This window comes from Camelus dromedarius, chromosome 24 (assembly GCF_036321535.1).
Source record: "Camelus dromedarius isolate mCamDro1 chromosome 24, mCamDro1.pat, whole genome shotgun sequence".
In the NCBI taxonomy this organism is placed as follows: domain Eukaryota; kingdom Metazoa; phylum Chordata; class Mammalia; order Artiodactyla; family Camelidae; genus Camelus; species Camelus dromedarius.
Window position 1 is genome coordinate 14,056,617 of NC_087459.1, and position 72,089 is coordinate 14,128,705.

Consider the following 72,089-nt stretch of genomic DNA (forward strand, 5'->3'; position numbering starts at 1 on the left):
TCATAATGTTTGGGGACAGTTTGGGTTGTCATAGCTGGGGGTGATGGGAAGAGGCCAGGGACATTGCTAAACATCCTACCATGCAAACAGCGGCCCCCTACAACAAAGAACTATCTGGCCGGAGATAATAGTGTGCAATTTGAGAAGCCCTGGATAGAAGGAGTCGGCGCTATGTACATCCACGGACAATCTTACTCATGCATGCATGCTTTAAGCAAATGTTTGTGGAAGCCGCACTGCATGTCAAGCACTCTGCTAGGAACTGGAAAGAGAATGGTGACCAAGGGATGGTCCTTGCTCTCCTGGAGATTGTATTCAGCTGAGGAGATAAACTTGAACTGCACAAATCATTACCTAGCAGTCGTGCTGCAGGTCACCAAACAGTACATAGTCAAGTGAGAAACGGGACGGCAGAAACTATCCCATGTGGGGGCCAGGAAGGCTGCTCTGTGGACGTGGCATCTGGGCTGGCGCTTGAAGGATCTGGCAGGATTTAATGTATGACCTTGGTCAACCCATGACCTTCCAATCATTGTGTGTTGGGCCACTGGACTCAGCAGTCCCCTGGCTTTACCATTCGTGAAATCAGAGAGAGATCCAACAGCTTGGCAGATAAGAACACGGGGAGTGGAAATTCTTCTCAGAAAAGTGAGCAGCCAGCATGAGAGCTGCAGGGGCACAATGTTAAGCAGAGACCAAGATGCAAAACCCAGTTGTTCTCCGATGGCAGTACTTTCAGACTCAGCTTCATAGTCTTGATTCTTTAAACCCCTGGTAAACTCATCCAGATCCTCCCTCCTGTGAAGCTTCCACTCTGTCAAAAGGGAGTGAAAATATTATTTCTACAGCTGACATGAAAATACTCTTTAGGGGATCCTGTCTTTTTTTTTTTAGAAAAACATCTTGATAATAAGCTTTACATGCAGAAGGACAGTTAAAAAAGAGAGCGAGCGAGCGCTAGCCAGATGACCAGCCTTGTATCCCACACATTCTGGGGTGGGAAGTGTGAGAGAGAGAGGGAAAGGGAAAAGTCACAGAAGAAATCCAGCAGAGAGGCCAGGAATGGCCAATTAAAAAAAAAATCCAGAATAGGAATAGCTGAAGGATTTTTTTTTTTAGATCACGTGTGCCTGAAAATCAGTTTTCAAGTTGTGTGCGGGGTAGAAGTCATCCATCACCTTAAACTTTCTTTTAAGACTGTTACACACGAAGAAAATGTCTTCCATGAATTTAGGGTGCAGAAAATTACAGAAAAGTTTCTTTTTTTTCCTTCTTTTTTTAATTTTATTTTTTAAAACATTTTTTATTGAATTATAGTCATTTTACAATGTTGTGTCAAATTCCAGTGTAGAGCACAATTTTTCAGGTATACACGAACATACATATATTCATTGTCACATTTTTTTTTGCTGTGAGCTACCACAAGATCTTGTATATATTTCCCTGTGCTATACAGTATAATCTTGTTTATCTATTCTACATTTGCCTGTCAGTATCTACAAATTTTGAACTCCCAGTCTGTCCCTTCCCACCTCCCCGCCCTTGGCAACCACAAGTTTGTATTCAATGTCTGTGAGTCTGTTGAAAATTACAGAAAAGTTTCTGATGTCTGTATCTGCATAGTCATCCTTGGAGTGAGATTGTGGTAAGAGAGAACAGAAAATTAGAACTAGAGGTAACCTTAAGAATGTAAGACCTGCAGAATCTGCAGGTTACCTGCAGTAATCTGCAGAAATCTTGAAGCAGAGATTAAGTTTCCAGCTGAGTGTAGGATATAAGGGGCTGGTGTCAATTGTAAGAAAACAGGGCAGGGTGTCATCAGATGACTTGTGTGTCACATGACCCTCTCCTTTCTAATGTTTCACACAACAATGCATGCATTACTGGAGGAACTAGGTTTAAGAACCATTTTTTAAAAAAAATTATTATTAAAAAATTTTTTTTACTGGAGGTGCTGGGGATTGAACCCAAGACCTCATGCATGCTAATTAAGCATGTGCTCTACTACTGAGCTATACCCACCCCTCTAAGTGCTAGTCTTATGACTGGGGCAGATTAGACATAAAAGACAGTAAAAGAAGTCATTAGGTGTTCAAAACACAACAAATGAAAACATAAAAACCTCAACCTATAAACTTATAAAAACATCCTGATTAACCTTAAAAAAAAAAAGGCTTGCTAACTGAAATGAAGAAATCAGTTCAAAGGCAATAATCTAGTGGTTGTATTGATTTAAGATTCACTTTCTCTTCTAGAATAAAAAGGTATATTTAAACTTTTACTTGCTTCTCCTGAGGCGCTAGGAACTTGGTCTTGTCTTGATTTGCCTGAGCTCATCACCCTATAATTTACCTCTTTCTGAGTGAAAAAAGATGGAAACAAGGAAAAGCTGCAGGCATCCCTCATTTCATTGTGCTTCACTGTATCACCTCTCCAAGATATTGGGGTGTTTTTTTACAAATAGAAGGTTTGGAGCAACCGTGTGTCAAGCAAGTCTGTTGGCACCATTTTTCCAGTAGCATTTGCTCACACCATGTCTCTGTGGCACATTTTGGTAATTCTCACCATATTTCAAACTTTTTCATCATTATTACATTATATATAAATGTTCCTATATTTGTTATGGTGACCGTGATCTTTGATGTTATCACGACTCACTGAAGACTCAGATGATGGTTTGCATTTTTTTAGCAATAAAATATTTTTAATTTAGGCATGTACCTTTTTTAGACCCAATGCTATTGCACACTTAATAAGCTACAGCATAGTGTAAACATAACTTTTATATACACTGGGAAACAAACAAACAAAAAACACATGACTCAATTTATTACAATAATCACTTTAATTGCATTGGTCTGGAACTGAACCCCCAATACTTCCAAGGTATGCTGTACTTAAATTTAAAATGAGGTGCTTCTGAATGTTCAACATGATTCCATTCAATGAGATAATTCTAGAACTGGCAAAATTTTGTAGAAAGAGTGTGGATGATTCATTTCTGGCAGAACTGGGTGGGACTTCCGGTTTTGTGTGACTGTAGGTGAGCTGCTAAGCTCTCGAGAGCCTCAGTATCCTCAATTTTCAAGTGGGTGGAAAGCTACCTACCTTACAGGTTGCTGGCAACATGAAATGAGACCAAAAATGGTGCGTGTGCATGTCTACAGTTGATCCTCATCATCCTGAGAGTTCAGCACTAGAAAGTTACAAGAACACCAACTTAGCGAGCACTGAACCATCGCTCTTAGGGGAGATACAGGTTTCGGTTCCTGCGAGCCTCTGTTCACGGCATTTTCATCACACAGTGAATATATAGCTTTGTTTTACATGTGTTTCGGCTTAAAAATGGTGTATTTAATATTAATGTTGATTCATTAATGTTGATCTCAGGGCCGGCAGCACGATGACCCTGCTCGTTATCTAGATTTTCTTACCCACCTGTTTACTCCGTGAGGCCAATCCCAGCCTTCTCACCCTTAGGAGCACCAGCGAGCACTTCAGCTCTACACTTGGGGACCAATTTAAACAGCGAAATCACCCACAAAAAGTACAAAAATGCAAATAACAGCAGTGCTAAACAGCCTGCGTAAAGGGCACTTGTTTGCAGTATAGGAACTGAAGCAGCAAAGCCCTGTTTCACATCAGCTGAGAGTGTGCACGGGGAGGGGCTGGAATTTTTTTTTGCAACTCTGTGCATGGCTACAAACGACCACCAATGTACCGTGAGTTCTGATTTGCAGATTACAAATAAACTGTAGTCAGTAGGCAAATTTGCAAATATCAAATTGGGAGCTAATGAGCATCTATGGGAATATATGTATGCCTGGAACCAAGCACATGCTTAGTGTCCCTGTTTTTCTCTTTTCCCAATAATGTGCCAGACATTGTAGGCAAACCAAGGAAGTTTGAGACAAGCGACGTAGAATCTCAGTTTGTCAACAGGGGAAAAATAAAAGACCCAAAGAGCAGCTGAAGATTGATTAAGTTGAGAGGAATAAACAGCCCATTACAGCCTGAGGGGTGCCACAGGTCATGGGGATCAGCAGCCACCTGCCTGATTCAAGCAGGGAGGACCACAGCTGGAACACAAGCAGGACTTTGCATAAGCCTAGCCTCACTCCTCGCTACCCAAAGAATGTGGCGGATGATTTGAAGCTCCAGCACAAACAACATCTCAGTTCCTGAGACATCTGGAGTGGAATTTGCTTCTGCGGTCACAAGCAGAGCTCTCTCATTTACCTGCTGTGTGACCTTAGGCACATGGCTTAACTTCTCTGAACGCTGGCAGCTATAACTTTGATACGAATTCTGATCTCCACTCCAGAGGAATGCCCCATGATCTTGTGGAGAAGCCCAGATGCATCAGAAGGGGATCTTGTCTCCTGAGCACTGAAATCCTTTGAGAAAGCACTTTGACAAGACCCCACGAGCAACTACATAAACCGCGGATATATGAATGCTCTCCGTGGCCAGCCCCTCACATACAGGTACTGTTATGGACTGAATGTTTGTGTGTCCTTAGCATTCATAAGTTGAAATCTAACCCCCAGATGATAGCATTAGGAGGTGGGAGCCTTTGGGAGAGGCTTAGGTCATGAAGGTGGTGCCCTCACAAATAGAATTAGTGCCCTTATAATAGGGACCCCAAGGAGCTTCCTCCCTGTTACTGCAGGCCGAACAGACTAAGACGGGCACTCAGTTTCTTCCTCTGTGAAACAGAGGTAATAATAAGACTGACTGCAGGTACTTTGCGGTGCTGTTGTCAGTCATTACATGGAGAGCCCTGGAAACAGGACGCCAGAGGATCTCAACCAATACCAGTCACTCACAGTAATCGTAACAACAGTGGTAGTGACAACAGTGACATTTGATGGTGGTAGTGTTGTTCTCTCCCTGCCCGTGTTCCAGCTCGTGTCCCCAGGTCCAGAAACAGCACCCCAGCGGCTGGTTAAACTCCAGGAAAAAAAGCTCTAATTCCGGAGCCCCTTCCATGAGCCACGGGTCAGGCCAGCTCTTTTCAAGCATTATCTCATAACATTTGCTCTTGGCCCCAGGCTTTCTCAGCTGCAGCCCTATTGACACTGGGGGCCAAACAGTTCCTCACTGGGGGCCTGTCCTGTGCACTGTGGGATTTTCAGCAGCATCCCTGCCTCTACCCACCAGATACCAGTAGCAACTCTTCCCCCACCCCACCACTGTGACAGTCACAGATGTCTCCAGACACTGCCACACGTCCCCTGGGAGGCAAAGTCTCCCCAGATTGAGAATCACTGTTTTACATCATCTTTACACAGTGGTCATTCTCATGCCGGCTTTTCAGATGAATAAATGACATGTAGATAATTAAGCAACCTGCCCACTTGCCAGGCAGTGAATGATGACCAGAAAGTCTTCTGCACGCCCAGGGTTGAGAAGTCATGAGTCACTGATTTCTTTGCCTGTCCACTGAGCCTTTGACACCGTTCGCTGTTGCAGACTTCAAGGCTAGCAACAGGTTTCTGAGAGACAGCGTCCCATTTCACAGATCCTTCCAGAATGCCAGATGGCCCCACGGAGGGTGCCCTGTGGTCCTCCCGTCTCCCTCCCTCTCTCTGGCCCCAGCTTGCCGACCAAGATTTTTCAACTTTATTCAACAGAGTCTGTTCATTCCCCAGCCTGCAATGCCTCCAGCTGCGGGAGCATCTGTGAGCCGGGGGGTTGAATTTTCATGCTTTCCCTGTTCATCTAAAGGATTCAGACAGACAATAGACAGACAACATCCTTGCTTCCTTCCCTGATGGGGTGGACAGAATCTGTCCATTTCCTTTGCAATGCCTAGGACAGCACTTTGAGACTCTAGACCAATGACTGTCAATCTTGTCTAATCCAAAGACTTTTTTTTTTAAATAATAACAATTTTATTGCACTTCTTAACTATCCCCAAATGAAATCCACAGCCAATAGAACCTACCTCTGCTCATCACTATTTAAAAACGCCATGTTACGTAAAAATGTATTATCCTCTGTATTTTAATGTGTAAATCCTCAGGCATAATTACAACTAGAAAGCATAATGAGATAATACAGTGGGTGAACCTGCATATGGGATCACCGTGTCTGTGACGACTACAAAGTCAGGTGCAGAGGGGGTTGTATCTGGCGATTCAAGTCCACGAGCTGTGTTGCTGAGGGCAATGTGATTTTCTGATGGTGAATGACTCTTAACTCGAGTTCTGAACGTATAGAGGACACACCTGCCTTGGTTTTCATAGTACTTTCAGAGTGTTTAAATCTCCGGAAAATTTGGACTATATTAAAACTGCAAAATAAAGTATCAGTGTGAATGTAAAAGAATTTACTTAGATAGCAGTGGGCTTTGTTAATAATAAGTGGGTTGTTCACCCATACAGATTCTGAAGGGCATCTTGCGTTGAATGTTGTGCAGGATGGCAGGACTTCCCTGGGTCCTGTGTCCAGATGCTACTGGTGCTCTTCCATCATCATCACGATGACAACAAACGCCCTCTAGATCCCTGAGGTGTCCCTTTAAGAGGCGGTGCTGCTCCCAGGAGAACCACCGCTCTCATCTTTGGGCAGCATCCCCCCAGCCTTCCATCAGCCTGAATTCACCTCTCCTGTTCTGGTTTGAACCCCAGGTCCCAGTCCTCCTTGCCCATAAGCAGATCTCAAAGCCTCATGCATTGCCCTTATTCATCTCTATCTTTGTTTCTGGCCCCTGGTGAATTTCCTCTCTGGAAATTTGGGTGGGTGTTCTTACGTTTTTAAGATGTGTTATTCAGACTAACGATCTGTTTACAGCCAGAGAGGATGCTGTCTGCCTCGGCTTCGTCTGATAATTTGCTGGGAATCATCTGTGGTTCCTTTTTCTCCCTCTCTTACTTGCAACTCCTGCCCTTATGGCCATGCTGTTCAAATCCAGCCATGGCAACCCCACCCTGCACTTCCACTGTGCGTCGACCCCAAACATCCCAAGCCGGGCTTTCTCAGGTTTGCCATTGATAGTCATCCCCTGTTCGGACAACACCTGTTCCAAGTTTTTCATGGAAGAGGCCTTGGTTCCTAACTCAACATCTGAAGCATTAGAGCATCTGGTTCTGGAAAGGTTCAGCCACGGCCTCATACTTTCCCAGAACCAGCCTTCCTCTCATGACAACCTCAGTCTGGTCTCCACCTCCATCCCCCATCCAGCTTCTCCCTGCCTCTGTGATGAGTCCTCTGGCCCTCTGTGTCCTTCATGGTTTGTGGAACCAGCTGACCTCAGTCAAGACCACATGAGTCAGCAGAGATATCCTATAACCTTGAGCCACATGTATGAAGGGGTCAGCATCTCAATCCCTGTCTCCCCAGACGGCGTCTCAGCCCCCCTATGCAACTGTGCCCTCCTTCCCGTAACAATCCTCTATATTAGTTTCCTGTTGCTTCTGTCACAGGTGACCACACATTTAGTTGGCTCCAAATGTATTCTGTTACTGTTCTGGAGGTCAGAAGTCAGAAACGAGTCTCAAAGGCCAAAGCCAAGGTTGTCAGCAGAGTTGGTTCCTTCTGTTGGCGCTAAGGAAGAATCTGTGTCCTTGCCTTTTTCATCTTCTGGAGGCTGTCCTCCTCTCTGGGCTCATGGCCCCGCATCACATGGCCTTTTCTCCCTCTGCTTCCATCATCATCATCTCGCCTTGTTCCTCCTTTGACCTTGCCTCCCTTTTATGAGAACCTTAGTGATTACATTTGGGGCCACCCAGATAATCCAGGATCATCACCCCACCTCAAGATCCTTACCAGAGCTGCAAAGTCCCTCTTGCCATATAGGGGAGTGTTCACTGGCTCCAGGGATGAGCACTTTAATATCTTTGGCGGGGGTACAGAGGGGCACGAATCAGCCCAGCACACTCTCCATCACTTTATGAAGGAGAATGGGAGTGTTGAGGTTATCAACCTAAAGGAAAAAAAAATGTTTACATGCTGTTGCATACACCCTTTCTTTATAACCAGTGATACTTCCTTGGATCATGAGACCAAAGCCACCGCTGAAATGGTCCTTGGTGGTTCAGAGACTTCTCCGTCACTGGACAGAGCAGGCACTAACAACGTTTACAGTGCAGTTTCCTGGATTAGTAATCATTACAATAGTGTGTCTTAGCTTACAGTGAGTCCTGCTGATCAAAAGGTACAGAATTCTAACAATAAATAGAACATATGCCCTGTGCCAAGTCTATATATGTTTTATCTCATTGGATTATCCATAAAAGCCTACTAGTGGAGGACTTTCTTATCCCTATTTGCTGGACAAGGTAACTGAGGCACAGCTAAGGGACTTGCTCAAATTTCCCAAGTTAGTGAAAGTCAAACTCACAATTGGGAGCCACACATTTGGACTCCAGAGCTTGTGCCTCTAAACACCTGCCCAGCTCTGCCACTGAGCTGCTGTGTTACCTTGAGTAAGCTCCTTTCCCTCTCTGGATGTTGGTTAAAGCAGAAGCATTGAGCCAGGTGAATATTTCTCAACCCTAACACTACTGACACTGGGGAGCAGATCACTCTTTGTGGTGGGGGGATGTCCTGTCTGTACACTGTAGGATTTACTGTAGGAGCAGCACCCCTGACCTCTACCCTCTACATGCCCACGGTAACCCTCCCTGCATACCCACCTCCAGCGTGATAACCATAGATATCTCCAGACGTTGCCATAGGTCCCTTGTGGAGGCCAACATCTCCCCTGGTTGAGAAGCATGGAGAATTAACCCACCCAGCCTTGCCAAACAAACTATTCTGGGATTTCTTTCATTCTTTCTTTAGCTTCAAATTAGGGATTGCTTTATATTCAGGAAGCTCTCTCAGCAGGCAGGAGTTCAGATGCAATGTGCAAGCTAACCAGTCTTATAAATTAGCGCAAACATATGTCAGCGGTAATTAATTAAATACCTCCGTCGCATCACTAACAGCACCGGCTGAGGACAATATTACCATTCAAAGTGCACCGTCACCCGTTTCTCAGTTTCACATCGCATGAGGTAGGAGAGTAAACAGTTTGTTTAGGGGTTTAAACAAAAGCTGTTGCTTTTTCATTTTGAAAGAAAGGAGGAACTTCTCAAAATAGAAACAGAGTCTGCTCGCCCTCCATTCCTGCCACTTTCTGCAAGATCTTCCTGAGAAGCCAATTTACATACGGTGGACAAAAAAAACAACAACAAAAAACTGGTCCTCAGTGTTGACTTGTCTTGTTCCCTCTTCCTGTGGTCTCAGGGTCATGAGTTTGCCTCTTAGCTTCAAGTTTTTCTATCATATTATTACAGAAACTCTCCAGCCCAATACTTCTACTTGATACAGAGATGATTTTTTTCATATTTTTTGACTTTATCCTCCATTTAAATCAGTTGGGTTTGGTTTTTTTGCGGGGGGTGGTACTGGCTGAATTCATGAAAAACAGACAAATACCTGATTCTGTATTCCAGCTTCACCACCAGTTGTGTGATTCTGGGCAAGTGGTTTAATGTCTCAGCCTCAGTTTTATCACCTGTAATATGGGGACAGTAACATGTGTCCTAGGGACGGCCGTATAGATTGTTAGGTCATATCTATTCAGCACGTAGACATTGCCTAACAGGTGCTAGGGGCTCACTTCTGCTGACGTGATTAGTCAGCAGGCAGAGAAGTGGCTTTGGGTTTCTCCCTTAGCTTCTTGCTGTCACTATTGAAGAGCAGAGCTCGTGTATATGAGGTGGGCTAAATCTATACTAAGAGAAGGAAAGAGGTGGAGAAATCAGCCCCTGAATAACGAACATCTGACGATGTGTAATTGCTTTGGGAAATGCAGCTCCTAAAGGCTGAGTCCCTGCTGGCTTTAAGCAGGATCAAGTGTCCTTCTGACATCAGTTCAGTCTGGGAAGCTTAATCACACACACACGCACTTGACTTACACACGTAGTCCACCAAAAAAATCAGATCCACTGGGCTACCAAACTCTGGAAGCAGTGGAAAAAGCAGAAACAATGTCCCATAGGAATAAATTTGAGAAGTTTAGCATTAGAAACTAATTTCTGTCCTCTGTTATAATGTTTAATGGTCAGCTCTTTGGCTATGACCCGTCTCACTTCCTGTATCAGTTAGCTTTTACTAGGTTGTGCTGTGTAACAAGCCACCCTAAAAATCTCAGTGGCTTGCAATAACTTAAGTTTATTTCCCCACCTCCTTATATGCTGGTTGTCATGGGTCTGCTGCAGTTTTGTTCCACACACCTTCTCATTTCAGGATCCAGGTTAAAGGAACAGCCCCTATCCAAGCCCCATGACAATTATGGGGCAAAGGGAAAGAGGAGACCCGACAGAAACACACAATCTTAAACCTTTTGCTTGAACATAGTTTGCATTATAATCTACTTGTATGTCACTGGCCAGAGCAAGTCACTTGGACAAATGGAACATCAATGGGCCAGAAAAGTATAATCCTCTGTATGAAGAGCAGGTGATATTTAGGGACTCATCTCCAAAATGTGTGCGTGTGTGTGTGAGGGGGTGTGGATTATACTCTAAGCGTTTCCAGGCTTTCTCTGATTTCAAACTAATTTTCAAAATTTTTAAATTGACATATAGTCAGTTTACAATGTGTCAGTTTCTGGTGTACAGCATAATGTTTCAGTCATACATATACATACATATATTCATTTTCATATTCTTTTTCATTATTTTTTCATTATAGGTTACTACAAGATATTGAATAGAGTTCCCTGTGCTATACGCTAGAAACTTGTTGCTTATCTATTTTATATATAGTAGTTAGTATCTGCAAATCTCAAACTCCCAATTTATCCCTTCCCAGTTTTTAGAAGATAGACCAAATTCAAGTCTTCTCTGACACACTATGAGAATACCAAAGCTCATAGTTCCCCGTGAAGGTTCTTAGGGTCTACAGGCTCCAGCTAGGGTTTTTCTACAGATTTCCAACAGAGACCCATAAATCTCTAGATGTATTTAGTTTGAGCAAATATCTATTTTTGAGGACAATAATCCATGAAAATGTCTTCTTCAAGTATCTATGTGGGTTTTAGGTATTTTCAGGACAGCAATATCACAATTCCCTTCTAGGCTTGCTATGGCTGTGATAGACCTCCCAGTGATTGAAATGGAAGGACATACATAGAAAATGGGATATATATGCCCCTTGAGAGGAGCGGGCCCTTACGGAATATGGAAATGCTGTCAACAGATGGTGAAAAGGATGTTGGGAGCCAAAACCATAAAGATTGAAGAACATCAGTTCTTCCATTGATTTCTGAGATGTCTTCCACATCTAAGATGTTACAGGTCCAAGTTTAGAAATCACTTTCTCCATCCAGACTTCAAACCAACTGCAACATCACTTTCTAAGTATGATTTTTCTCTTCATACCACTCATCCACTCCACTGCCACTTGGAAAGAAGCTTCCAAGTTGTCCTTCATGAACCCTTCTATTCAGACCTAGGACCCTTTTCTTCCTATTCACCAGCACCCCCCAAATCACGTCACTCACATCCCTAGTCTTCTGATTTCCCACTTCTTCCCAATGACTTTACCTTGGAAAATGTTGCTGTCCTTGGATGTCGAAGTCAGCATTCTGAACATTTGCAGCCACAGTAGGAATGCTCACGTTGAGTGTGTATACCCATTAAAGGAAGAAAAGTTCACCCATCTTCTTTGTTATCACCAATAACTATCATGTTAGCTATTTATTGAGTCCCTATAAAGTTCTAGACACTGTGCTCCATAATTTTCACTTACTGCAGCCACTCCTGAGTACAGGAGAAAATGTGTTATGACCCCAGTTGAAGAGGTGAACCAGTGGAGGCTCAGAATTGTGAAGTCACTTGACCAGAGTCACAGAGGCTAATGACTGGTGGAGCAGGAATTCCAACTCAGTTTTTCCTGATCTCAGGGTCCATGTCTTCCTTCCACGTCATGCTTCCTTCCCGCTAAATGCCATATGAAACAAGCAGTCTGGAAGGCACGCCACGCTGGGCCTGAACAATGCCCATTAAGGGGAATTCACACTCCCTTGTTCTTCCTGCACACTTCGATTCACTCAACAGACTGAAGGATGGAACAGGAGACACTTATTCCTCTCCAGACAATAAATCATTGGCCTTCTATCTGTCACCGGCTCGATTTTCCGAAGATTTGTTTTCGTCAGTTTAATGAATTATTGGATCACCTGGAAATTGCTCAGAATTAACCTGTGCCTGACATTAATGGATCCGCAACACAAGTGTCAAGCTCTCTCTAACCGGTCCAATCCATCCTTTGGCGAGGAGGCCAGCTGCCTGGCACATGGCGATTCATTTATTTTGATGCTGCATCTGCCTGTGTCTGCGGCGGCGGTGACAGGCACCGGAGCCTGTCGGGAACGAGATGGCTGCCTCTTCTCCAGGGGAACCTGGGCGCTGCCTGCTGCTTCCACCCTGCCCGTGCGAGTGGGCAGGAGAGGAGGTAGGAATCATAATCCCACGACAGCTGGCCACACTAGCTTCTGTTCTTCAGCTAGCCTTGGCCAGCTTTGAGCTTCTTTACTGGGATCTACGCTTTATCTTCCCCATCTGTGAGTCCTCTCTTAACTCTAACTCCAGACAGATCCCCAGTGCAGACATCTCTCCTTCGCCCTTGTTCCCAGCCTACTCAGGCTACCTCCACTCCGTTCATCAATAACTAGCAAAAAGCATCCTCCTTGGGTCCCTGCTCCCACCCGTGCCCTTCAGTAATCCATTCTCTACAGAGTGGCCAGAGCGATCACTTCAAGTCGGAAAATGCCACACCATCCATTCTGCTTCAAAGTCCTCAGTGGCTTCCTGTTATACTTGGACTAAAATCCGCTAAGAGCCTCCAAGACCTGGCTCTGACTCCCCAACACCCCAACCTCTAGGACCTTGTTCCAGGCTCTCCCTGGGCACCCATCACTTGGGCCTTTGTCCCTCCCACATCCCACTCTTGTTCTGGGGTCTGTTTTGCTCACATCTCAATCCACAGCATGATGACTTGGGACATAGCAAGTATTTACGGACTCGATTGACTTGATTACTTAACTGGTTAGTTTCAAGGTCTTAGGAATGTTGTGGAGAGCGCGGACAGGGAGGGCTGCTGAGCCCTTGTGAGTGGTTTTACAACAAAGCTCCGGTCATGGGAAGTCCCCTAGCTCACTGTGCCCCGCTCCCTGCTCCCTTCATGCTCTGGTCTTCAGTTTCCAATTTATCTGTCAGTCAACTGTCTAGACTAGGGAACAGTACACTTCTTCCACAAAGGGCCGGAGAAGTAAACATTTGCAGACCATTTATTCTGTGTCTCAACTACTCTCCTGTGCCGTTGTAGTGCCGAAACTATCATAAACAATATGTAAAGGAACAGGCCTCTTACGTGCCAGGTAAACTTTATTAACCTGCGGCAAGATGGAGCCAGCCCACTGACTGCAGTCTTCTGGACCCTGCTTAAACTCTCAGCTTCTTGAGGAACCTTAATGCACGTCTGGCCACCGCTCGCTAAGAGCCCATTGAAGAAGGTCCGATATGGAGAGACAAGAATTCACCCACTGCTGTGGAAATGAAGAAAGCCCTCTTCACAGCCTCCCATTTCTGGGATCAGCCTTTCACATCATGAATGTTGAATCAAGCCTGTCGTCCATGGTGGCTTTCCCCACTGACAAGTCATGCAGCTTTAGACAAGTTACCCAATTGTTGTCTTCTCTCCTGTAAAATGGGACCGAATCCCTTAGGGTTGTCTTAAAGAGCAGAGGAGGGGGAGGGTGTAGCTCAGTGGTAGAGTGCGTGCTTAGCATGTATGAGGTCCTGGGTTCAATCCCCAGTACCTCCATTAATAAATAAATAAGTAAATAAACCTAATTATTGCCCCTCCTGCAAAAGAAGGGCAAAGGAGATAACAGCAGTGGTTCCAGGTAATGTGGGCATCACCGACACAGGGATGCAGGCACACGCCCGGCAGAAATAGTTGTGATTGTCACTGTTCTGCTCACAAACCTGGCTTTTGTCCTCCTGAGTGATGTTTACAACCTAGAGGCACAGCTGAATTGCTCAGGACAATAGAAGACATTTCTTTGTAATGCCTTAGGGGACGGGGAGAGAGAAAGATGAAGCAACTGGCGAGGAGAGAAGATTTTGGTGGAAAACAACAGGTGTTGGAAGGAGATTTTCATGCTGTGCGAGATGTCTGATGTAAAACCTCTCCCTTCACTCCCCAGGGGACTCCAGGGAAATATCCCTTTCTTATTGCTGGATTGGAGAGTTGGATCCGTTTGTTTTCAGGAGCGGCTAATCTGCTGAAGAGCTGGCCCCTACTTGTTTTAGGCATGACCTGAGAGCCAGGGCTCCCTGACCTGGCACATTTGAGGTTCAGCAAATGCTAGTTAGTTCCCTTCTCATTCTACCTTAATCATTTTATCTTAACCAAAAATTCTTGGTAATTCAGATTCGGTGCCAAAAATCAGTGAGTCTCAAGCATGGATGTTTGTTGAAGGAAGAGAGGAATTCAAATGAGGCTTGCCCGATAGAGATCCCTCAAGGATATACAAGAATGGCTTGCAATTAGCATACTCATTCTTAATATATAAATAGATTCTTCTAAAGTGCTGAAGTATGCTTCAAAGCAATTTGATTATCAGCAGTCTAAGCATTCTCTTCGCAACCTTTCCCTCACGCTGTTCACACTTCCCAAGAACAGAGGAAACCAGAGACCAGCCCTTGCCTGAATGATAACAAATTACAAATGAATAATTGCCCTACCACTCCTTGGGACAGGGGACTCAACTTCTTGGGAAAGAGAAGTCAACTGGGCTCCAACTCATATTTTCCTGTATGTTAATTGTGTGATGTTGAATAAATCACTTGTCTTCTCTGTGTTTCAGTATCTTAGTAAGTTCAGAAACATCTTGTGTGCATTTTGGGAAGACTGAATAGTGTTAAGATGTCAATATACTGAAAATGATCTGCACATCTTGGCATTGTCTCACATCTGACCTGTGATTCATCTCCTGGGTGAAGGTGCTCTAAAAAGTTATCAATTTTTGTTGTTTGTCCTCCCCTAATCCTGGAAATTTGCACACGTGCACGCACACACACACAAACACGCAATTCATTTCATTTCTTGCTGGTGCTTTTGGTATCGTATCTAAAATCTGGTGCTAAATCTAAGATTGTGAAGATTTACCCCTGTGGTTTCTCCCAAGAGTTTTATGGTTTTAGCTCTTATATTTGGGTCATTGATCCATTTTGAGTTAATTTTTTGCCTAAGGTGTGAGGTACGGGTCCAGCTTCATTCTTTTGCTTATGGAAATCCAGTTGTCCCAAGCACTAACTGTTGGAGAGACTATTCTTTCCCCACTGAATAGATTTGGCACCCTTGTCAAAAATCAATTGGCCGTAGGTGTATAGGTTTATTTCTGGACTGTCAGTTCTATTCTATTGGTCTATATGTCTGTCCTTATGCCAGTAACACACTATTTTAATTACTATAGATTTGTAGTAAGTTTTGAAATGGGAAAGTGTGAGTTCACCAACATTATTATTTTTCAAGATTATTTTTGTTACTCAGGGCCCCTTGCAAATACATATGAATTTGAGGAACATTTTTTTATTTCTTGCAGAAGAGGCCGTTGTAATTTTGATAGGCCATTGAATCTGTACATCACTTTCTGTATATTGACATCTTAACAATATTAAGTCTTAGTCTAATCCATGATTGCAGGATGTTTTTCACTTATCTAGATCTTCTATAATTACTTTCAGCAACATTTTATAGTTTTCAGTGTACAAGTCTTTTACTTCCTTGGTTAAATTTATTCTCAAGTATTTTATTCTTTTAGATGCTATTGAATACGGGATTGTGTTCTTAATTTCCTTTTTGGATTGTTCATTGCAGGTATATCGATTGAACTTGTGTTCATTTTGTCCCCTGCAACTTTGGTGAATTTTATATTAGCTCAGTAGCTTTCTTGCAAATTTGGGGGATTTTCCATGTATAAGATCATGTCATCTATGAACAGAGGTAATTTTCTGTCTTCTTTTCCAATTTGGATACCTTGCATTTCTTTTTCTTGTCTAATTACTCTGGCTGGAACTTCCAGTATGATGTTGAATATCAGTGGTAAATGTAGGCATCCTTGTCTTGCTCCCCTAGTCTTAGGGGAAAAGCCTCCAGTCTTTCACCACTGAGTATGACGTTAGCTGTGGGTTTTTTATAAAGGTCTTCTATTTGTTGAGGAAGCTTCCTTTACCCCTTGTTTTATGAGATTTTTTTTCTAATCACTAACGGGTGTTGGGTTTTGTCAAATGCTTTTTCTTTATCATCTGAGGCGATTGCATGTTTTCTCTTCATTCTATCTATCTTATGTGTTAGATTGACTGATTTTCTTATATTGATACACCCTTCCTTTCCTGGGATAAATCCCTCATGGCCATGGCGTAGTAAATCCTTTTAATATGCCGTTGGATTCTATTTGCTAGCATTTGTTGATTTAAAGCAATGTTTTTAATAAAAGTCAAATCCTCAAAAATTTCATTGTAGCCATATTGTAATACAGGAGCCATCTCTCTCCAACCTACATGTAACTAACTTGTCCCTCTATAATAGGACTAGATTTTAACTTTGATGATATGTTTGCGATATAGATGGTACTTTAAATAATTGATCTTTTACATCCTTGAATGTGTATGTGTTTCTGCATATATGTGTGTGCATGCGTGTGAGCGCGCTTGTGCATGAGTGTGCATGCATGCACGTGCATGTGTGTGTGTGCGTGCGTGCGTGCGTGTGTGTGTGTGTAGTCGTGTGTGTGAGAGAGATCGAGGCAGTATAGCACAGATAGCACAGTAGTCTACTCCAGGATTTGGGGTCAGAAAGATCTACACTCAGCTCCCAGTTGTGTCACACATCATTTATGGGAACCTGGATAGTGTCCCAGCTTCCCTGAGCTTCATCACAGTAATGGTTTCATCTCTAGCTCTCAGAGCTGTTAAAAAAAAAAAAAAAAAAAAAGAGCCAATGAGACACTGTATGCGAAACAGCACAGTGCCTAGCACAAAGCAGAAAGTCTCAATAAAAAGAATAATTTGCTTATCAGGATTATTTAGATTTAACAAATTACAGGTGTGTTTTGTTTGTACCTCCCCCCGCCACCCCACCCCAGGAAGTTAGTTTTGCCTGAAAAAGCTGTTCAGGTTAACATGAGCTTGAGGTGGCGGCTGTAGTACCCAGCCAGACGTACCGTGAAAACAACTCCATCAGGCATCCACATGTGTCCACAGGGAAGACTGAAGGTATGGACATCTCACCCCAGTGCTGGGGGCGGTACCCCAACCTCCGTGATGTTCCCTGCTCTCCTGCTTTATCAGCGCTGGGAGGGGAGTGGTGCTCAGCCTCATCTGGCCTGATCTTCCCTCTGTGATCTCTATCTTGGGCCAAGGGGAGAATGCAATTCCTCATTCCATCACTAGGTGGTGGGTGACTTCCCTGGAAGGAAGCGTGGCTGAGTGGGTGCCCTGAATCAGAGGCTGTTGGAATAACAAACAAGCAAAAAAATCAGGTATTTGAGCCACAGCCTGAAGTCATGGCCTTGATTTCAGCCCAATAGAAGAGGAATTGCTAATGCTACTGCTTTGTTTCTCTGCTTTTCCGCAAGAAATGGTACTTTGATGAGGGTACTCACCTTTCCGCAACACCCCATATGAAAGAAAAAGTTACATGTGATTCTAGAAATGATGGTGCAACTGTAAAAGCTGAAGTGTGCTCAAAGAATCACTGTGACAAAAGTTCACAGGAGGGCAGGATGTGTGCTGACTAAGAATGAGGTCTCAAGAGACAGAGTGCCTCCACTGAGGTCCAGAATGTTCCACCAGTGACCTGTTAGCTGTGTGATGTTGGGCAGGGTGCTTAATCTCTCTGCGCCTTAGTTCTTTTGTCTGTAAAGTGGTATAATAATAAAAGCTCGCTCTAGACTTGGGGGAGGCGTAGACGAGACCATGTGTTATGCTCTGAGAACGGCGCTCAGCCGGCCGTGAGGATTCACCACCTAAGAGCTGTTTACTCATTTAGCCAACATTTATGAGAGTTCATGACAGTAACTCCCCAAAGAGCGGTTGTGAGAAGTAAATGAGCTTACACAGCTCAAGTGCTTGGAACAGAGTCAGCGCCCAAATCAAGGTTTACAATCAGAATATTATGGGGGGAAAGTTTTACAAAATACTGATGGAGAGCGTGATCCCATTTTCAAAATCTGCAGAGGGATGGGGGTGGTGGGAGATCTCCTTTCTCTCCCCCCTGCACCTCTGGTGCCGCTCCAGGGAACTTTAAATACCTAACAACACGTTCCACGTTGGGATGTTAGAAAGAGTATTTTGCTGGTGGTTGAGATGCCTTCAAGGTTCAAAGGAAAGCGTTTCCTAATGGGATTCTGGGCACCTCCACCAGCTGTGCCAGATTCTGACCCTCACTCAGGACCCAGGTCTCCTGGAACAGGGGTCCCCGCCCTTAATGCGCCATGAACCCCTTTGCAATCTGAAAACACCCATGAGCGCTTTCTGACAATGATGCTTTTAACTGCATAAGACAGACTACACTGGATTACTAAAGAAGCCTCATTTGATGTAAACTATCTATGATTCTATAAGTGAAAAGCCACAGATATTACTAATACCATTGTCATTTTTCTTTGTAGTCCTAATTGACTGAAATGCTTAATTGTTAAGTGGAAGTTAGTTAACACTGACGTGCAGATTTTTCCTGTCCAGGGCACAGACTCCTGAATTCCATCCTCAGATAATTTGGGTCAGTGGGCCCCAGGTGAGGAACCTTGCCAGGATAGGTACCCATTATGCATCCACTGTAGACATGCTGACTGAGTAGTCAAGATTTTGTTGCTTATTTCTGGAACAACTGACGTTCCATTCTGCTCCTTGCAATCTCAGTGAATTGATTCAGAGCACATAGCTTATCACCTTCTTTTAATTATGAGATTGAGAAAAACTACAAGTGCACCTTCTGTTGAGGGAAAAATCCATCTAATTGGTATTGAATGGTATCAGCAGCTAATTCTTTTTTTTTTTTTTTTAACACAGCGACTTTACATAGAGCAAATTGGTTTGGATGATCAATGGGAAAGAATACTGTTTTAGGGCTTAATGAGAATAATTCTTTCCTTCCTTACAAAGTTCTCATTCACAACTAGATCGACGTTCCTCTTACCAACAAGTTTGGAAGTGATGCCTCTGTGCTTTTCATTTAAAAAAGAAAAGAGAAAAGCCTTTCCTGAAAATTTCCAGTATCATGGATGCTAGCATATACACGTGCATGTATGTGCATGCAAATGTGTGCATTTTATCTCCAACTTATGAAACTAAGGTAAATAATTCTAACAGAGAAAGCCCTTTGAGATTGTTTTGAGCAAGAAACAACTAGATGAGGTGAAGAATACAATAAGCTAGAGGTGGTAAGAGGGCAGAGATGTTCCTGACTCCAGGCTCCCCTGAAACAAATGTGTTTTCCTTATTTATCTTCCTTTATCAGATCATTCTGGTGACTTTACTATCAGGGAAACCATCCTTGGAACATTTATCCTGGTTTCAAGGATGAAAAAAAAAATAAAAAGGGTTATAGAATGTTCCTCTTTTTTATCAAGATTTTTTTTTGAATGCAAGGTACTGCCTTTAAGTGAGTAACATCTACTTGCTAAATCAGACCCAGAAAAACCTTCATTTGCATCTTTTCAGTAGTGTTCATTTGTCTCCCAACTTTATTGAAAAATAAAGTGCTCCATTTGAGGGATGGATTAAAACTGCCTTTTTTGGAGAACACAGAATTTTCCTCTTTTGATTTTTCCCTGCCTATGATTACCTATGGCTTCTTGAAACAGAGCCCTAAATGTAGCCATTTTCTACTGGGTCTGCAGCACATCCCGAATGCAAATACTTACCCTTAATATAATCCCGGTAAAGTAAGCTGCTTAACAGTTTAGCTAAGGCAGGGCATATCAGAATAGCCTGGTATAGGTTGGGCTATGATTATTTCAACACAAAACCGAGGCAAAAGTTTGATTTGGTCAAGACAGTCAATTTTGGGAAGAGAAAAAGGAAAAGAACTACCCGTTAGGGTGAAGATCTTTGCCTTTTCCCATCAAGCAGCAAGCTGTTGATCTCAGTTTTGTCCTCTGGGACAGTCTAAACAGGGGATTGAAAGCCTACTTGAACGTAAACCAAGGAGTTAAACATGTTTATATATGTCACCTCATATATGTCTACATGTTTGTGTCATGTCTGTGTTTGATTCCACGGGTCCGTGTGTTTATGTCCGTGTGTGTGTCGGTGTGTTTATATGGTGGATATGCCGATGCGTGTTGTCGGTTAAGTGACATAGTAGGGATTGCCTTTGCCTGGGCTCCGGGCTTATGCTTCCTGTGTTGCTTAACAAATGCCGCCAAAGAAAACTCAGCCATTCTTAGTGAATTCAAGGGCCCTAGATGTTGAGAAACCCTCTAAGAAGAAAAGCAGAATCCCTGACTCTGTGGAATCTCCTGACACTCCTTTTAGGTGAACAATGATGGAGAAATTGAGTTATAAGTTAGAATTCTGGCAACAAAAATGTTCTTTTAATATTCTGCCAAGAAAGACTATATAATGGAAGTGAATGCAATCTTGGGATGAATTTCGAAGATAAAACTTGAGACATTTTGTTGAATGAGTGAATAAATATAAAATGGAAAAGTATTGGAGACGTGGATGTAAAGGCTGATTGGTACCAGACTGGGGAGGGACCTGAATGCCAGGTTGAGGCGAATGGCCTTGGGGGAGCCATCAGTGGCTCTGGCCAAAGTCTGGCACAAAGAGTAGGGGCAGGTATCTCATTCCCAGGGAGGTCCTGGCATTGGCCATAGTGCCTGAGTCGTCCTCATGGACCATTGTGGGCATAATCTAACAAGTATACTGGGGTGGTTCGCATGGAAATGGAGTTGAATTAAGGAGAGCCTCAGTGCTCCACTGACCACCCAACTCCAGACTCTGCTGGGCTGTCAGCTTCTACAGTGGCCTAAATGCTCATTCCCGCTTATTGCTTTATTAGTTCTTCTAACCAGTGTTCATTATGGGCCTCCCATGTTGCAGGCTCGGTCCTCAGCACTGGGGGTTGAGCAGTGAACAGAAGCAACCAAATGCCTGTCCTCATGGGGCATTCATTCAGCTGGGAGTTACAGATACACAGACATACATCATACCAGTGAATTACATACTATATTAGGTAAGAATGAGTGCTTATGAGGAAACTCTGATAAGGTAGATGATGGAGTTAGGGAGAGACGGGCAGTTTAGAACTGTTGGTAGGGCTGTCAGGGAAGATGTTCAAGGTGAGACTTGAGGAGAAGCAAGCATGTGTCTGGAGAAGGAGAACTTTACGCAGAGGAAACAGCAAGTTCGGAGGCCCTGAGGTGGGAGCTTGTCTGCCGTGGTCAGGAGGCTGTGAAGGGACCCGGGTGTCTGAAGTGGAGTGAACGCAGGGGAGGTGAGGTCAGAGAGGTGAGGCAGATCCTATTAAAGGCACTGACTACATCCGACTCCTGGAAAGTGTGAGCTCCGGGACGTCAGAAACAAAGCGAGCGTTCTTCCAGCCGGCAGCAGGACCTCCATCGGCAAAGGAAGCCACAGTTGCTGCTGTGTTTCAGAAAGATGCTCAGAGCCTTATGCAGTTTGTAATAACATTGACACGCTGTACAGTGAGCTGGCTTCCTTATTTAGTTGCCAGATGGCCTGGGTTTAGAGCACATTAAAATGCGGAAGTTGGTCGGTTACAATCTCTGTTCACATTAGAGACCCTAAGGTCCGTGTTCCAGTGCCCACAAACCCTTTCTCTCCAGAGAATGGTCTTGCCGTGTATAGTCGATTGACTCCCCCAGGCACTGGGAACCCAGAGGAGGCAACCAGAAAGACCCAAAACTCTATTTTGAGGGAAACTATGAAGCCCAGTCTCCCCTTCCTTCTGCCCTTGTTCTGTCTTCTCTTGAAACACATCTGGATTTCAAAGGAAATTGAAGCCACATGTCACCGATGGCTCACAGACACTGAACCCATCAGATGGATTTTGCCCAATCTGCTATTTTAATCCTTTCGACTCTAATATCTCCTCCTCCTTCCCTTCCTTTCCTTTCTTTCCCCTCCTTCTTCTTATGTGCAGAGACGGCAACTGTTCTTGTTGTTTTGTGGCCAACCGAACCCTTTACCTACAAAGACCAGGGCCCTACCTTCCTCTTCCCATTGATGACACGGCATAACCTCCACACTGCGGTCCTCCTTCAGCCAGTCCTGTCCCTTGCCAGGAGGAAGACACTTCCCTCCATCTTTCCCCCGGCCAGCCCCACCTCTGCTGGACCCACAACAAAGAGTAGGCAGGGGACCTTGGGATTCCTCTAGGAGAAGTTGTAACCTGGCAGACTTTGTAATTTGGGGATTTTTCTCTTTCTTCGGCAAATTGTCTCAAACAGGAGTGTCACTTACAGAGATGCAGTTTGTTAAGAAGACTCCACGGTATGAAACAGGCTCATTTCAGTCGTGACTTGCCTACTATGTTCAGCTGCTATTCGAGGAAGAATGTGCCTTGCTTTGGAAGTGTGTTTTGGCACGGTGTATAACAAACATTTAAAAATCCCGATTCAATCCAGTTTGGCATTACTTGAGAGAAACCTGGCTTGAAAAGGTTGTGGAGCAGTTATGGGAATTCTGGGTTTGTCCGGGTCCACCTAGTCCTTGAGTGTGGTGAGGCTTGATGGGCAATGCAAAGTTGTCCTCTCCCAAAGTGTCCCCTTCACCACCCTTATAGCGAGCACCCTGATTCTCTCTGTTCCTCAATCTCAGAGGGCAAATACTTTCATGTCTCATTTGTATTTGCAGTCAAACACTTAAACATCTTTATCAGTGAGACATCAAGTACTCCACTTAGGAATGGTCCTCCGTGACCCTAAACCTTAGAAAGCTTACCGTCTAAATGGAATCAGGCAGGCTCAACAAGGAGCAGAATCCTGGAGCCTCCTCAGCCCAGCACTGCTGTTGTTTCTTGTGGCCACAAGATGTTGCTGTTGAAGATTAGTTCTACACAGTTCAGCGAGGCTCCGCTTTGTAATGTAAATCCCAACAGAAGCTGCAGTGGTTCTTTGAGGGAGAACAGTCCCACTTCCTTGGGGTTCAGCATAGCCAAAGGTGCTTTGTGCTTGGTTTTCTAAGATTGCAATTCTTGAACACTCCAGAAATCAGCCACTGGTCTCAGGAACAGAGCATGGTATGAGGGTGTCTGAGTCTGCGGGAGCTTCCTGCATCAGCCAAGACTGTACCCCAAAATGTCTCTTCTCTGTGAAACCACAGATTCTATTTTGAGTGGAGTACTATAATTATCCCAGGTCTATAATGCAGCTAGGACTTCCCCTTTCTTGAAAGTAGTCTAATTTCAGGAGGCACATTTCCCTTGTCTGCCCCTTTGCCTTGGCTGGGGCCTTCTGGTCAACCTGGACAGAGCTGCTTAACTGCAAATCTCAGAGTGAAGGAAAGGCAGATATTTGCTACCTTCTGAATAACCCCAACCCCCTCTGCCTTACACACACACACACACACACACACACACCCTTAATTCACAGGTGCACCCTGGGCTCAAATGAAAAACGACATTTCCCAACTTCCTTTGCAAGTAGGAACGGCTAGTGAGATGTGAGTGGAGACCACTGGGTGGAATTTGGGGAAATGGCCTTAGTTCTTTTCTCCTTGATTCCATCTGGAGGCCACACTTGTGATGAGAAACTCAAGAAATTCTCTTGGACCATGAAGTGACCTTGAGGATGGAAATCATGAGATAAGGATACTGCAGTGAAAAGACAGAAAGAGTTTGGGTCACTGCTGACCAGGGAGCTTCACTGCTATCTCTGCACTGCCTTTTAATTCATCTGCTAGCTGGACTTCTCACATTTGAATGAACATACTAATCGTCTGCTGAAATGCAGATTCTGATTTGCTAGGTTGAGGCTGGCCTGAGAGTCTGTAATTCTCCCATGATTCCAAGTTAGGGTTGACAGGTGAAATATAAAGCACCCAGTTAAATCTGAATCTCAAATGAGCAACAAGTAAGTTTTCAGTGTACATATGTTCTAAATATAATTGCATGAGATATACTCATGCTAAAAAAAATTAGTCTAAGTATGACCCAAATATCACATAGTGAGCCAACAGCTGAGCTTCCTTTCAGGTGCAGTAAAAATGCCTATCGGCTCTAAGGAAGTTAGAGTTCATGGGGCTGGGGGATTTCTAGTGTTTTGGATGTTTTAGTATTGATGGTAAGGGGAAAAAAAACCACAATCTAAGTCAAGTTGTTTTTTTTTAAGTCAATGGAAAAGGTATAGGGAAATCTTTGAACCCCAAGACAAGATGTCCAGCAGGTCACCACGAGCAGTGGCTGGGACATCAGCAGTGGAAGACAGGGGACCCTCTCTGTCTGTCTCCTGGGTGTCAATTTCTGTCCTGACTGTACCTCTGTCTCCTCATTATGAACCAGCTTCTCCTCCCCCACTTCTGTATTTTCAACTTGCCCACAGTTTACCATGGTGCCAGCCCCAGTCTCGGCTCCCCTGGAGTAAAAGAAGCATTGTGGCTCAGGGCATGGACTCAGATTCACACCCTGGTGCTGCCACTTTGGTGCAATGGTGGGGACTTCGTCATCTTCTCTGTGCACCAGTTTCTTTGTCTGTAAAATAGGGAGCCAGTGGTACCCGCCTTGTAGGTTTGCTGTGAGCTTGAAATAAGGTGACATACGCAGAGGGCCTTGGAACAGGGCCTGACACAAAGCAAGCACTAAAATCCCTGCTAGCTGTTACTATACCGTAGCCTCTGACCTCAGGTTCCCACAGGCTCCGGGCCTCTTGGCTTAAACTCCACAGAAGGGAAGGGTCTGGCTGGCTCAGGTCTGTGGGGCTGTCTGTGCAGGGGCTGTGGGGAGGTTGATGGTGTCTTTGGGAAGACAAGTTGAGACCTTGGGGCTGTGGGACCCAAAGGAGCGTCAGCCTTGCCTGACTTGCCTGGAAGGAGCATCCCAGAGAGGTGACACTGAGCATCTTGAAGAAGACAGAGGGGGGATTCCAGGAGCAAAAGGGCAAGAGCATTCCAGGCAGAGGGCAGACCTCTAAACAAAAGGAGCAGAACGTGTGGGAGAGCGTGATGCCCTCCTGAAGTTTCGCTAGCCCAGCAGTGAGGACGTGCGATGAGCTGGGAGCAGCAGGAGAGAAAGATGAGGAGGGCGAAGGGCAAGAGGAAGAAGGTTCTTCACTGGCAAACTCCAGACTCTGAACTTCACTCGACTGTTGATTGAACTAGTGACCCCAGCCCAGAGCCTGAGGGCCCTCAGGACCCCCTGTGCCTGACCAGAGGTCTGAAAGTCCACTTGGAGAATTTTTCTTAGAAACCTTCTGGTGGGATGACTCAGGACAAGCTAATGTCACCTCTCTGAGCCTGATTTTTCTCATCTGAATTATGGCAATAATAATGGTGCCCGCCTTACAGAGCTGTGAGGATTAAATAAGCTATTATATTAGAACAGTGCTTGGCACACTTAATAAATACGAATTATTATTATCACTTTTTTTATTATTGCGATGAAATTTAAAAATTAATGTAGGCATTTTTAGGTCATTTGAGTGACCCATTTATCACCTGGCATAGCAATGGGACTACAATGCCCATGTTTGCATTAATATTTATGATCCCTCTGGTCCCAATTAGCATGTCTTTCATTGTCATGGGTCCACAGGAGAAGAACAAAGGTGGATTTGATCCATCAAAGGTGATTTTGTAGCAAGTGAAGTTCCAAGAGTGTCACGGCACCATGTTTGAACAAAGGTACCCCAACTTGTTCAAAGAGAGGAAAGTGATGAGAGAAGCTGGCCATCGCAGGACCAGAGCACAGGAGGAATCTCCATCGCATCACCTTCATCACAGCCGCCAGCAGGGCATCGTAATCTCTCTGCCACCGGCACTTTGGTTTCGGCAAAAAACCTCATCTATCCCATTCCATTAATGTTGTTAATTTGAATTTTATTGGTTCTATAGTCTTAACTTTTTTTAACCCATAAACTTGGCTTTATTGTTGTATAAGAGCTATTAACATACAGACTATGTGCTAAGTTTTATGTTTGGTACATATTTAAGCAACAGTATAGTAAACAGAGCTTGAGTCGATGCTAGGAGTCTGCAATATTTGTGCTGTCGTTATTACTCGCATGTGAGTACTGTAGACGGCCAGCTGAGAGGGTGTTGAAGGGCTTGCGTTTGGGGAGGGGCGTGGTTTTGTGTTTCAGAAAGTTCCGGTGGCGGTAAGAGAACGGGTGGAAGGTGAGAGCAACTTCTGTTGTCTCAACAGCCCAGGTTGCTATGAGAAACCAACAGCCTTGTGGCAGTAACAGTACGTGCTCTTGTCTGCAGCTCGGCAGCTGGCGGAGCGTAGCCAACAGTTGTGGTTTGCCTGGGAGCAGGGCGAGCTCCACGAGCCTGTAACATGTACTGTCACACAGGGTCCCGCGCTCAGAAGGACGCCACGTGTCTTTTAACGCCTGTTGTCACAGTCTTGAACTTCTCTAGACTTTCTGAGCAGGGGCCCTGCACTTTCATTTGCATCAGGCCCTGCGGATTTCATGGTTGGTTCTTCCTGGACTGAGGGCTCTTCCCAGACCTGGGGGGCCTCCGTACGAGCATTTGGATCATCCCAGACAAACTGGGATGGTTGGCACCCTAACTGGCACGCAGAGCGCAGGCCAGGAAGAGAGTAGGTCACCTGAGAGGCGCATCTGGTGGCTTTACTCCCAAGCCCCTGATGAAGGCTCCATGAAAATCCCTAAAATATGGGATTTGGAGAGCTTCTGGACTGGTGAACAGGCGGAGGTGCTGGGAGGGTGGCATACCCTTTCCCCTACACTCTGCCCTTAACTCGTCATCAGACTGTTCATCTGTACCCTTTGTTATATAGTAAACTAGGAAATGTCACCAAAAAGAAGAGGCTGCTCCAAGTGGGCACCTGGCAGAGGATTTGCTGAGACCCCAGGTCTGGATGATGGGCACAGCCAGGCTCAGGGTGTCAGCTCAGAGAGACCTGCTAGGCAGTTTCCAGAGGGGCTGCTCACTGCAGAGCTGGCGAGCGGCTGGGGACGGCCGCTGGGAGGGAAGCAGCTGGCTCTCATGGGCTTGAGGAATGAGCAGGCTGGGGAGGAGATGGCCTGGCGCTTTGTAAGTTGTGAGGACACACCGAAGGAAACAGTATCTGTACACTTCTCCCAGCAGGCTTGCTTCTTCCATAGCATGAGCCACTCACAGAAATCTGCCTGGAGGAGTGAATACAAGTCGCTGCTTCATCTGCAGCAAAACCCCAGCAAGATAAGGATCTGGCACCTTCACAGCCAGCTGCCAAAGTCAGCCCCACTCTCCAGCCCGCTGCTTGCTCTCAGGTAGTGGATGATCAAGGAAGAGGAGGGGGAAAAAAAAAAGTTAACCCTTTAGCTGCCAGGTCCCCTCATTCCACTGAGGGAAGGCTCAGAGAACCCAGAGAACATAAATGCCAGGGTCAGGCGAAGCAACAGAAGTAGAAACCTACGGCCGAAAGCTTCTCTGCCGTCGCAGCCAAAATGCCTTGTCTTCCCCCAGAAGCTACTCACAGCCGTTCCATGGGAGCTAGAAAGAGTCAGCCGCCTTCCAAGGTTAAGCCAAACAGCCTCTAAAACGGGGATGGGCTACACGAGCCACTGGGCTCCTGGGTGAGAACATTTCTGTTCATCGTTACATCTGCATCTCATGCCTTTCAATAGCTCTTTTCTGTATGTGCCTTGTCATTTGGAGACGACAAAGTTCAACGTATGCTCTCTCTGTATCTGTCTATGAAATTATTCTAATAATGGGGCACCCATTCACTTTTTTTTAAAGGAGGTGTCCATGATCAAAAATACTTGAGGGCTGTTGACTCAGATGTTTCAAACCTTGGAAGCAAAAGAGGCTGCATGTTTCTACTGAGGCTTTTATTTTTCCTTCCCACAGTTCAGCAGATTACGTGCACCGACCACGCAGAAGACATCATCCAGCTGCGTGAAGAGCCACACACAGTCTATGGGACCCCCTGGGATCTCCATCCCCATCGGGTAAGGAGTTATCTGATGGGTACAGAGCAGGGAAGCATCTTAAGCAAAAGAAAGAGTTGGAGCAAAATTACAGAAAGAAGAGTATTCAGTTTGCGGTTCAGAGAAGAACTCAGGCGGGGAGAATGGAGCTGAAATGTTCTGGGTGGCGGATGACAGTGAGGAGCAGGGAGAAGATACAGGTGGAATGGTAGGCTGGTGCCTAGAACAGTGCCTAGAATGTGGCAGGTCTTCAATAAATCTTTTTTGAGTGAATGAAGAAAGGGATGAATTAAAGACAACCTTGAATGCCAGGCCAAGGACATGAACTTTCACTGCAGGCAAAGAAGTCACAATAGTAATTCTAGTTAACGTGTGTTATCTTCAGTAGCTTTGAGAATTGGGGGTGAGCTGCTCAGATCTTCACTTCGGGAAAACAGGGCACAATGTACACTATCGTGGCGCAGACTGTGGGTCGGATGGGGAGGGACATTAAAGTCCAACATCGTATTTACCCCAATAGAACTTAAACTTGTATTGGCGGACACTGAGGCTGAAGAAACAGCAATGCCAGGAAAATAAGTAAATACAGAGCCAGGAAGGGAAAAGCAGGTGGTGTGAAATAAAACAACTTGCAAACGTTTCCCTGAAGAAGTCCCACTTTGAGTGAGACCTGAAGTCTTAGAATCGAAGCCAAACAAAGCTGGAGAAGAGCACATTTCAGGCAGAGGGACCGCTCACGCAGATGTCCTGAGTGAGAAGGGCTTTGGTGAACTGGAGAAGCAAAGCGAAACAAAACACCACCACCAAAACTGGCGGGACTGGACCACTGTGAGTTGTACAGAGAGAGTGGACCACGGCAAGGCCGGCCAGAAACAGGCAGAAGCTGGCTCAGGCGAGGCCTGGAAGGCCTTGTTAAGGATTCTGAGTCTCATCCAAAGAGCCAGAAAGGGCCATTGCAGGGTCTAAGCCAAGGAATGGTGAGCTTCTATTTATGATTTTTAATAGATCACATCCAAGTGCATGGGTCCAGATGATTCGTACGCAGACAAAAGACTGGCTTATCTTTCTTTCTTCAGGGCAGTCAGACGATGTGCTTTGTTTGCTAGTAATAGAACTCTGGGACAAAAGTTCACTAATCATATTGATTAGTATTTTTTTTCACTTTGAAGCAATCAAGAGGTAGTGTATTCCAGCACTCACTCACCTGCTCAATAATAACTTCTTTCTGATTCTTTGGCCCTTTCTTCATAGTCCCAACTTGGCTGCCACAGCTCCAAACATCACATCCCAATCTGACAACATACAAACGAGGAAGAGAGGAGAAGCAGGCCTTCTCCTTGCATCTCCTCCTTTTTTGCTAACGGGGGTATAGTTTCCAGAACCGCCCCAGCAGATTTCCTCTTTATGGAGATTGGGTCACTGGCCACACCATCAGCAGCCTAGGAAAGTAAGTGGTCACCATTTTCTGCTTTTGTCATAAGAAACAGTGTCTGCTGGCACAGGAGGACCATTGTCAGGCAAACAAAAGTGTTGCCAATCCAGCTTCTGGATGGGATGTTTACTTTTCCCTGGATTTCTTGTGACTTTCTGATTCAGTCTATGAAAGGTACTTCCTCTTTCTTGCACTGAAGCCACACAGAAACCAAACCATACTCCAGGATATGGAGCAACCTGGCCAGCTTGAGAGAAGGCATCAAGGGTGATGGTAAGGCAGTGATCAGGGAAGGAAGGAGGTAAAGATAAGGACTGTTCAACATTGCACTTCACCTCTCCCCCTAGTGGCACAATGGGAGTGATTACCTGCTCCCTGGACAGCTTGCTGTGGGGGAAAGAACTAGACTAGGAGTCAGGAGGCATACATACATGTCCAGCTGCATCCTGGGCCAGCTGGTTGACCTTAGGCAAGGTACCACCTTTTTATAAGCAATGTATTTCCCCTGGGGAAAAAAGGGATAAAATAATGTAATAAACACCCACCCAGCTTAAGGAAAACATCACAGCAACCATGAGACCCCTGCCTACTCTCCACAGTATCATCGCCATCCCTGCAACCACAGTTGTGAATTTGGGGCTTATGATCCCTTGAATTTGAGCATTTCTGTTACATCTTTGTATCCTTAAACGATGCATGGCAACGTCTGGTATGGTTTTGAACTTTGATATAAAATGGTCCTATATTGATAGACTCTTTGACTAATTTTTTCATCCACAGTTCCCTCCTCCACGTTGAACTGTTTATATGTACCTCTAGCTTATTCGGTTTGACTGCCATATACTGTTTCAGTGCTTAAGTGTTCCTGTTTATTTATCCTTTCTCCCACTGATAGACATTTGGGATTGTAACCATTTGTTTTTACCATTATAACCTGATATTTTTGTCTGTGTTTCCTTGTGCACATGTGTAAATTTCTCCAGGGTTATACAAGGGGAAAATCGCTGTGTGGGAAAAGCACAAAATTGAGAGTCAAACCCACTAGGACCGGATTATATTTCTGCTACCCACCAGCTGCGCAGTCTTAGGTGAGTCCCCTAGCCTCCCCCCCCCCCAGGTTCTGCATCTGTGAACCACGGGATAATGATGTCATTGTATGAGAATCATTACAAAAATTGAATTAAATCGTGTCTGTTGAACGCCTCACAGAGCCTGGGCACAGATGAGGTTCTAGTCCCCCTACTTTTCCCTCTGTTCTTGTTTCATTATTTATAAAATGATTATATTCCTGCTCTTGCTAATCACCCAGGGGATAAGGTAGTAGGTAAAAAACCTTATGAAATTGCTGCCTTTGTAAAACAAAACATTCTAGTATCAGTAACGTCACACAATTCAACATGACATGTCCAAATGTCTTGAAAGTGAAAACCCAGCTCTCGTTCATTCATTCATCAGATATTTTCTGAGATCTACTAAACACCAGGTACCGGGTCATTAAAGATTGAACAAACAGACCCAGACATGGACTCCTAAACCTGCAGAGAAAGGTCATGAACAATTAGTATACAAATAAGTGTAAAATATGGTGAGTGCCAGGGAAGAAAAAAATAGCTAGTCATAACAAAAATAATGACAAATAGTTATCTTTGCACATGTCCTGCACTGGAGCTGAGTTCGTTCTCACAGCAACCCTGTGAGATTGATAATGTTATTGCATGGGGCGGAATCCCCAGGAAGCAGATGGCATACTCCAAGGGGCAACTGAGGTGATTGCAGAGAAGGGGATATTTACAGAAGTCCGAGCAGGGCTAAAGGGGCTGGCAACGTCAGGGAGCTGTGTGACCTCCTTGGTGTGGAAGGAGCCTGGTGGGGAGCAGTTTCTAGAACGCAGCACCCAGCCGCCCAGCAGGAGCCTGGTGAAGGAACAGAGCCACCACCTAGCAGGCAGAGAGACGGGGAAATAAATCTCCTGATTGCCTCTCCTGCTGCCTCTCATTGGCTGAATCCAGTCAGTGGACATGGGCAAAGCACTGATCAGCCCAGTGGAGCACAGGGGAGGGTGGAAAAGGATGGACAAGTAGAGAATTTGCAGTATGATTGTTATCCTTATCAACAAATGAGGAAGGTGAAGCCCAAGGAAAGGAAAAAACAGTGTCGAGATAAAGGACAATCAAAAACAACCTTTTACTATTGTGTGATCCAGGAGGGCTTCTCTGAGGAGGTGACCCATTCAGTAAGAAGCAACCAATAGAAGGAAAAATGTCCAGAGAGGATTTACACGAGTAAGGAAAGTTCCAGGGGTTCTGGAGAAATGGGAGGAAGCTTGGGTCAGCTTGGCTGCAGTGTTAGAGCGAGGTGGATAGAGGCACGTTAAAATAAGAGCACTTGTTATTACGACAGGAAGACTCAGGCTCCTCAGGAGCGCAGCTGGAAGGCCCCTTGCCACTTCACTCTCTAATCTGGATTCACAAGGGGCCTGCTGTGGTACCAGGCTGGTTTCTCCTCATTGGGTCACCCCACTGGTGCATGGTGACCTAAGAGTGACCGCTTCTCGGCTGGAGGTTCTTGGCAGGGTGCCCTGGCCGGATGGACTGGCTGAGCTTGGCTCGGGGCTGCGAGGACCCTGCAACGCGGCCTTCAATCTGCTGAGTGATGAGGGCTGCCTAATGGCGCGGGATGTGTTTAAAATGCAATCCAGGTGCAGGGCCCTGCTCTACATGCAGTACCACTAGGTAGGCTCCATCCTCAGCTGAACAGGACTCTCATATCCACAAGGGCACCACTTAGACTGAGATTGCACTGAAATTGACTTTGGAGGGAGGGGGCCTCCCCGGGTGAGAAGCAGATGGAAGGGAAGTAGAGGGCACCTCTACTCTGGGTGCCGGGCGATCGCTGTGGGTCTCAATTACTGTGGTTCTGTGCTCCTGACGGTGCCTGCGAGGGTCAAGGCACACTTCTGCAGGGAAAACCGAGTCTTCCAGGGTCCATGTGCGGGCATTATATAATTCGTATATTTATTTTAAGAATTTTATCCCCTGTGCATGTTCTATGTCCACCCACCCACCCACCCATCCATCCATAGGTCTGTATGCGTGTATCCATCCATCTGACAACCATAGGGTTAACATTATTGATCGCTTACTCCATTCAAGGAATGATTACAAGCACATTAACTTATTTCAGGCTCACAGAACCCCTGTGAGGTACGCACTATAACAATTCCCATCTCAAGATGGCAATACTGAGGCACAGAGTGTTTATGTAACTTGCTCAGGGTCATTGCACAGCTAATAAGTTGGAGAGTGGAGATTTGAACCCAAGAAGTCTGGTTCCAGAGAAAGGCTGAAGGGGCTGAACAGTGACCACCTGCATGTCCTCCACCTTAGATTTAAAGTTGTTGCCACTTTGTAAATTCTGCTCTCCCTCCCTCTTTCTCTCCCTCTCCCTCTGTCTCTGTGTGTGTGTGTTTCTGTCCCTGTCTCTCTCTGTAAAATACTATATGTTAATTATATCTCAATAAAACTAGGCAAAAAGAAACAGAATTCGAGGAGAATATATTTCTGTTAGGAGATACATACTGAGATATTAGGGTTGAAGTATCATGATATATACAATTTACTTGCAAATAGTTCAGAAAAATATGTGTATGATGAGAACTTTAAGATCTCCTCTCTTAACACCTTTCAAATATACACTACAGTATTGTGAACTATAGTCACCATGCTGTACATTACAGCCCCAGAACTTATTAATTATGTAACTGGAAGATTATATAACTTTTGACCACCTTCACTTATTCCTCCCAAACCCAACCCCCACCTCTGGCCACCACCAGTCTGTTCTCTGATTCAATGAGGTCAGTTACTTTAGAGTCCACATAGAAGTGAAATCATGAAGTATTTGTCTTTCTATGACTTACTTCACTTAGCATCATGCCCTCAAGTTTTATCCATGTCATCACAAACGACAAGATTTCCTTCTTTTTCATGGCTGAATAATATTCCATTGTGTATATATACCACATGTTCTTTGTCCATTCATCCATCTATGGACATAGGTCATTTCCATGTCTTGGCTACTGTGAATAATGCTGCATTGAACATGGAAGTGCAGATATCTCAGGTATCAAGATAGTGATTTCATTTCCTTTGGATATTTATCCAGACCTGCAATTGCTGGGTCACAGGGTAGTCCCATTTTTAATTTTTTGAGGAATGTCCGTACTGTTTTCCATAGTGACTTACCAGTTTACATTTTCACCAACAATATACAAGGATTCTCTTTTCTCCACACCCTTACAAGCACTTATCTCTTTCTTTTGGATGATGACCATCTTAACTGTGTGAAATGATATCTGGTTGGGGTTTTGATTTGCATTTCCCTGATGATTAGTGATGTTGAGCATCTTTTCAGGTAGCTGTTGGCCATTTGAGTATCATCTTTGGAAAAATATCTATTCAGGTCCTTCCCCCATTTTTAATTGCATTATTATTATTGTTTTTACTATTGAGTTGTATGAGTTTCTGTTCTCAGACCTTGCTAACTACAGATGGACTAACTGTCTCGTGATTTCTTTTTAGCTGAAGATCAGTTAAACCGTCAGGGAAGACGGGCCTTTAGGTGGTCGGGGCCAGTGAAAGAGACTTGGGAGATCTGAGCAAGAAACAGTCTTTTGCAAGAGACAAAAAGGAAGTAAAGCCCAATTTCGCTGAAGGTGAACGGTCTCCGGATGTGTGACTCTCCACTTCTCACCCTGATTATTGAAACCTGCAATGCGTGAAGGTAAATTTCAACCCCACCTTCCCCTTCCTCGCCTTAAAAATTCAATTGCCTCTGCCAGCTCCCAGCCAGGGTGCCCACAAACATCAGACTACCCTCTGCCTTGGTTGATGCTTCTAGAAATTTCTCTGCTGCTGCTGCAAGGCCACTCAGAGCTGACTCTCTTCCCTTCCGTCGGGCATCTTTTGCATTTCCCTTAGCCATGAGTGGAATATTTTTCAAGCCCTGTCTCCTATTTGTTTATTTTTTTTTTCCTTGCCCTGAGCCCGTCTTCTTGTTCCTGATTGGTGGCAGGAAGGCTTGTCTTTCTGACAGCTGGCTAGACTTAAATAGATCACAACCCATAATGGGACCCTACAATAAATAGCTCTATTGCTCTGAGCGATGGCCTCTCTCAGAATGAGTTATAAAGCTGGCTGACGTATTAGCACGGGACATTAGTGCGCCGTAACTCCTGTTTGCTACGTGGTATTCCACAGGGAGCAGCCTGAGCCAGAATATGGTCTTTTGCAAAGTCTTGCAAGAATTATTTGGGCAGAGTTTTAACAAAAGCTTCTGTTCGAGGCTTGCATGGAGCAGGGGTCTTTGCAGATTGTGATCATTGGAAGAGCAACCATAGTGACCATTTATTGAACTCTTGCTGTATGCTGGGCACTGTGCTCAGTAGTGTAATGCAGAGCTCATTTCATCCTTGCAAATGGTCTCTGAGATACAGGTATTGCTGTTCTTCTAGTTTCACAAAGGAGAAAATTGAGGCTCAGAAAAGGGAAGTCATTTGCCCCACCCCCAGAGTTTCTAATTCAGTCTGTCTGGGCTGGGACCCGAGAATTTGCATTTCTAACAAGCTTCCAGGTGATGTTGCTGCTCTGAGCCCCACTTTGAGAACTACTGAGCTTTTGAGCAGCCGTTCTGGTGCCAGTGCTTCACCCATTCGCCTAGGTTGACCCTCATCACCATTCAGACAATAAGTTGCATAATGCAACTTTAAGATCCTAAGGCCAGAAGAGGGAAGTGGCTTACCGAGAAACACGCAGGTGTGGCTGGCTTCACATCCACCGCTCTGTACACTAACCTGCGGCTCCCTTCTAAACCAAGAAGCTTTCCCGGACCCAGGCATGTGGAGGGTTTCTGAAATAGATTTTGTTGGAAGATTCTTGACATGGACTTTAAAACCAGTAGTGAAATAGAGGATCCTGGTTAAGGTTTGCCCGTCCCTCCTTAGGGTCCTGTTTTTCCAAGTAGAGCTGGGGAGGAATGTCTCAGACACTTACTTCTCTCCGTGCATTTGTGGGTCTGTGATTCCATGTGCCCCTGCCCAGATACGATAACCCTGTCTCTTCTCAGCGCTGTAAATGGCCCTCTGGTGGACTGAAAGAGTTCATGCAGTTTCCAGAGGTTTAAGATGGGAAACACAGAGTGGAAGAGTCTGCACTGGGAGAGCCTCAGTCCTGACTGTGCGTTGGGATCACCTGAGGCAGGTGGAAAATGCCAACAGTCCACCCCAACACTAGAGCTGCTCATGAAACTGGGCTGGGGGAATCTAGCGTCCCAGGCATCTTAGCTTTAAAAAAGCGTTTCAGGCGAATTCTAAGATCAGCCAGGGGTGAGAACTGCTGAAGCACGAATCAGAATCCCCCGGAGAGCGTGTTAAAACATACATTTCAGAGCTCCACACCCCAAGACTTCAACTCGCCGTGTCTGGGGAGGAGGAAGAGAATTTGCATTTCTAACCAACTGTCAGGTGAGGCGGACGCCACTCTGCTCAGCCATGTTCGGAGGAGCAAACACGCTGGTCCCTGCCATTTTCAGAGAACCGAACTAAGAACATAGAGAAGGGATTGCTTTGGGTCACACCACCAGTTCCTAATGCATTCAGGATGAGAACTCAGGTCTTCTGACTTTTACCTGAGGTGTGTTTTACTACTCAGCCCAGAATCTTTATTCAGCCATTCAGCAAGCATTTATTAAGGACCAGGTGCTATTCTAGGTTCTGGAGGTTTGGGGAGACAGAAGCACTTCCTGTCCTCCCAGAGCTGATGGTCCAGGGAAGGGGTTTCATCCAGGGGTGATTTTCCACCTGCCCTCACCTGGGACACTTGGCAGTGTCTAGAGACATTTCTGGTTGTCACCACTGAGACAGAGGGGGAAGGATGCTGCTAGCGTCTAGTGTGTAGAGGCCAGGGATGCTGCTGAACATCCTAAATGCACAAGAGAGCCCCTGCAGCACGAATGACCTGGCCCAAAACATAAACAGTGCTGGGGAGCCCTGGAATAGTAGGCAAGACAGACACATAAACAGGCAACTAAAATTCACGGGAGGTGGAAGACGGTGACCAAGATGGCAGGGCAGGAAGCCACTGAACTCACTTCTAACATGGATGCACCAGCATCACAACTGCTTATGGAGCTACTGCCCATGAGAACGACCTCACGACCAGCAGAAAAGATCTCCCACATCTAAAGGCATGAAGACGGAACCACAGTGAGATGGGTGGGAGGGCACAGAAGTGATACAGCCAGGCCCCGCACCCCCAGCTCAGCAACCCACCAACGGGAGAAACAGCACAATCAGAGAGGCTTTCTCCCAGCCCCACATCAGGCTCCCCAGCCTGGAGCTCCTCCCAGGAAGGGGTTCCCCCAGAACATCTGCCTTTGAAAACCAGCGGGGCTTATGTTCAGGAGAGCCAGGAGGGGCTGTAGGAAACAGACTCCCCTCTTAAAGGGCACACACGATATCTCACCTGCCCCAAGTCCCAGTACATAGGATGTAGTTTGAAAGGAGCCCAGGTCAGACCTGCTTTCCCATCTTGGAGAGCCTCCCAGAGAGGCAGGAGGCACTGGGACTACTCTTGGGGACACAGCCACTGGGGGCAGCCAGTGTGGGGAGCTTGTTCTACTGCGATAACATCAGCACTGGGATGCACCACTTAAAATACTCCTTTTAGTGAATTAGCGCCAGGGACTCACCAGTGAACGAGCGCCAGCACCAAGAGCCACTCAGGGGCCCAGCCACGCCCCCCAGTGGGCCAGCAGCAGACCTCCCCTGGGCTACACAGCCGGCCTTGCAGGAAGCCTACTTGGCCCTTCAGTGGGCCCGCAGTCACTGCACGAGGCACATCCTTGCAGCCAGCTTGGCCAGCATGCACATGGTCATCAGCCCTGTCACAACAGAAGGGCACAAGCAGCCCACATAGAGGGCACCACTAAAACATAGCTCTGGTGACCAGAGGGCCATGTGTTCCTGGGCCCCATAGGATGTCTCCTATGTAAGGCCACTTCCTCAAGGTCAGGAAATGTAACTGACCTACCTAACACACAAAATAAACACAGAGAATTGGTCAAAATGAGGAGACAGAGGAATCTGCTCAAAATGAAGGAACAAAGCAGGCATAACCTTAGAAAAAAGAGCTAAACAAAGTGGAGATAGGCAAGTGACCATACATTAAAAGGATCATAGCCGTGATCAAGTGGGATTTATCCCAGGGGTGCAAGGAGTTTCAATATTTGCAAATCAGTCAATGTGATACACCACCAAACTGTAAAACAAAAATGTACAAATGATCATCTCAACAGTTGCAGACAAAGCTTTTGACAAAATTCAACATCCATTTATAATAAAATCTCTCAACAAAGTGGGTTGTTGAGAGGGAACATAAGCTCTAATAATAAACATGATAAGGCCGAATCTAACAAGCCCACAGCTAACAGCATACTCAACGGTGAAAAGCTAGAAGCTTTTCCTCTAAGATCAGGAACAAGACAAGAATACCCATTCTTACCACTTCTATTCAATATAGAATCAGAAGTTCTAGCCACAGCAATCATACAAGAAAAAGAAATAAAAAGAATCCAAACTGAAAAGGAATAAGTTAAACTGCAGATGACATGATGCTGTAAATAGAAAACCCTGAAGTCACTAGCAAAAAAAAAAATTGTTAGAACTAATAAATGAGTTCAGTGAAGTTACAGGATACAAAAATAATACACAGGAACCTGCTGCATAGAAATACACTAATAGCTCACTGTCAGAAATTAAGGAATCAATCCCATGTATAATTGTACCAAAAAGGATAAAATACCTAGGAATGCATTTAACCAAGGAGGTGAAAGACTTGTACTCTGAAAAGTTTTGATGAAAGGAATTGAAGACGACTCGAACAAATGGAAAGATATGCCATGCGCATGTTTTGGAAGAATTGATACTGTTATGATGACTGTCCTGCCCAAGGCAACCTACAGATTCACTGCAATCCCTATCACAATACCAAAGGCATTTTTCACAGAACGAGAACAAACCATTCTAAAATTTGTGTAGAAACACAAAAGAGCCTGAATAGTCAAAATAATCTTGAGAAGGAAGAACAAAGCTGGAGGTATCACACTGGCTGATTACAAACTATACTACAGAGCTACAGTAATCAGAACAGTCCAGTGTTTACACAAAAATAGACACACAGATCAATGGAACAGAATGGAGGGCCCAGAAATAAACCTGCACATTTTTGGTCAGTTAATCTATGACCAAGGGAGCAGGAATATACAATGGGGAAAAGACAGCCTCTTCAATAAATGGTGTTGGGAAAAGTGGAGAGCTCCATGCAAAAGAATCGCGCTGGACTGCTTTCCCACACCAGATACAAAAGTAAACTCAAAATGGATTAAACACATAAGTGTAAGACCCCAAACTAGAAAACTTTTAGAAGAAAACATAGGCAGTATGCTGTTTGATGTTGGCCTTAGCAATTTTTTTTTGGATCTTGGGCAAGGAAAACAAAAGCAAAAATAAACAAATGGAACAACATCAAACTACAAAGCTTTTTTGCACAGTGAAGGAAACTATCAACAAAATGAAAAGGCAGCCTAATGAATGAGATTTATATTTGCAAAAAAGTATATCTGCTGAGGGGTTAATACCCAAAATATACAAAGAACTCATACAACTCAACCTCAAAAAGCAACCCAGTTGAAGAATGAGCAGAGGGCTTAAACAGACATTCTTCTAAAGAAGATATAAAATGACTAACAGACACACAAAAAGATGCTTAACATCACTAATCATTAGGAAAATGCAAATCAAAACTACAATGAGATACCACTTCATACCTGTAAGAACAGCTGTCCTCAAAGGATGACAGACAACAATGGTGAGGATGTGGAGCAAAGGGAACCCTCCTACACTGTTGGTGGGAATGTAAATTGGTGCATCCATTGTTTTCCATAGGAAATGAGATGAAGATTTCCTAAAAAATTAAAAATAGAACTGCCATATGATTCAGCAATGTCACTCTGGGTATTCACTTGAGGAAAACAAAAACACTGATACAAAAAGACATACGCACACCAATGTTCATTGCAGCACTATTGACAATACCCACAATATGGAAGCAACTTAAGTGTCCATCAATTGATGAGTGGATAAAGAAGATGTATATGCAGCTGTACAATGGACTATTACTCAGCCATAAAAAAGAACCCTTGCCAATCATAATGACATGTATGAATCTAGAGGGTATCATACTAAATATCATACTAGATGGACTAAGTCATATGAGGAAGACAAATACTATATGATTTCACTTCTACATGGAGTCTGAAAAACAAAACACAGTGAAAACAGGCTCATAGATACAGAGACAAATGGGTGGTTGTCAGAGGAGAGGGAGATGGGGGGAGAAATAAGTGAAGAGGTTTAAGAGTACGAACTTCCAGTTCTAAAATAACCCACAAGGATGTAACATAAAGCAACAAGAATATGGTCAATAATGACTTGTTATGGGGACAAATGGTTACTAGACTCGCTGTAGTGATCACTTCATAATGTGTGCAAATATCAAATCGCTATGTGGTACACTTGAAACATGACCTTGTATATAAACGGTATTTCCAAAAAAGTGAAAGTTTGCCACCTGGCATTATCTCTCCCTGGAGGTATTTATTGTATTTTCAGGTAATTAAATATGTATCTGTCCCATTTAACTTTAATGGTCATATTATATTCTATGCAACGCATGGCTCTAATTTTTGAAGCCTTCTCAGTTGACGGGCACACACCATGTTTCCTCTCCTGTTGCTTAAACAAACTGTAATATTGAACAATCCTTAGAAACTTTCTGTGGATATGTACTCATTTTTGCCATTGGAGGTACCTAAATATATAAAACGATTGTTTGTGCTAATGGTAGTCAGTTTGGAATTTTATGTATGCTAATAGCCAAGTAATTTTTGTATCATATGTATGCAGCTGGATCCCTCTGAAAAAAATCTTTACAAGTTTGCTTTCCAATCAACATTGTCTGAAAGGACCTGGGATCCTGGGATCCTATGCCCCTAGTCCTCAGTGCCCAGCAGGGAGACTTTGTGGAATTGCAGATGGAAGTAATGACTCCAAGGGTGTTAAATTTATCTCTTCATTGGAGGTTTCCTGGCGTCGGGTTATTTCTCCTACTCTGCTTATGACTGTGACATTGGGCACAAAGAACCCACACAGACTTCAACATGACATGTATAAAAACTCTGGTATCTCTTCACCTTGGAATAGCACTCAGTAACACACAGGAATCGCTGATACATGAAACAATGTAGATGAATCTCAAGAGAGTCATGCTGAGTGAAAAACTTCAAACCATGTTATTCCGCTCACATGACACTTCTGAAATGACACATTTATAGAAATGGAGGACAGATTAATGGTTGCCAAAGTTTAAGGTTGCAGTGAAAGCTGGAAGGAAGCGATCGTGCCTATAAGAAGGCGACCCGAAGGATGCTTGTGCTGATGGAAATGTGTGTCTTGAGCTGTACCAAGGTCGGTAGTCTGGCCTGTGGGGACCACAGTTTTGCACTGGAGAAGCCCGGGGAAAGGGCACGTGGGATCGCTGTGTAGTATTTCTTACAGCAGCATGAGAACCTAAAATTATTTTGAAATAAATACACTGGGGATGACATCTGTGATGGAAGAAGTTGAGGGTGCTTTTTGGTGCTGTTGGATCGAGAGGTAGGCACGTAATCCACGGATATGGGATCTGGAAGGATTCCGGGAAGAGGAAGTGTCTAAACTGAAAATCGAAAGATGAGTCAAACAAGAGAATAAGGGCTTGGGGACAGAAAGATAGCTCCAGACAGAGGAAACAGCGCGTGCAAAGAGAAACAAAGCAACACTCCCAACTGAGAACACTCTTCTGGGCACATGGCATCCACCAACCACTGTTGTAAGCACTGTACAGTCATTAATGCATTTAACACTCACAGTCACCTTACCAGGCAAATGCTTCTGTTATCCTCATGTGGTAGATGTGGCACCTGTGGCCCAGAGAGGTCAAATGACTTGCCCAAGGTCACACAGCTGATACACAATGGAGCTAGAATTAGAACCAGGCATCCCAGCTCCCAGATTCCATAACTTTGAGCACCCTGCTACCTGCAGATAATAATTCACTATATTGGGAGCTTGAAGGAAAAGGGGGTGGGGAGTGGATGGGTGTGAGGAAGATGGGGCCAGTCATCCAGGACTCCTGGGTGGTTTAGGCACTTCCTAATGGCAGTGGAAGTCATTGAAGAATTTAACTGGTAAAGGGACAAATTTGGATATTTGGGGAGTCACATAGGTCAAGGAAAAGCCCAGACTAAGAGTGAATTGAGGTAGAGAAGCCTTTTAAATTCATGACCTGGAGGAAACACTGGTTCCCTTTGTATTCCGGGGAAAGATGTGCATTTCTGGGCTTCTTAAGAAATCTCACCAGTCCCAGTATCTCTCCTCACGAGTGTCAGCAGATCACCCTTCAGCCTGTGACAAAATCAGAAAAAAAGTGGGGGGAAAATGGACTTCTGTGCTGCATTCCAGAGGCGTCTTCTCTGTGGCCAGCCCCCAAGTCTCATTTAGCCAGCTCGCTAACTAGAAGCTTTACGATAACAGAATTGTTTAGTAGTAGAAAAAGACAGTTATTAGCTATGATTATAGGGGAATCCGATTGAGCCGCGAACGTGCCCTGCCTGTCTTGTCCTAACTGGCAATTTCAAGCTGCCTCCTTTCCCCAAATTTCAGAGAAGGAGGAACCCAAGCCTTGCGAGCGGGCTCCGCATTGTTTATTTGTTATTTTTAAACAAATCAAACGGAAATTGATCTGCCTTCCTGGGAACACGGGAGCTGCCAAATGGCCTGGCTCTCCTACAGGTTTTTGTGGCGAACACCATCCGTTAGCCACAACCGCTTCAATTGTGAATAATCAGGGAACTAATTACGGGCTTTGTGGCGTTGCCCTCACCAGCAGGTGACATAATTCACTGCTAAGTGGGGTGAAAATGAGCTTCCCATGCTTTGGAGGAAGCTGTCATTCCCCTGTAACATTCCAACACTCAGCTACTCCAGGGTTCCCTGGAGGAAGCTGGGACCTGGCAAGCATCAGCCTTACAGAGAACCCTGCCCACCTGCCTGTCTGCCCACCTGCCCGTCCCTTCCTTCTAGATGCACATTTATGGAGGATCTAAATTTCACGTTAGTCCATGGAGCTTGTGTCCTGTGGGGTAAGCCATATGATAAGTAAGGAAGCAAAAGATCGTTGTTTAATGGTGATAAGGGCTGGGAAGAAAAACAGGCACACATTCCCTTAGAATGGGGTTCTTAGAAAGAAGATTTCTCTGAAGGCATCTCCCAGAAAGAGACCTCGCTGATGAGACGATGTGGCCCTGCAGATATTTAGAGGCAGATGATTCCAGCAAACTCAGAGGCCTGATAAAAAAAGCAAGCTCGAGGTTCAAGGGCAGAAGGCAGTGTTGCTGGACTGCATTGAAGGTGGAGAGAATGTCAGAGACCAGGCAGGTCATTTCCGCTTTGCAGCCATCGCCAGGGGCTTAGCTGCATTCTGAGGGCAGCAGGACACCCCTGCAGGTCTTCAAGGAACAGAGGGGCAGGATTAGTGTGAGACCACAGCAGAAGATGGGCAGAAGGGCAGGGGCCCCAGGCATATTCCGGAGGTAGAGCCCCAAGGAGCTGGTGATGGTGTTTGGATGATGAGCATCCCAGGTCTCTGGCCGCATCACTCCCTTTCCTTCTCAGTCCAGAGGACAGAGCTGCTCTCTACAAAGCAGCGCCCTCCCCGCCGTGTGTTTCCCAAGCACATGCTGAGTGCATGGGTTGGAAAGCCCTTTAAGTGCTCTGTCTGGTGTGATATTCAAAGGCAAGAGACTTTTCTTAACAGAAAACCACGGTGGTTTCCAGAAAGCCTGCCATACAAATATGAAACAATATACATTGTTTTTTATTTGGGTTTATTTCTGGGTCACAAGGACCTTACAGATTCTCATGAGGAGTGATATGGACTAATTCCCAGGGAAATGCAGGTGCTCGTAAGATAGTTCATGCATACATCCCCCTAACGACTCCCCATGAACACTCTGGGGACCTGTGGGGCCGCGTCAAGGTTCCCTCCTATCAAGTGACAGGACACTCACCCCCTTGACCTGGCAAATCTTTAAATAATATTTTCGTCTTTAGCATAAGCCCCACCCAGCTGGCCTCGCCACCAGAAGTCCTTGCCTGTCATCCGTCATAGAATAAGGGGCAAAGCCCCCAAGGGCGTATATTATCTTGTCCAGTTTAAAAAGCAGATAAACTCCCACTGTTGAAACCAAATGAGGTCACAGGGGAAAAAAGAGTCAGGAGCCAGTGAGGGTGTCTGGGTCTGCTCGACCCTGCCCAGGGTGGACTAGTGGCCACAAATGTCCCTGAGAGTCAGGCAGCCTGGGGTCAAGACCCAGGTCCAGCGCTTGCTGGCTGTGCGAGCTTGGGAGAGGCAGGGTGTCTCCTAAGCTTCAGCCTGTTCATCTTTGGAAGGGGGAAGGGCACGGCGCTTTCCTGCCATGTTTAGGGGGAAGACTAAATAAGACCATGCCTGCAGTGGGAGCTTCCCACGCGGTGGTGGTTGTAAGCTGAGTGGGTTTGGGCAAGTCAAGGCAACTTGGAGCCTCATGCAACAATTGTCCTGCCCTATCAGGCTGAGTTATTTTGAGAATCAAAAGAGAGAAAGTACATGGAAACCCCTTTACAACCCTAACAGTCAATACCTAAAGTACTGTTGCTCTAAGTGTTCCCCCAGGACGTGCTCCCCTGCTCAGAAAAGAGAGGGACTGTGATTTCAAACAAACACGTTGTCCTTTTCGTCTGTTGCAACCTCCTTTGAGATAATTGGTGACATCCTAAGAAACTGGGACTGGAAATTTTTCACCTACACTCCCAAGGCAGGTTGAATAAACGATTGTTGGATTTGGCTGAGTAGCTGGTGAATCACCTGCTTATCGCTGGGTGCATTCCAAGATGCGGTCACATCCGGATGAACTGGAGCGGGCCAGGGGAAATTCTGATCCATGGATGTCTGGTTATGAGAGGTTCTCCTTTGGTCTTGCCCTTGTGTTTAAAAGGGTTTTGGAAGAACCCAAGTCCACTGTCCTTCTTCGTCAGTAGGAGCTACATGACTTCAGGCCATGCCAGCGTCACTGTTATCAGGGTGATGACCACTGACCCTGCACAGGGCTGGATGAGGACAGGGCACAGGTTGCTTATTCAGTGTAAAGCAGGACTGACCCCAGGACATTTGTATGTCTGTAAAATAGAATATTTTGTTGCCATTAAAAACTCATATTGTAAAACAATATTTAATGGCAGGAGAAGCTGTTATGAATTATGTTCCCCCCCCAAATAAAAATATGTTGAAGTCATAAGTCTCAGTGCTTCAGAATGTGACCTTATTTGGACATAGGGTTGTTGTGGATGTAATTAGTTAAGATGAAGTGTCCTAGAGTCAGGTGGTCCCCTAATCCAGTCTGACTGGTGTCCTTATAAGAAGATGGTCAGGTCTTCACACAGACATACAAGGAGAATGTCATGTGACGACAAAGGCAGAGACTGGGGTGATGCAGCTGCAAATCTAGGAGCACCAACAATGGTCAGCAGCCCTCAGAAGCAGGGAAGAGGCAAGGAAGGATCCCCTACAACTCTCAGAGGGAGCCTGGCCCTGCAGACACCTTGATTTCCCACTTCTTGCCTCCAGACCGTGAGACAGTACGTTTCTGTTGTTTGAAGCCCCCTGGGTGGTGGTGCTTTATTTAGGCAGCCCTGGGAAATGGATGCAGAAGCTGTTAATGCTATATTGCTAAGTGAAAAAAGCAACTGCTAAATCAGTGTACAGACTATGATCTCATTTATCTAAAAATCCCTTTATGTAATTTTAAATGACAGGAAAGATTCTCAATAAAATGCTGACAGATTTAACACCAGGTGATGGAATTGCAGGTTGAAATTTTTGTTCATTTTTCTAGTTTATATTTTCCAAATTTTCAAAACAAAGAGATTATTAGTATAATAGGGGGAAAGCATTATTTATTTTTTTCACAAGGGAGATAAATTGCCCCTGGAAATACACTCCCCACATATATGCCGTACACAACAAACAGCATATTGAATTTGCCTCCTAACGTCTCAGCCTTCAAATATTCCCTCTCTTGTCCACACGTGCTCAGGCTATGGCTCTTCCCTGAGAAAGGAGCAGAAGGAGGGTTTATCCCTCTCCCTTTTATGATCAGTGGCTCCCCGGCACCATCGGAATATAAGCCATGTAAGGTCTATCGTGCCCAGCCCCTGCCAGCACCTCCACTCTCATTCCCACCCACAGCCACCTTCCAATACTGATCAGCTTGTATCACACACACACTCACCCACCTACACGCACACACACACACACACACACACACACACACCACTTATACATATCTGTGGAGTAATGTTCTGCCTCATTCCTTATGGAATTTCGTGATTTCCCATATAAAACCACGCTGGCCCATGCCTTAGTGCCTTTACTCATTCGGTCTTCTTTGCCAAGTTATGTCCTCCCCAGCTAAGTCCCAGTCATCCTTAGAGCCTCAGCTTAAACGCCACCTCCTCCAAGACGCCCTCCTGGATGCCTCTGCCTGTTTAGGTTTTGTGCGGATTCCCACCCTGTGTCATTACGCCATCTGGGTGTCCTGATGTCCTAACCTAAGTCGTATTTGCTGGCTTTCTTCTGTCTCTCCCACTGCAGCTTCAGTTCCAGGAGAGCTGGAAACACTCCCTGATCGTCTCTGTACCCAAAGTGCCTGCCTGGTACACAGTAGCAGCCTGGTAAGTTCTGGTTGAACGGCTTGGAAGCCCTGAGAGCTGGAGGCAGGAGGACTGTTGGGCTGTGTTATTTAGAGACTGCATCTCCCTGCTCCTAATTTTGCCCCATCCAGTCCATCATCCACAAACCAAAGTCATCATTTTAACTTAAATAGGTTTAGGCCACGCCTGCTTAAAACACCTACATGGGTCTCCATTACTCTGAGAATAAAATTCAAATTCCTTCTCATGGCAAATAAGGCTCTACAGGATTGGCTTCTGGCAACCCCAGCCTCAGCTTATGCAGCAAACGTGCTGTGAAATTTGCTGAATGATGAAATGGATGGATGGGGAGGTGGATGTGTGGGCGTATGGATAGATGGATGGATGGATGGGAGTGTAAACTTACAGGGAGTGCAACTTGAGTATTTATCTGTTTCCCTTCAAAGAAAACTTTGAAAACGTTCCACAGGAAGAGAAAAGTGGAGAGGACACTTGATTTTTGGCTTTGCCACTTCTTATCTCCTGTGTTTTTGCAAGTGCTTTGCTGCTCTGGGACTCAGTGGTCCTGTCTTTTCATAGGGCATTAAGCCAGATGACTCAACCAGGTTCACTGGAGATGCTTTTCTGGCCAGTGGTCCTCAGGCATCCCCAGCCTTACTAATGCTTTCTCTCTCATCTGTTTGCTCTCTCCTCCGACCCCACACTTGGGAAAATTCTGGAGAACCATTCAGTTTTGCTTTCGTTGACTTTGCTGTTACTGACGGTGACTTCAGGGTCTTACTTTTCCTCCCAGCTGCCTATCAAGATATTTTCCTTAAAAAGTTTTATCCCCAAGAGGAGTTTTTAAGCCAGCTGGCAAGATCATGGAAATTTTTCTCCGATACACCCTCACCAATCTGTGAGCAGAGAATGTCTGAAGAATTTTTTCCATCCCAGGATGGAAATCTCCCCACTACCTGTCACTTCAAAATCAGACCACAGCTGCCTTTGTACAGTGTCTTCCTAACAGCTAGAATTCCACCTGACGTTTTCAGTTGTAAGTCAGGAGATTCCAAAACAATCTAGAATCCATTCAGTTTTCCTCACATCTACTTCTGCTAATGAAGTCTCAGCCACGGTCGCCTCTACAATCGTTTTCACGCAGCAACCAAACAAGTTCTTGTTTTAAAATACAAATCAGCACATAGGAAGATGAGATTGGGCAGCCACTGTGGAAAATAGTTTGGCCATTCCTCAAAACATTAAACCTAGAATTACCGTATGACCCCGCAGTTCCATCCCAGGTAGATACCCCAAAGGACTGAAAACAGGTGTTCAAACAAAAACTTTTGCAAAATGCTCATAGCAGCTTTATTCACAATAGCCAAAGTGTGGAAACAACTCAAATGTCCATTAACTAATGATTGCATAAACCAAATGTGGGCTGTCCATCCAGTGGAATAGCATTCAGCCATGAAAGGGAATGAAGTTCTGATACCCGCTACAGCATAGATGAGCCTTGAAAACATGACGCTCAGTGAGAGTAGCCAGACACAAAGGGTCACGTATTGTATTATTCCATTTGTAGGAAACATCCAGAATAGACAGAAAGCAGGTTCGTGGTTAGCAGGGCTGGGAGGCAGGGAACAACAGGAGTGACGGCTTAATATGTGCAGCTTCCTTCCTGGGTGATGAAAATGTTTTGGAACTAGAGTGGTAATTGCACAGCATTGTGAATGTACTAAATGTCATTGAATTGTGCACTTTAAAATTAATTAGTTAATTTTATGTTATGCGAATTTTACCTATATTTACAGAAATGCAAATCAATATGTCACCTGCTTACAACTCTCCCTTGGCTTCCCCTGAGGATTGGAGTCAAATGCAAGCTTCTTAACTCAAGTGAGTTTCCAGGGTCTGGTCCTAGACACCTCACTCTCAGCTCTTGTCTCACCCCCCTTTAACCACAGCCTCCAGCCACACTGGGACACAAAGGGTCCAGCTCATTCCTGCCCCAGTGCCTTTGCACTTCCCTCTGCCTGTAAACTTTTCGCCCAATCTGCAAGGTTTTCTCCCTCCAGGCAATTGCCTTAGGTGTCATCCCTTTGTGGACACCCTCTTTGAGCCTTTCACTTAATATCACCTTACATTCCACCCCTGTTGACCTCATTATCCTACTTTATTGTCCTATTAGCACTTCTCATCATCTGAAATTATTGCATTAATGTGTATTGTTTTAATTCAGGTGAAATCCCCATAACATAAAATTAGCCATTTTAAGTTTCTCACCATTGGCACTTAGTATTGTCACAGTGTCGTGCAACCACCGCCTCTATCTAGTTCCAAAACGTTTTCATCACCCCAAAGAAAACCCCACAGCCATGAAGTAGTCACTTCGATCCCTCCCAACCCCTCCCCGACCCAGCCGCCACTGACCTGCTTTCTGTCTCTATGGATTTATCTATTCTGTAAATGAAATCGTATGGTATGTGTAAATGAAATCATATGATATGTGGCCTTTTGTGCCTGACTTCTTTCATTTAGCATCATGATTTCAAAGTTCATCATGAAGGTATCAGAACTTCATTCCTTTTTATGACTGAGTGATGTTCCGTTGTATGGACAGACCACATTCAGTTCCTACAGTCATCTGCTGAGGGACTTGGGCTGTTGTAAACAGGGCTGCTTCGGACATCTGTGTACCATCTGTTTGAGTGTCTGTTTTCAGTTCCTTGGGGAGTGGAATTGCTGGGTCATATGGTAATTCAATGTTTATCTTGCTAAGGAACCCAACCATCTTCCACAGAGGCTGAACCATTCTCCTGCGTTTTTAATGTCTCACCGTCCAGAGTCCAAGCCCGGTTCACGATGATGGTCTCAGCACCTAGAAGACTGGTCGGCGCATAATAGGTCCTCCTTTTATTCCAAAATGAGTTATAGTAGAGGGAATCTCAGAAGGTGGTAGTCTCCAGTTCAAGCAACAGCTCTTTCACGAGGAGCCCTTGCCTCCGTCGGGTCCTTCCAGTCTAACTCCAGGTTAGGCAAACCTCTCTCCCAGGGCTCTGAAACTAGCTCACTTCACGGAAGGAAATCGGGTTTATAGGAAAATGTTTCAGGAGAACTGCAAGTCTGAGAGGACTCAGGAGAGAAGGTGGGCAGGGATGTGGGTGCATCCCACAAAAGAATGGCCACCGCGACCTCGCCCAGCTCCACGGAACCCCCACCCACTATGCCTTCTCCGTCCACCTACCCCCGGCAGAGAAAGGCCGACCTTCTCTGTTCCAGGCTTAAAGCCATACACAATCAAGGATGTCGCCAAGATAATGCTCACCCTCAGAATCTTAATCTCCCGGTGGATGAGCACAGACTTAATGGCTCCAGGACCAGAATTAGAGCCCAGACTAATAAGTGCTTCGTGACTCTGGTGAGGGAGTAGATCACTTAGGCCAATTCTATTAAAATGTGTAGCAAATTATGTCGGCTGGTAATGGCTCCAGTATGGCAAATTTAGCAAAAACAAAGAGATAGACATTTTACAATTGGATGTTTGTTCTGTCTCTCTTTCTTTCTGCGCACCTCCCTCCTCTGCCTACACACGTGTATATGCGTGTGTGCACACGCAGACACACACACACAGACACACGCACAGACACACACAGCTTTACTGACGCCCCGTGACGCCTTCTTCTTTGGAGAGCCCATGGAAAGAACATGGATATTTTAAAGTCAAACAGAACTGCGTTAGGATCCCAGCTTTTCCAATCAGCTGTGTGACCCCAAGCAGCTTACTTTACCTCTCTGAACCTCCGTTTCTTTACTTATAAAACAAGACTCTGATACTAGGCCAATCACACTGACAGGCCTGACACATATTAGGTGTACATGGGCAGTCTGTAGGGTGAGTAAACCTCCTTTCTCATCTCAAGGAGCCTAGGAGTCAGCGTGAGGAAGAGGCTGAGGGCTCTGACATTTTTCAGAGTCATGGCAGCCATGCCCTGGGAAAGTCATCTCTCAAGTAAGGCCAATTGGAGGTGCTCGGTGATAATTAGTATCACAAAGAACAATGTGTAACCAGTAATCTTTGAAATACCCATTAGCACAAACCCTTAAGGAAAAAGCGAAGCGAGCCACCGCATAAGTCAGCACTAGATTTCCGACTGACACGCTTTAATCCAGCTTTTAAATTTTTAATTATGTTAATCTAATTTTAGACAGTCAGGAGATTGTGGTGCACAGTATTTATTTCCATTTCAGGTTGTCTGCTTTCCTTCTCAATCACCCACTCTCCGCAGCAGTGTGGGGCGCGTCGGAGCCAGGCGTGGTGGCAGCAGCAGCTAAAGGGGCCCTGGTAAGAATATACTTGGTTCACCTTTATTCTGTGTTGGCTCTGAGTCAGGCCTTGTTCTCAGTGCTTTATAGGTAATAGCTCGTGTAATCCTTACAGCATCCCTGGGAAGTGGGTACCACTATTATCCCCATTTCACAGATGAGGAAACTGAGCCTACTGAATGTAAGTGACTTTCCCAGGATCAGATAGTCAGGCTTGGAACCTAAGAGTCTGACTCCAGAGCATGAACTCTTTTCAGTTATGCCCCCTGGGAGGACTTCAGCCCAAGTGAGACCCCGCTTCCTTCACTCGGCAGGTATTTCCCAAGCACCTGCAAAGTGCCAGGCATGTGCGAGGTACCACAGGTAGGACTGTAAATAGAGACAGAGATTTCATCCTAGGGAGCTTAGTCTAGTGAGAAAGAAGGATATTGCCCAGATGGTTACACATGCGTGTGCGCGCGCACACACACACACACACACACACACACGTGTACACAGGTATGCACACACATGGCCTTACAAATGGGGAGCCTGCTCTGGAGAAGAGGCACGCGGTGCTCAAAGTGGAACCAGCTGTGGGACGTGCCCGGTGCCGGTGTCAGGTGTGCCTCCTCAGGAGAAGATCTTTGCACTCAGGGCTCATGGAGGCATTAGCTGACCAGGGGGCATGAACAGTCCAGAAATAAAAGACAGTGAAAATGCCCTAAGGAAGGGAGACTTGAGCTGTGAGGGGACAGGAAACAAAGGGGATGGAGTTGTCCACTGTGAGGAAAGAGGCCCTACCGGGAGGACCTCAGATATCACGCTAAGAATACTCTCATTCACGGTCCCTCTCAGGGCCCTGGGATGTTTCCCCTCCCCTGCCACACCATGCCTCTCCTCCTTCCCCCATGCTCCAAGCTTTCCCCTCCCCCTCCTTCTCCTCTTTCACACTCCAGCCCTGCTCTGTGTCAGCACAGATTCTCAGCTGTCATCACCTGGTCAGGGTTGGCTGCATGTGACAGAAGCCTGACTCAAATGGGCTTAAACCTGACTTGTCCAGCTTCAGGTACAGCTGGATTCAGGTGCTCTCCAATGGCATTGGGAATTCTCTCTTCATCTTTGGACTCTGACTTCTTGGGTTCACTTCATCGTCTCCAATGGGTTCCACGGCCCCCTGCAGCTCTGGACGTAGACATCCCATTGGCTTATTACCAGCCAAGAGGACCTCTTCCCTAATGGTTCTGTGACCTTTCCAAGGAGAAGTCCCAAGGGCTCAGCTTGGATGGCGTGCCTGCCTCTGAACCAGTCACTCTCCCCAGGCTGTGCTAATGCTGTGGTTTGACCAGCCAGGGGACCACCCCTGGAGCCCAAGACTCCTAAGAAAGAATTTGAATAGTGGCTATTTCAGGATGATGAGCATGTGGGGAGGGGCTAGAGAGAGGAGAACCCTGGCCTCCAGGTGCCCTTCAATTCTTCATTTGCATCCTTTTCTCTCTTCCTAATAGCAGGGGCAACGGAATCATACAGGAATTTACTTCTGTTAGAAAATGCCATTGGTTATTTTTAAAATACTGTATTAAAAGCAGACTTTTCTCATAAGAACTCATGCTGACTTTAGAAACATCAGTGTGGTAAAAGCAGCATCTGAAAATCAAAAAGATGGTACCGAGTGCTTTAGTAAGCATAATGTTTTGAGTGAGGCACCTAGAAAACCGTAAGTAATAAATTCTCATCTCATTTTCCCAGAGTTGCCACATTTTACTTCCTTACCCTCCGCTATGTTGCTTGTGATAACTAACAAGGCTAAATTCATTATCTGCCGAGGACGGAATTCCATACCTTGGGGTGGAGGAGAGAAGGAGACAGACAGGAACAGGACTGACAGAGACAGATCAGTGGAGAGAGCAAGAAACTGAAAAGAAATACAGGAAGAGTGGGCTTCCAAAACTGTCTGGGGCAATGCCCCAAGCACAAGGGTAGAAGTAATCATGATTCATTTGTAAGTGGGTGTGGTTTTGGAGCCAAAGAACAGGAAGCACTTTGATCTGGAATCTTCATAACTGTGGACCATTCTTATGCCTGGGAGGGGAGGGGGGTGGAATCAGAGACGGGAAAGGCAGGTGTTCTGGGAGCTTTTTCCTCTTCCCAAAGACAGCGTAGGCAAATGGCCTCTGCCTCCAGAAGGAACTGCCGTGGCCCAGGCACGTGGCATCCTTGGCCACTGCAGACATATCCCCCCCCACCCCACCCCGCACTGTTGTTGATAAGACGTTTACAAATTCAGGGAGAGAAAAATGTGGTCATTTATACTGCCGCGTTGTAAAGCCTGACATTACTGGAGCTGTTGGAGCCCATGAATCACAGAAGGAGGTAAAAATTCAAATGGATATAAATGTCCATTAATAGTGGAAAAGTTAAATAAATTACACTTCATCCATATCATGGAATAATACGAAGCCATTATAAAAGTGAGATAGACCTCTACTGAGTGCCACGGAAAGGTCTCCAAGAAATACTAAGTTAAAATAAAAAAAGCAAATTGCCGAACAATACATTTAGTATGGTTCCATTTATTTATGCTAGAAAAAATAATCTATGCATGTAAATGCACAGATAAAGGATCTGTACCAAGCAATACCAGTGATTATCTCCTGAGAGGACTGAGATTTCCAATAATTTCTTTACACATTTATATTCTTTATATATTTTCTACTGTTGGGCTTTTTTCAATGAAAAATAATATATATTATTGTATATTTATATATGATATCATTGTACCTACCATGTGAGAAATAACGATGAAAGTTAGTGATTTGGAGAAATTAAAAAGTTACTTAATTTACTTACCTCCAGCCTCTTTAACATCCCCACCCCCTCCCCCAACAGAACTACTGATACTCTGCCTCTGGCCACACCGGCCACTTTGGTTCTTATGCTCAGGCTGGAATGCTCTCTATCCCATCATTCTCCACCATTCCACTCCATCTACAGGGCTGTGCTCATGAAAATGCATTTTGTCTAAAAACATATAGAATCTAGAGGTGGTATGATTACCACAATGACATGATACAGTACATCCATCAGGGTAGGCATGGATAGGCTGCAATGACAAACAAGTCCTAAACCTCAGGGCCTCAGAACAGCAGAGGTTTATTTCTTGCTCAGGCTTCATCACAAGTCAGATCTGACTGCTTCCAATTGTCTTCAGTTCTGGGGTCCAGGGTTAGTCTCAGGAGCAGCCTCTACCTGGGATGTTGCTGGTCTCATGTCAAAGGCAAAATGAGATCAGAGTGAATCATACAATGGCTCCTAAAGTTTCGTCCTTGGAAGAGAAGAGCCCCGCATCACTTCTGCTCATAGTTCAGGGACTCAAACAAGTCACGTGGCCAAGACTAATACCAAAGGGTCAGGGAAGTATGACCCTCCCAGGGGAGGGAGATGTGATGGAGAGGGGGCAGCAGATATTTTTGAACAGTAATACATTCCCTCATGCGTGGTTTTCAAAGACTTGAACCGCAGCAGATATTCTGAGTGCCTGCTATGTGCTAAGTGCTGTATCCCATGGAAGGGTAGGAAGACAACTCAGAATGACAAAAATGAGATGTTTTTATATGAGGCATAAAAATACTGTGCTAAGCACATTGTATGCATTAACTCTTTTAATCCTAAAGTCAGCTGTTATTGGAGATGAGTAATTTGGAGCCAAGAAAAGTCAAGTCACTTGCCCACGTTCACATCCCTGCCCTCCAAGAGTTTATAGCCTGCAGGTCTCCCAGGATGTATCCCAGACTTCGAATATGAAAACTGCTCGACTTTATGCCTTTCAAGAACGTGCTTATTAACATACCAGTCACCCACCATACGTAAGAACTAAGCTGGGTTCTTAGGATGCTTTAGAAGAAAGACTATAGGGCAGTGCTTAAGAATATCACCAGAACATGAGTATTTCCATCTCTCCATTCGCTGGATGACCTATGGAAGTTACTCAGCCTCTCTCAGCCTCCAGATCCTCATCTAAGACTGTGGAAGACTGTGGAGGCTCCCCTCTGGGCTGTTCATTCAACAGGATCTGTTGAGCGCCTTCTCTGTGCCAGACATGGTTCCAGGTATCAGTGCCAAGGCAAGGAGTAAACCTCTCTCTGCCCTTATTGGGGGCTGAAAGTCTAGTGGAGGAAGAAAGAAAGGAAACCAATGAATCAATACATAACTTATGCTTAATATTACAAGTGTTTTTAAAAAACAATATGGCAGAGAAAGGAGATTGGGTGGTCAAAGACCTTACTGGTGTGGTGATGTTTGAGCAGACGAAAATAAAGCGAGGGAGGAACAGGTCATGTGAAGTTCTAAGAAAGCGTGTTTCCAGGGGAGGAAGTAGCAGATGCAAAGCCCGTGAGGCCAGGCTGTGTGGCAGGCATGTGGGGAGTGGAGGGGGCCACGCGGTGAGCACAGAGGGGAATGGCAGAGTGCCACGGAGAGAGAGGCAGGACCAGATCGTGCGGGAACCCCTGGGCCACGGAGAGAGGTTTCAGTTCGATTAAATCATGAAGGTAAAATGAGATAATCCCTGGAAAGGTGCTAAGCACCTCTCCAGGTGCTTAGTCAGCCTTCAACAAATGAACAGATGTTAGCAATTCTTCCTGCAGTCAGTGAGCCAAGATTTATGCAGGGTCTTAATGAGCGAGGCATTGTCCTGGATGCTTGGGAACCATCAGTGTGCACGGCATACAAAGATGCCCTCAGGAAGTTCGATTTGAGCATGAGAGCCAGACAATAAAATTAATAGATATAACAAAGAAATAAATAAATGGTAGTGCACGTTCGAGAGTGGGAAGTGCCAAGGCTAACAGGTAGGGAAGGCAGCTTAGGCATGGGGCAAGGGGGTGTCAGGCTGTGATGTTAAGTCCTGTTGAATGGGTGAATAGGCTTCACTGAGAACGAAGACTCAAAGCGGGTGAGGGATTTGGAGAAGCAGATTCCTGGGGGAAGAGCAGGCAGGCAGAGGGAGCAGCTGGAGCACAGGCCCAGAGGTGGGGCCATGACTGCCAGATTCAATGGACGTCAAGGACACCAGGGGACAGGGGCTGAGTGAACAAGGGAGAGAGTCACAGGGGTGGAAGGGGCCAGATCACGTAGGGCCTTATAGGTCATTGTAGAAACTTTGACATTTGCTCTGAGTTCTGTGGGTGCCACTGGAGGGTTCTGAGCAGAGGAGGGGCGTGACCCAAGGCAGGTTCTAACACGGTGGCTCTAATTGCTGGTTGAGAAGATATTGGTTGGGGAGTGTCTCGAAGCAGGGAGACCATTAGGACGCCAATGCAAGAATCCAGGTAAGGGATGGTGATGGCTGTGGTCCAGTTGGTAGTGGTGAAGGTGATGAAAAAGAATAGGATTCTGAATATAATTTGAGCTTAGAGCCCCCGTCCCCAAGCCCCTGTTCATTTTCTCCACCCCCACTTCTGTACTCCCGCCACAAACAATCAGGGTGGAGGGGGGCCACCATCAGGCGTCCCATGCCTAAGCTCCAAGCTCGGGACATTTCACACTTCTCTGTTCCCAGCTTGGGTCTCTGTTTGTTAATGCCAGCTGCTCCCACGTCTGATGGCAGGAAAGTAGTTTCTTTAAGCTCAGATTGGCAACCTGAGGCTGGACGAGAAAGTACGCAGGACAAAGATGCCAGCAGCAGAAGGAAAGACAGCCTTTCTGTGAGGCGAATCATCTCTCAGTCCTCTCCTGGTACTAGCTATAGAAGGGCCCCCTCTCTAATCCCACATGCCCCCCCAAAAGTCTTGGAAGAGTGGTCTCACCTGATGCCCTGTGATCATGCTGACAGGCATTTTTTAGAAGGAAGTAATGTATTCTTGTTTTCATGTGTCCGTTCATTTCTTCATTTTGCAAGTTTTATTTTTTAGTGCCAGGCATTCTGATAAGTGATAAAGATACAGAGTGGGCAGAATCAATACAGCCCTTGACCGCACAGAGCAGATAATTGAATGGAGAGACAGATAATGAATAAGGAATCCAACCGGTAACCAGTGGAACGCTGTGGTCAAGAGGAAGCAGGGACTAAGGGTGCAGACTTTGGAGCCAGCTGCTCGCGGGGGGATAGGAGGCAAGTTGCCTAACCACTCTTTGCCTCAGTTTCCTCATTTGTGAAACGAGGGATAATATGGTTGTCTACTTCACAGACTTGTTGATGAATCAAATTCATATATACAGGGCTCTTATGGAAATATCCAGCACATAGGAAACACTGTGTGAGTGTTTGCTACTATTATCATAAGCATTTAATTCAGATTATGATATCATTCTATGAAGGGAATATATAAGGTCAGTGTAAAAGGTGGAGAGGATGGAAAATCAAGGATGTAGAGGGTGGTCTCTCCATGGAGATGAATTTAAGGTGAGCCCTGAGGGATGACAAGTCAACTTTGCAAAAGTGTAGAGGGCGGGGCCACAGGGCAAAATAATGGAAGCAGAGGGAAGGGTGTGAGTGAAGACTCTGGGGCAGGAGAAGAGGTCAGCCCCTTGGAGGAGTGTGGAGAGGGTGGTGTGGGGCACAGCGAGCCTGAAGGGCCACTTGCTCCTTTCCCGAGTCTGAGACACCAGGAGGCAGGAGACGGGGGACTGACTGAAGCAGCCAATGGCAAGCCCAAAGCCTCAGAAGGTCCTCGGCAAGTGGTCTGTCCAAAGGCCAGACGGTTGTTTAATCACTGCATGTCCTTTTCCCCTGTTTTGTCTAGGGGAGATGGCTTTAGGACCCAGATCCAGCCCATGTCCCAGCGATCTGATGTCCCCCCAACCCCTCAGGGGTCAGCTCCTACAGCCAGGTTTGTGATTTTGGACTTTGACCTCGAGCATGAATGACTGGACTGGAGGGCACAAAGCGGGCCAATCAGATTCTTTCTCGGGGATTTGGCCTTGTACTTAGCTGTTCTTGCTGGTTAATTGTGAAGACTAGAACTGAGAGAAAATAAAGAGAAAGTGGGGTGGCCTCATTTGGGTCGGGGCAAGAGGGACAGAAAAGGCAGCCCTGTGCGGGAAGGAGGGAAAAAAAAACAACCCAGATTAGCCTAGAGCAGCAGAGAGGCGGGAGAGTGCATCTCCAGAAGGAGAAGGAGAGAGAACAGGGTACCCTTAGACTTGATATATTCAACTCCTGGTTCTAGACCCTTGAGCCCAGCTGTGTTGTAGGAGAGACTTGTGGAAACTTCGATCAAGCTTAGGCTGGTTTGAGTCCATTTCTTTGGCTTGCAACCCAGCATCCCCTGAGAAACTCCTCCGCCTCCTCAGCCGTTCCATGAAATGCCAATTACATTGTTGAACTTGTAGGTCTGGGGAGTGGGCAGGGTAAGATTCCATGGGCGGTCTGCAGAATCTTCCACACCCATGAAGCTTTTAAAATAGAGAATTCTCAGCAACTAACACATGTGCATTCCAAGGACAAGAACTACAGAACCCAGCTCAATGTGGAAGCTCTTCGTTCCTGGGTTTGTACAAACAGCAGGCATCTTAGGCAGTTCGTCCTAGAATTTCCACGTATCTGGGCATCCAGTTGATGGAAATAATTTGGAGGCACGTAGATCGTTTGGACATTGTATGAATAGATCTATCCACAGGGTAGCACTTACGGATTTCTTTAAAAATTTTTTTCTTCTTGGTTAATTAGTTATAGAATTAACACTAACAGTTAATATTTTGATTAATTAGTTATGGAATTAATACTAATAGTTAATATTTATCAATTAATTACCGTGTGTCAGATACTGCTTAAAGGGCTTGACATGAATTAACTTATGTAATTTTCATAGCAATCGTATGGTACAGGTGCTACGATCCCCATTTAAGGTGGAAAAACTGAGGCATAGAAGATGAAGGAATTTGCCCAAGAGCATCTGTTAATAAATGACAAAACTGGAGTTGAAACTCAGTTGTTGAGTTCCAGAATCCAGGCTTTCGACAATTACACTACATTTGCCCCATGCTCTAAGTTTCACAATCCACTTAGCTGCTTCTGTAGCTGATTTTCATAGTATTACCATGTTTCTGACAGTTACGATTTTACTCCCCTGAGATGCTCCCCTTCTTCTCTGCCACCGCCTCCCTCTCCCTCCATCCCCAAATGTTTGGTAGATGTGGCAGATCAACCAGAAGGCATTATTTGCATGTGAAACAGTGGAGACATTAGGTAAATAATCCACCTAAGGAAATAAAACTGATAGCATTTATTTAGTACTTAGTGTATGCCTTTACAATCATTATTTCACTTTAAGCCTTAATTTTCCTTGTGAGGAAGATGCAACTATTCCCCCACTTTGCAGATAATAAAATTCGGACTTAAAGAGATAATGTGACTTAGCCAGAGCACAGAACTGGTAAATGATGGAGCCAGTATTTGAGCCCAACACACACACATACACACCACAAAGCCTTGACTATTAATTACCAAGATCCTCTGTCCCCAGACCGGAAGGAAGGACAAGGTAGAACCCAGCACAGGTCTTGCAATTCAGACCAGTCCCTCTTGAACCGCAGTGACTCAAGCATGAATGCTAAAAAGCACAGGCTACAGTAAAAGAGGGGGTCAAAACCAAAAGGTTTGTTTTTGGTGGCATTTCTGGGGACACTGAGTGCACCAATGGTCACTGTGAGCTCAGCAATATTTGTTTCTACAGGGACTTTTGGAGTGGCCTTACGGTTCCAATGCCATCTCACGGTCAGCGCTAATGGTGTCCTCACCCCTCCCTCATCCATAGGGGGCGGTGCAGAGCAGAAGGGAAAAAGCAGTCTTCGCGTGATGGCCAAGCAAACTGGGCTTGCAAGAATAAGCCAGACATTCCCCCAAGACTCCCAGAGATGGTGAGTTTGCTGGTAGTGTGAGCTTTCGGTGAGACTGGGGTTATTGCCATCGCAGAGGGAATGGAGCGAGAGAATTAAGGCTCCAGGATGTGTGTCCAGGATAATCGATCTAGGTTTGTCACCTTATGGTCCAATAAGCACAGAGCACACCCATCAAAACAATGCACCTTTATTCACCAAAAAACTCATAGAACTATCATGTGCCAGGCACTGTGGGGCACAGCACACACAACAGGAGAAAAGGCAATATATCCACAGATCCCTGAATCAAGATGACGCTATTAGATGAGCAGGGTGACAGCAGAGGCAGAGGAATTTAAGATGTTTTTCACAGGTTCACATGTGTCAACACTAAACTAAGAACTTTATAGAATCTATTTAATCCTCACAAAAACAAACACAAACAAACAAACAACAATAAAAAAAAAACCAAGGTAGACATTAATACCATCCAGGGATGAGAAAACGGAGGCTCAGAGAGGTGAGTAATGTTCTTAGGGTCACACAGCCAGTAAGCAGTGGTACCAAGTTTCAGGTTTCCAACAAGATCCCTCTGGACCCTGAAACATCGTGCTGTAGTTCTTCTCATGTTCGTCAAAGTATTGTTTTCTTCCTTAAAATGGGCTCCAAATAGTCATGGCAAGTGTCCCTTGGAGAGATTCCGCTCTCACCCCACGAGCTGACATGCTCGGGCTTGCTGGGAAGTCAGGGCAATAGTACACAGAGAGGGAAGGAGACCCTACTCTCTCCCAGAAGTATTCTAAGGGCTTGTGCCTGTTCTGCAAGTTTCTGTGGGTGAATTTGATCTGGTGTTTATTTTTTAACAAAGCCCATAAACAGTTGCTGTGGTAAGGCTGACCACCTAGCCGTCCTTCCCGTGGTGGGGTCTGCATCACAGTCTCAATCGCAGAGCTGCTGACACAAGCACTTCCCTCCCCTATGGGGAGGCAGGAGTGAGCATTCAGGAAGGCCAGGCCTGGCGTCATCTGTGCCTGCAGAGACCAGAGTCTCAGGCTTGGGACCCAAGCAGGGCTGCATTCCAGACACCTCTTCCCAGCTGGGGACACAGAGCGGAAATGCGTATGGTGATGTCAGCGCCAGGTTTCTGGTTTCCAAACAACAGAGACCAATTCAGGCTGGTATGAGCTGGAAAGAAATGTTTTAAAAGTTGCTCATGAGCTCACAGGATCTCCAGGATCAGTGGCACAGTGGACTGAATGGTGGCTTGCAAAAATGCACATCCATATTCCAATCCCCAAAACTCATGAATGTGACCTTATTTGGGAAAAGTCTTTGCAGATGTAATTAAGTTAAGGATCTTGAGGTAAGAAGATCATCCTGGATTATCCAAGTAGGCCCTCAATCCAATGACAAGTGTTCTTGTCAGAACAAAGCAGCAGTTTGCACAATGGGAAATGAAGACAGAGAAAAGGGAAGGACCGCATGACCAAAGGGCCAGATCGGAGTGACGGGGCCGTATGTCAGGGAAGCCAGCAGACAGCAGAAGCTGGGAGACCCAAAGACCAAGTTCTCCCCTAGAGCCTCCAGATGGAGTGAGGCCCTGCCGACACCTTGATTTTGAACTTCTGGCCTCCAGAACTGTGAGGGAATCAACTTAGTTGCTGTAACCCACCAAGACTGCGGTCATCTGTTACAACAGCAATAGGAAACTAATGCCAGTGGAGAGAAGCAGGCTTTGAGACACCACCAGAGGCAACCCCTAAACTCACACCACAGAACTGGTGCAGCAGAGGCATCGCCGCCCCCGTGGTGGGCCCCCCGGACCTTGCAACGCCAGCCCCCCTCTACTGGACGCTCTACCAAGCCACGGGCCCCTGCTGCCCCTGGAGCTGGATGAAAGCTGTGGCCATTCTGGGCAGTACCAGCTTCCGAGGCAAAGCCTGGAGCAAGCAATCTGATGGGTGGGACCTAAGTCACATGTTTTCACTCTAGCTGCAAGGGAGGCTGGGGAAGGGGGTGTCTGGCTTCTGTTGTAAAAGGTGGAAACTTAGAGCAGGGAAATTCCTCAAACACAGGAAGGAGCTGGGCAGTCAGAAGGAGGGAGGAGGTGTCCTCTAGAGGCGGCTAGCCGAGCAGACCCCCACCCTGCTCCCTGACGCCTCCCATTCAGTTGGAAGAACAGGGAATCCCCAGCATCGCCAGGTACCTGCAGCCCTGGAATCATCTTGCTGAGTGAAGTGTGCTCCAGGAGCCTTCCACATGGTGTAATGAACTAACTGTAGGTCTCGCTCGCCCAGTTTCATGATCTCAGGGGCTGGGCTTTGCTCTCCTTTTTGTATTTCCAGGTTAACTTTTCCTTGGTGGTTGGTATTCACTTCCTACCGAAGGCTGTGCAGTTACAGGTCACGTTCCATGAGCTGGCCCCGCCACTCTCCCCACTGCTCCCTCTGCTCCAGCCGCACTGACCTCTCCACTGCTTCTGCAGCACTCCGGGTACCGTCCTCCTCGGGGCTTTCGCTCATTCCTACCCTTCTGCCTGAAATTCACTTCCCTTGAACATGATTCACCGCCTCATTTGATTCAGCTTCAGCTCCTTGCCCAAATGTCATCTCTCCCGAACAGTCTTTCCTGACCATCCAATCTGAAACAGCAACCCCTTCTCACCCCTCCCCGTCTCTTCACCCTGCTTTATTGTTAAGAGCCCTCACCAGTAACCAGTATAAATTGCACATTTGTTTGCTTATTTTTAAAATTCTGCCTCCCCCACCCCAACAGAACATAAGTTCCACTGGAAGAGGAGTTTTTATGTTTTGTTTGCTGCTGGATTCCCTAGTGCCTAGGATAATTCCTGGCATGTAGGAGGTGCTCAGTGATATTAGTCGAATGCAGAAATCATATTGTCACTAATGACTTAAATATTTTCTCTCCCCCACTAGGATTTAGCCATTTCTGGGAAATGACTTGATCTTATTATTCTGTATTCCCCCCGGAGCCTAGCAGAGTGCTGAGCACATGGGGGGCCCCAGGGAGCATTTGTGAGAAGAGGGAGTGGGTAGGCAAGCACATTCACGCTCTTGTTAAACCCGAGTGCTTGGATGTACAATGCAAGATTCTCAAGTTGAGATTTTCTCCTAACGGTTCTTCCCGGCTTTAAGCTGGCATCCAGTATAATTGGATCTGCCTTTCTATAGCTATATTCTCACGTACAGACAGCCAGTGTGCTTTTGTACACAGAGCATCTAATTCTAGTTAAGTAGCAATAAGCATGCACCTAACTTGTGTGTTTTTATTCATTAACGGAAGAGCTCTTTTTTTCCCCCAAAACAAGAACTGACGCTGAAAACCAACCTGTAAACCCGATAAATGGAATGGATCTGGCCGGGGGTGTCTGACTCCTGGTCCATGTGACCTCACCACAACCGGAAGCGCTGGGTCTCTCTGGCGGCACTGGGGACAACTGTATTGCTAAGAACAAGAAGTGACTGTCTCCTAAAGATGGCATACAAGTCTCCCTATTCTTTCCTTCTTCAGTTGTCAGTGACAACTCTTCTGGCCATGTGTCTCGAAGATGGATAACCTCACAGGAGCTAGCGAGCCTGGGCAGGACAGCATGTGAAACAACCAAGACAGCCTAGCGGGGGGTACCCGTCCTCACTGATGCTGCAGGCTTCCTTTTGGCTCCATCTGACGTCACTGTGAGAAGAGGCTTTATATATGTAATATTAGCCATGTGCTATGTGCTGTATTAGAGCATTAAATGCATTCCCACGTTTGCACTGGGGGGGAGGGACTGTTCTATCACACCCATTTCACGGATGAAGAGATGAAGGCTTAGAGAGGTGACCTTCTTATTTACCAAAGGGCACAAGGAGACAGAGCTCGAGAAACCAGGTGTGACTTCCCCTCTACCTACAAAGGAGGAGAGGAGGAACAACTTCTTTCACCAATTGTTTTCAAGAGCTCTGAGATCAAACTGCAACAGCCCTTAAGTTCCACTGGGCTCCCAGGTGGCCAACGGCAGGTCCTTGGGATATGGTGCCCAGGCTCCTGCCTCCTGAGACTGCAGCTTGGCTGACGGCTGCCAGCGTGAACTGCATACTGACAAGGAGGCGCTGCCTATGAGGAGGCTTTGCCCTCTGGTCTCCAGGGCAGCTGCGGCTGGCGTCCAGCCAGGCAGTGTCCGCCAACTCACACTCCCTGGGGGCCTGCTCTGGGCCAGGCACTGGGGAAGCACAGCCAGTGTGATGGCCAAGGCCTCCCGGCCAGCGGAGGGAGGGCTGCTCTCAGCCCCCAGCTACGCCCTGGGCTAGATGCCTGCGTGTGGTGCCTGGGGGTACAGCCCTGGCCTTAATCATCGTGGAATAAACACACCACGCGAGCCTGCCAAATACATCACTCATGGAAGAGTGACATGGGAGACAGAGGAATGGATAAAAAAGGAAACTGAGGCAGGTCAGGGGGAGTAAGGAAAATCTGGGGGGGGGTGTATAAGAAAAAGAGGGCAGAACCTGGAACTCAAGCTAAGGCAAGGACTTGTAGGAAGATGAAGCCATGGTACCCAAGGCCCTACAAGAAGTCTAGCCTGATGGGAGCCCAGTGGGCAAAGAGCAGAGCAGTGTGGAGCCCAGATAAAATCAGGTCACCTTTAGTCCAGTCGCAGTGTGACGTTGTGCCAAAGAAAGACAAATCCAAATGCCAAGAAAAGCTGGGCAGAGTGAGATCCGTCTTTCCCAGAGAACCCTCAGCCACACTGAAGCAGGAGCCACCAGCCACCTTTCCTGGGACTCTCCATCAGCTCTCTTTGCCCAGGGCCCCGAGAGCTGCTATGTGAAACGCTCTGACTCTGAATGGAGGAGGGAGGACAAAAGATGTCTGTAGGATTCTCCTCTCTCATTTTTGTTTTAATTATATGTATCTTCTTTTTTAAAAAAAAATCAGACATTTACTGCTTTTTTGAGAATCAGTCTACCAATGACCTTGATGGTTGATTGGCCCCACGCCCTCCCCCGCGCCTCGTCTGCAAGTGTAGCAACAACAGATAATTTTTAACCATCCTTTCCTGACCTTTTCCATTAACTTGACATTGAAGCGGGGTGGGGCCTGGTCAGTGTCCCCTTCCTAAGTTCTAGCTGGCTCCTTCTCACTGCAGAAGATGAGAAAAATATTTACACGGGCCCCTGGGCACTGTGTTATGTATCTTGGACGTTTTCCTAAAAAAACCATAGGAAACCAGTGGCGGCTTTTAAACTGAGAAGGAATGTGATCAGATTTGTAATCTGAAATAAGAGGATTTCACCTTTCTCGACTCAGTGTGAAGTTTTCCCAAGGCCAGTAGACACTGCCTTCCCCAAAGTGGACATGGCCCTGGGGCTGGCCCCTGGGTCTGTGGGGCAGTTTCTCACCACTGTCAACACCGTGGACCAGATGATTCTATCTTGCAGGGCCTTCCTGGCCCCGGAGTATGTTTTCGAGCATCCCTGGCCTCTACTCACTAGATGCCAGTAGTACCCCTCCAGGTATAACAACTACAAATGCCTTCATCTTGCCACATGTCCCCTGAGGGGAGGGCAGAAGCTCTGCTGTATGGTTTAATACTCACATATTTCTCACCACTTCATGAGGTTTATCATCTAAATCACGTCGATCCATGATCCACAGAAGGCTCAGTATCCATGGATGTTGACATGTGAGCCCTCCACTTAAGCTCCTGAGGATTTTATTCTTTTGTCAATAAGACTCAAGGCTCTCGCTGACCCTTCCACCGCATTCTGAGAACTTTGTCGAGCGCCATCCCATCCACCTGATTGTTCTCTCTCCTCTAGAATGGGCTCCCCTTTCTCAGTTTCATGGGCATTACTCAGGATGCAGTGGTGATGCACAGACTTGGATGGAGAGGGAATTAGGGTAGCCGGGAGATAACAGACGCATATTCCTCTGTTTGGAAATGTGAGGCCTTTTATGATTGACTGGGGATGTCTCTCGACTCTTAAATCATTTGAAAGTTTTTTTTTTTAAATGACCCTGAACATTAAATGATCTTCAGATAACAAGTGAGAGGATTCCTATTTCTAAAGCAGAAAGCCATCCTAAGGGCTTTCCAAAAGGAGGTCTATTGTATTTGCCAGGGAAAGGGAGGTTCAGGCACATACCCCTAGCTGCCTATGGAATTCATCCATCTCAGAACTCTCTAAAAAGATACTGGGTTGGGATTCTATATTTCCAAGCTCCCCAGGCTCACTGATTTCTCTACAGAAGAAGAGCAGGTGGCCTGGCTGCCACAAAGTACCTAAGAGGGAACTTGTCAGAGTTTGGTTTATTGGAACAGAAATGACAAAATGTCAATTTCCCTCCTAACTGCATGTCATCATCAGGAATCAAATAAGCAATTACACAAGGCTGAATGGAATTCATTTCCAATTCAGATGGGCAGCCTGCACCTAGGATGCCCCACCAAGGGGATACAGCCTTTCTGACTACGTATATAGGAGTAGCAAACCCATGGGTGGTGCTGGGTCTCTGAGCCATGCTGCCTCCTTCCTGCTCAGGGTTGTCGCTGGCAGCTTCCCACCTGGCCTTTGCACATCCACTCTCCTGATCTGTCATCCACTGGCTACTCCAAGCCGAGAGCTGTGAAAAGTGGCAGCAACATTGTTCTCATGGTAGAAATTTAGGCATCAGGTCAAGGTGTGGGGATGTGTCCGTGTAAGATCAGCTCCATTGTGACTCCTCCCAGAGGCTCTACAGAGCATCTTTTCAGTCGGTTCTGCCAGGAATCATGGTGCTCCTTGAAGTCAGGGAAAAGAAGAAGACGACGAAAGAAGCCTTTTTTTTTTTTAATAAGTCACTGGATGACACATGATTAAATGCACTAATCCACTTTAGCTCATTTAATTCTAAAAATAACTCCCTGAAAGAGGTATTACTGTAGTTCTCTCCATCTTTACAAAATCTTAGTTGACAGAGATGGTCTCACCATAGATTCATGCTCTCCACCATATCTCCTTGCTTTTATTGATAATCGTTTCGAACCACGTGACTTGTTATAGCCAATGGGCTGTAAGCAGAAGTGATCCATGTCACTTCCTGACCAAAGCAGTTAAGAGACCTCCTCCCTCCCTCTCATCTCCTGCTGCAGTAAACATGGAGTCCACGTGTCCAAATGGTGCAGTACCAAGATGGAAGAGGGTGGTGTGGGTTATGTTTATACACTCTTATTGAAAGGGTTTTTTAGAAGGCTGATACTTCTCCAACATCCCAGACAAGTTCATTTACTCTTCTTGTACACTTTTAGTAACAAAGAACTCAGCACTTCCTGAGCAACTTGTATGTAGTTAAACTCTGTCTCCAGGAGTCCTTACTCCATCATTGGGAGCCACAGAGACCAATTACCCCTGCTTGTAAACAGAACATCTTTCTCAGTGTTTGGAAAGAGGCACTCTGTCCTCTGCGAGTTTTCCTTTTCCCAAGCTTAGTTTTCAAGCTGTTCCTTTTTTTTCCTTGGTGTTGAGGTCACTCACCACTCATATGTCCAGCAGGACAATAGATGCCAACAGAGGGCAAGTAATGCATCAAAGTGTGAATCACTCCTGAATGACAGAACCTGGCACTGAACCCTCTTAAGTTCCATGAAGGACTGGATTTGTGTCTGTTTGGTTCTCTCACTAGTGTGTCCTAGAACAGTGCCTGGCACAAAGTAGGTGCTCAATTAATGTTTGTTGAGCAAATGAATGACCCCAAGAGTCCCAACTTCCAGTCATTTTTTTTTTCTTTTTCCTTTAAACAACAGAAAGAAATCAACAGTTAATCATAAATTCTATGCTAAAGTCCCATCTTGGAAACCTTGGGCACGAAACAGTATGATAACACATCTATAATCCAAATAAAACAAGTATCAAATAGGCTTAGGTTTATAAAGCACATAAACTTGGCAAAAAAGATTGTGTGTATGTGTGTGTGTGTGTATTTTTTTCTTTAAGATGATGGTGAAGGCATGTTTGATTACCTTCCTCCCATTCTTACAGCTTTAACTTTGCTGAGTATATAGTAAAGCATTGCTCATGAAAAGTTTACCAGATGCCCTGCACTCTCCACCCATATCATGATAATTTCTAAAGCCTTATTAAGACACGTATATTTTGAGGCATATTTCAATAGTTTGGATAATAGCTTCATGGATTAGAGCTAAGCAAAACAACAGAACGTACCTAGCTTTTGACACTAAAATTGTTATTTACTTTTTTTTTTTTTGCTGCGATGCGGCATTCTAATGAGGGTGAACTTTTCTTTTGAAAAGATGAATATGATTCTGGGATGAAAATGAACACTCGTTAATAAAACTGCAGATAAGTATACGCTTGCAGGATGCCGTTATGTTTAGGCAATAATTTAAATATGTCTGCCTTGTCGGGATGTTCCTACTCCCCAGTGGATGAGGCAAAATCTACCTGAGAAAAGTGTTATCTGGGGAGATGGGTGCAGATCCCAGCATTAGCTGTTATGCTCTACCTTTTCATTATGTGTAAATTGAGAATAAGATAAAATTCATTTATTCATTTATTTTAAAAAGCCGTTTTGGAACTCCTAAGGTACATCATGTACTGAAAGTTTAGTTGTTTTCTATAATAAAAGGAAGAGCAGTCACTAGCTAGCTGGTTATGAGTGACTAAATGGGTGGGTGGATGGATAGTTATGTTGATGGATGGAAGGATGAACAGCCAGATAGAAAGGATGGTAGAGAGGCTTTCTTTGCATTTCCAGGATTACCCCCATCATCTAGTAATAGCAATCCAGTTCTCCTTAGGGAATCACTCTTCATCCTTCCCTGTCCGTAGGTTTTACATGGATCTGGCCGTAACCATGACCAATGGACCCATCCTGGCCAATGAGACCACTGAGACTGATTCAAGGCCAGGCAGAACCCAACTGCCCAAATTCCAGAACTAGGGCAGGCATGACCCTGAGAGAGGCAACTCTTTTCTGCTGGCCTTGGATTCGGGAGGGTCTCAGCCTGGCTTTACTTGGTAGCCTATGGGTGCACGCGAAGAGAACTGGGAGTGAAGCCACCAGAGAGGAAAGCGGAGGTGTGGGAAGGAAGAAGTAGAATACTGATTCCATGATTTGAGCATCTCATTTCTGCCATGCCTAATACTAACAAACACAAGGCTTTTGAATTCATGTGAGATTTTTACTTCTCCACTTTTGAGAGGGCATAAGTTTTTCTTTTGGTCTTTTGTGATGAAAAAAAATTCTAAAAAGCAGATCTCTAACCCAGGAGAGGAACCCCGTTATTTCACAATTCGTGATGGAAGATGGAAAGTGGAACCAGTCACGGCATCCCATTCACTACCTCTTGGATAAGTGACCGCAGCCCGTGGGCCACATGTGATCTGCCTGAACTTTGGGATACAGTCGATAACCTGATTTCACATTCAACAATTTGAAAGTCAACTCCGCAGAGATACTTCTCAAATACTTGATATTTTGTATATCAAATATCCAAATATTTGCATTTTAGTGGCCAAAAAGCAAGGCCACATCTTTTAATTGATGGCTTTCCACTCAACTGAATGAGGAAGCTCAGTTTTGAGACTGTTCCCCCTCCCACCAAGGAACTCAATAAAGCTATTTCACTTGGAATTCACTTTGAATGAACCCCAAGAATGGAGCCGGTAAACATGTTTATTTTCTCCGAAGCAGTCCTTGTGTATCAGATGTTGATCAACGTTGTTTTTGATGGATGATACCCTTCCAGGGTCTTTTCCAGCTTGAAAGCCCAGAGTTTGCACGAAAAGACCAGTGAGAAACCTCTCTCTGCATCATCATGTAACATCCTCCGAGCTCAGCGCAGTGCCCAGCACAGAGAAGGTTCTCAGAAAGTATGAGCTAAATAATTAGTGAATCAATGCTGACTCCTCCATAATCCTCATCCCTTACCTGCTCACTTGGGAGGAGCCCAGTAGAGAAGGATCTTACAAGGCAATTAGATTCCAAAGAAACAATCACATAGAGTCAAAATGTCTCTTAAAATTCCTTTTAAGTTACTCACACTGTGAAGAAGTCCATAGTTTCTCAGTATGTCCAGCGTTGTCCATTTTCCCTCCATCTTGAACAGGCTGCTGTGTCCTGGGCGGAGCAAGTGATGAAGAGGCTCCATTGTCTTTAAGCACATCACGCTGACCGAAAACAGCAGCCTGGCGCTCCGCTCGGGGACACTCATCCTATGAGAGGCAAAGGGACCCGTGGAAGGATCTGTAGAAGCAGATTTCCCATCTTCTGCTTTCTCAGGCTGTAAGGGGGTGGCGGTTGAAATAATCTTTGTGATTAAAAAGGTCCACCCTCCTCTTCCCTGTTCTCCTCCTCCTTCCCTCCCTCCTCTTCTTCCCTTCTCTCCCGTCGCTCGCCTTCTCTTGCCCTTCCCACCGCCCACCTCACGCAGTATAATTTGGATAACTAAAATATCCTTCTGATGCAACTACGTTGTTCAACTGCCGTGTGACTAGACTTTCACAGACCAATGAATGTCCTCAGCAAAAGGCACTGTTAGGAGATTTCCCTCTGTCCCCTCATGCCCATCCCAACACAGAACATTCTAGGTTTGATAGAAAGTATCCTTACTCCTTCCACATTCTGCTGATCTTGAGGAAGCAGAAAGATCAGAGGGAGATGCTTCAAGCAAGCTCCACATTAGACTCTAAAACCACGGTGATTCATTCTTTTCCCATCCAAATAAAACCCTGTCTTTACAGTAAATGTGATGGATGGAAATGGCATCCTCGGAGATTTATATACATCTTGCAGGCTTCCCCCCCCCCACCTTCTCCCTCCTCTTCCCGTCTTCTTTTCACTTTGCAGTGCAACAAAGTTTCACAAGGAAGGATTTTATAGAAAATCCACGTCCAGGGATTTATTTGGACCTTTGTTGTAAATGATGGCAACATAGAACCAGTCTCTTACTGTACCATTCCAAATATTTCGACAAGGTGATTACAGTAAAGTCCACGGCTTTCTTCAGCTGGAGCAGGACTCATGAGCATGCGGCAGGTCTCCCAGATAGGAGTGAGACAAATGCAACATAGAGGCTGCCTTTGATGAGCAGGCAAGGCTGAGTCTGGGAAGGGGAGGCAGTCTTTTCCCCCACAGAATCCTATGTTGAAATGGAATTGTCTTTTTAAAACCCAGATCAGCATCTGTGGGGCATGGAAATGACATCCCACAAGACTAAAGTGTTTCCCTGGATGAGAAATGACTTCATCCCTTGATTCATCTTTTGCAGTTAATATAATGACCTTTAAAATCGAGTTGCTGAGAATTGGACAAAGGTGAAAAAAATCAAGCATGAAAGCCCTGAAAAGATGATAAGGGATTGTCTAAATGCCTGCTAATCGGGCGCCATGCCATCTATGACCCACAGCATAAACCAAGGGGTGCATGAGCCGTTCTCGGCATTTCTGGATAAAAATCTAATGTGAGAATTGAGAAATACTTCAGTGGTCAGTTTCCATTCTAAGCCAAACTTTCCTGGCCCACGCAACCGCAGATGCGGTCTTCATGGAGGCCATCAGGGAAGGTCAGTGGTCCAGCTGACCGTCTCAGAGAGGCAAGACGGTCCCTTCTATCCATCAGATTATGCTGTTCAGTCAACTCAGCTTTGAGCAGGAACTTGTGAATCCTTTTGGTGCCAACAGATTTGAGTTTTATCTGCAAAAGCCTGGATCTTCTTTGTCCTTCACATCTCAACATTAACTCCACCTCCTCCAGAGGTCCTCCCTGGCCACGTCATCAAAGGACTCTTCCTGTGCCTCAGTCACCAGCCACCATTCCCCATTTTATTCTCTTCATGTGTTTTAATACCTGTACTTCCTCTTTGACTTGTTTGTTTACTATTATCTCTCTCCCCTCAACAAAACCTGAGAATCCTTGCCTATCTCATTTCAGCACAGTGTTCACAGTACCTAGAAAATTGCCTGGAACCCTGCATCTGTGAAGGGAACAAATTTGAATCAAGAAATCACTGTCCTTTCTAACAGTTTTTCCATGTGTGCCTTATTTGAAGTAAGCCAAATAACATTCTTAAATAATTTAGAAGATTCTTCCACTTGAATTCCACAAAAGAACCCCACGGCCAGCTCCTTGAGGGCATGAAGGGCCATTGCCACCCTCTTTCTTTCAGGAGCACAACAGATACAGTTGGAAACACGAGTCCACTCTGGAAACTGCCAAGGCACCTGTGGCCGGTTGAGTTTTCTGGAAGCAGGTGTTGACTGCTTGGAGTCTGGGGTACGGGGTGTTTATTAGGAATCAGCAGCTGGGAAAGGAAGCAGGTTGGCGACAGTGGTAGTAAGAGGTGGAATCGCAGTGCAGGCAGGTCTTAGCTCTGGAGCAAGTACTGGGTGACATCATAAGACCTCCGATCATACTGCACTTCACTGAATCACAGGGTGTGGGCTGACCTGGGGTCTGAGTCTCTGCAACTGAGGCCGACCCTGAGGGAGCTGATAGCTGGTCATCTTCCA

At 45.6% G+C, this 72,089-nt stretch overlaps 1 long non-coding RNA gene across 1 annotated transcript; it reads left to right on the forward strand.

The window, feature by feature from the left end:
- The first annotated feature begins 28,059 nt into the window (after positions 1 to 28,059).
- LOC116147246 (uncharacterized) lies at positions 28,060 to 46,491 on the forward strand. Its single transcript, XR_004130786.2, has 4 exons — positions 28,060 to 28,156; positions 30,551 to 30,655; positions 34,148 to 34,349; positions 46,412 to 46,491. It is a non-coding gene; the product is annotated as an uncharacterized LOC116147246 (long non-coding RNA).
- The last annotated feature ends 25,598 nt before the right edge of the window (positions 46,492 to 72,089 follow it).